The sequence below is a fragment of the Globicephala melas genome, chromosome 2, assembly GCF_963455315.2.
Source record: "Globicephala melas chromosome 2, mGloMel1.2, whole genome shotgun sequence".
In the NCBI taxonomy this organism is placed as follows: domain Eukaryota; kingdom Metazoa; phylum Chordata; class Mammalia; order Artiodactyla; family Delphinidae; genus Globicephala; species Globicephala melas.
The window spans coordinates 83,550,985-83,611,932 of NC_083315.2; the positions used below are offsets into that span (position 1 = coordinate 83,550,985).

Consider the following 60,948-nt stretch of genomic DNA (forward strand, 5'->3'; position numbering starts at 1 on the left):
TCACACTGGTGTGTGTGACAGAAACCTCACCCACAGGTGTGGCCAACATCCGAGAAGTTTTCCAGGGAGCCTCCTTGAAGAAGTAATGATATTCTCCTGTGGAGGGTGGGGTGTGGTGGTGATAACATGGCAGGGGAAAAAGAAAAGAAAACACCCATTCTGAAAGTGTGGGCTCAGAAAGTGGGGACTGTGTAAAAGGCTGTCCCTTGGGGGCATGTCACTGCTTCCTCTCCTGCAGCGGCTCAGCCTTCCCTGCCAGCTGCACCCCAGGGCCCTGGATCCCTCCTCCACCATGACAAGTTGCAACAAAGCCCCATCCCCACGAAACAGATTCATCTGCACTTGAACAGTGTTTGATTTATGCCCGGAGAAGTATTCTAACTTATGTGCACATCAAAGCTGTCATCAATCCCACCATAGCTGGAAAGGGCATGGAGTCTGAACCTTAGCTCTCTCACTTAGCTGTGTGACTGGGACAGGCTTATTAACCTCTCTGAGCCTCAGTTTTTTCATTTGCAACATAAGATAACCTTATGTCCATGGTGCTATCAGGATTAAACATGATTAAATGCACTTACGTAAATAAAGGATCTAGAAAATGCCTGAGAGCTAGTGGATGCCCAATAAATATACTTTCCCTGTTGAAACACCTCATTGTTTAGCTTACTAAATGATGTTATATTACTCTGTAGTGGATTATTATTTCTTTTAACTTCTGGTCTAGATGGCCCCTTTTAGTTTCTTGTATTTTTGTTTTAGATATGTTTGATATGTAAGATATGTTTGGTTTTTAATAAAGCTATATGTTGGAACTAGCTCAATCTAATAACACTAGCTCAATCTAATAACACTCTCAAATACTAGAGTGATTTGAGGGACATTCATTCCCACGTTAATCCATTTATACCCCACCTTATTCCAAAAGTATTTTGAGGGGCTAAAAAAAATAGATACAGCAGGATACAAAAATAAGATTAGTTGTTACAAGTTGGTCACAGAGTTAGTCCTGAGCTTCCTAGAAGCCAAAGCAAAGAGGGAAAGCTGAGCAATAATAAGATGCATAGTGTTTGCAAGATACCAATTGCTTCCAGGAAACACAATTTTTCCTGCACTAAGCTCTAAGTGAACTCTGTCCCATCCTCAACAGTATCTCTACAGAACAGCTGCCTCTGATCCTGCCTGATGGTACAAACCAGGGCACCACACCTGAGGGCTACTCAATGATCCAAACAAGGTAGGTTTCTGTTGGTCTGGCTTGATCCACAGATGGGATTTTACTCACAGGAATCAAATGAAATGCATATCTCTTTCAGTTACTGTAGATGCATAACAAAATTATGACTTAAATTTTTAAGATGACTTAAAAATATTTTATTTTGCTTACAATTTTGTGGGCCAGAAATTTGGGCAGGCTACAACACAGATAGCTTGTTTCTGCTCCACAATGTTGGGGACTCATCTAGTGGCAACTCAAAAGCTGGCAGATGGAGGCATCTTCACTTACATGTCTGGTGGTTGATTGGCTGTTGGCTGGAACAGGAGGGCTCACACATGGCCTCTTCACATGGCCAACGCTTCCTTGCATGGAGTCCTCAACGTAGTTGGAATTCTTACATGCCAGTTCAGGGCTCTGAAGGTGAGTGTCCCAGAGAGCCAGACAGAAGCTATATACTTTGCATACTTCTTGCCTACCTCAGAAGTATACAAAGTCCCTTTCACTGCATTCAGTTGGTTACAAACAAGTCACAAGCCCACCCAGATTGTGGGGAGAGGACAAAGACCCCACTTCTTGGTAGCAGACCTGTCAAGGTCACATTGCAGAAAAGTATGTGGATGGGAGATATTGTTGCTGCCATCTTTAAAAAATACAATATGCTATAATATCCTTTATGCAATCACCCATAAATACTGTATCTGCAACCAAGCCTTTGATAAGAATTAAGTAGATCCAGGATTAAGGGCTTAGAGGTATCTTTCTGATGCCAAACACCAAGCAAGGAGGTCTCGTCTTGGTCTAAATTGTATAGAGCAGGTTTGAGAGGCACAGTGACCATACACTAAAGGGATCAACAGATCTGGGTCCCCATGTGTATTATTCTGCTCAGGCTCCATAACAAAATACCATAGACTGGGTGCTTAAACAACAGAAATTCTATTTACTCATAGGTCTGGAGGCCAGAAGTCTACGATCAAAGTGCCAGCATGGTCAGGTTCTGGTGAGAGTTCTCTTCTTGAGTTGCAGATGGCCACCTTCTCACTATGTGTTCACATGACCCCTTCGTGTTTTTTTTTGCAGTACGCGTGCCTCTCACTGTTGTGGCCTCTCCCGTTGTGGAGCACAGGCTCCAGACACGCAGGCTCGGCAGCCATGGCTCACGGGCCCAGCCGCTCCGCAGCATGTGGGATCTTCCCGGACCGGGGCATGAACCCGTGTTCCCTGCATCAGCAGGCAGACTCTCAACCACTGTGCCACCAGGGAAGCCCACGTGACCCCTTCTTTATGTGAGCACAGGGAGAGAAAGAGGTGGTGGGGAGAGAGAAACAGAGAGAAAGGGAAAGGTCTCTGATATCTCTTCCTATAAGGGCTCTCATCCCATTATAAGGGCCCCACCTTTATGACCTCATCTAACCCTAATCACCTCGCAAAGAACTCATCTCCAAACACCATCACACTGGGGCTTAGGGCTTCAACATACGAATGGGGGCACAAACATTCAGTTCAGAACACCATGGCTACAGATATGCCAGAATTCAGTGTTAAATGATGTCAATTCCTGAATATTTCCAAATATCTGAAATCTTTAATCAAGTAGGCAAATCACCCACACATGTGAATTTTTCACTTTCTTTCCAATTTAGTCTTATAGCTAAAACTCAAGCCAGAGACTATGACACAGATATAAATAGAGCATCATTATATATAATTTGGAAAGGATTTCACTGGTGTACATCTGTAAGCAGTTCAGGAACACTTTCAAGCTGTGTTTACATGATATCAAACATCTGGATGAAAACTGCAAAAAAATAATCAATTTGGATTGGAAACAAAACAGAAGTACAAATCTCAGTACACTGGCCCTTGGAATACTGAACACAGAGACGATCCCCATACCCCAAGAATGAGATAATGGTACACAAGAAGGGCCGCTGGAATGACCAAGGAGGGAAAGGGGCTTCTGTGGGAAGGCAGACTTTAAAAAGAGAACTCCATTATGCAAACAGGAGATGAGAAGGGATAAAACCGAACAGTATGAAAAACATGAAGAATACAAATCTCAAAGAATCAAACTGTGGGAACCAGGAGCTTTGAAGCATGAAAGCAATAATTTTAGCTCAACTGAAAATCCAGTTAAGTCCTAGCTATCAGGGAAAGGGGCATCCAAGAAACGCAAGCTTCTAGAGAGCCAATGAATTATTCCTTTCAGCATCCCAACCTATTTTTACTCCTTCAGGCAGAAACCTTTCTAAAATGTTGTAGTTATTTCCCAGGCCTCCAGGAGAGAATACACTATCCACAGATCACCACTATAGCCCTCAGTGTGGCAATAATTATGTCACATACCCTCATCCCAATGGTCCCTGCTAGATGAGCCCAGGGCCCTGATACTTTAGTTCTTGTCTCTGCCTTTTCAACGTTCTTCTATTTTCTCTTTCCATCATGTCTCGGCCTTTTTGCTTGACATGTGATTTAGGATAGCTTCCTGTGACATGGACCCTGAGATAAGGATTTAAGGATTTAACAAGTTTTTTGTTAGGGTGGTAATTCCAGGAAGCTCCAGCAGGGGGCTGGGAGAGTGACAGGAAAGGGAAAGCAGCCCACACAGGTGCATAGATTACAGGTGGAACTTACCCTTGTGGGCAGCTGGGGCCTCTACAAGACTGTGTAGAGCTGTCCCACACAAGGGGTGGAAACCTAGATCTTATTCCCAAATTCTGTCCACCATCCTTTGAAGGCTGCTGCCATTAGCTCCCCAGCACTCCCAGAAGCCTGCAGGCGTTTGCAGTGGGAAGCCACCAGGACATAGGGGAAGGTGAGCACCCCGGGGATGTGGGCAAGGACAGAAGCTCCTCCACTCTGGCTCCAGTGCTGCCTGGAGTGGCTGCTCCACCCCTCCCTCTTGTCCTCACACCTGACAGAACTTGAAAAGCTAGACTATGAGTGAGAGTCTAAGGGACTCTCCTCTGACTAAAAGATAGCTTTTACTTTTCTGATAGCTCAAGGGTTTTTACTATCTGACTTCTCCTGGTTCTTGGTTATGTTCTTAAAAGGTGCTGTAAGACAACTGATAACCAAAAAAATTTTTGGCCATTCAAAAATATCCAATCAAATTAATTTTTGAAGCAAAGTAAGAGTCTACAAAGAGTAGCTTGTACTGGGCAAGCTCTCTAGAGATGAAAACTGCCTTGCTCTTGCTACCTCAAGTAATAGGAAATGGCCAGACCTCAGAGTCGGTGTCAAAGGTGGGGCCACCACCCCAAGAAGAACACGTGAGCGCAAATGGGGAAACTGAGGCAAGACCAAAGCACATTGGTTTACACAGTCTGTGGGACAGATCCAAGGGAGAAACTGTGGGTCAGTGAATAAGCAGGGACCCAGGGTATGCTGAATGCCGGGTTACAAACAAGACTCATCCCCTCCTCATCTTGTCGGGGGAAAGGGAATTGGTCAGGACAGGCTCAGGCATTAGCAGGGAAGTGCGGGATATGTTCAAGGCATGCAAGATGGCAAGCTGAAGGTCCTCAGAGCTGGCATCTGAAGAGGGCTGGGGCACGCAGCCCTGATGTATTTAAACTCACACATTGAGTTCATGAACAGCCAGGACAAAAATCCAGGTGTCTTCACTCCAACATGCCAGAAATTACCCAACACTTAGTGGTCCAGAAGCAAAGCCAAGAAGAAGATGTGGGTTCCAGGAACACCAGGGCATGCTGGCCTAAAGTTCCCTAGAAGATAATTCTGGGGACAAGGGCCTGAGGCCAAGCCAGAGAGAGCCAAAACCTCCAACTATCACAGCACAGCATCCAGGCTGGCAGGAAGGAGACAGGCCTTGTGCTAGGGGAAGGCAGTGGGAGGAGCCCACACATCAGGGATGGAGCTGCAGCAAACAGAGAGCCAGAGAAATTAAGGCAGGAAGCAGGGAGAGGATGGACTGGGATAAACCCATCATTATTCTGGAACATAGTCAAGGCTCTCCTGTGCACAGGGAACAGAGAATGATGGTAAAGACACAAGCTCTCGAGTGAAAAATAGTGACGGTTGAGGGAGCCTGAGCTCTGGCTTGGGTGTAGGGAGATTTGGGCAACGCTGGGGAAGTGTTGCTGCAGCAATCAAGATACGGGTGAAGAGCTGGGAGGAGGGAGACTGTGGATTTGGAAAGGAAAGGGTAAAATCAAGAAACTTGTATAAGAAATAGCATTAGAATTTGATAGAACGGTGAACGCCAAAGTGGAAGTAAGACCCCAAAAAATCACAGAACTAATATGAAGATTACAAGTCTGGGGAACTGGGAGGCTATTGGCACCTTGGGTAACTATGGAGATTTCGGAAAGATGTGATTATTTGGAACTGAGAGTTAGCATTGCTATGACCCACCCTCCACTCTATCTAGGAGAGGAGAACATGATGCAGTTCAGATCCTGGTGTCCAAGCCTGCCCTCTTTCCTCTGGGCCACTCCCCATTCCTGCTAGCTCTTGCAGCACTATCACCTGGACTAAGGAAGGAGGCAGGTGTCCCCCACACTTATTTTCTGGGACAGAAATCCAATACTTGATCCTTGGACTTATCAACTTCATCAAGAGAAATGAAAGTGTGAGCTACAGGAATGTGAAGGGTGAACTGAGTTCTTGGATTCTTAAGTATGTGACTTGACAAAATCCACATTGGAAGAAAGTAACAAAAATTTGGAAGGATAGAAGAATAGAATTAAGCCAACTGGAAATATGGTGTCAATGTGTCTGTCTGGGGGTAGGATTAGTTCATTTGAACAAGGTCACAGTGACTCAAATATTATATTGTAATGATGTTATCCTGAAAGAGCTTCAATAAATCTAACCACTCATGAATGTCTAGATAACACAAATTTGGAAAGATTTAAAAACCAGCTAAGACTGATACTGACAGCCAAAAGAGAAAGTTGTTGAAACACTGGAAATTCCCATGGGATGATACGTGTTAATGGTTTGACCTAAAATAAATGCTTTATTCTTGGCTATGGGAGGATTTCCCATCTATGCCATAGTGTTTGAGGTGTTAAGATGATCACATCCACAATCAAGAGGCCAAGGAAGTAATCTGGATAGTCCCAGGAGTCCTGCCAAAAGATGACATTAATTTATGGCTTTCCTCAGAGAATGATCAAAGGTTTATGGCAACCAGGAATCAGATCCAGTGTTTGAAAGATTCCTCCCTTAGAAGTGCTGATGGCTTCAATTGGGCAGATTGGCTTTGAACACAAAAGAGAGGGATCGATTAAAGGACAATGCCAAGAGAAGACTTGGTGGGAAGGAAAATGTTGGCTTGAGAAGAGAGAAGAATGGAAAGTCTGAAAATCCAGAAAAGAAGGGGAGGGGAGGAGAAAGGTAGGAAAGATAGGGAACTGAAGGAAGATATTGATGAGATAAAGAAATTAAAAAGAGGGGTTGGTCAAGTCCTGCTTTTGAGAATTCCATTCCAAGTGGAGATGGGCTACTAAAACTCCTGGTAAGCAGGAGTTGAAAAGAGGGGAAAGATCAGCATTGGGGAAGAGATTTGGGAACCGAAGGCAGAAGCAGATGGAAAACTGGATGTAGTGAAGGAGAGTAAACAGTAAGCTCATACTGCCATGCTCCTATAAAGGATCACGGGAGCTCCCTTATGGGAGCATGGCAGTATGATGAGTATCCTGAACTCAGGCCTGAGACCTGGGTTCTAGCCCCACTTCTGCCCCTAATGTTGGGCAAGCCACTCCATCTTTCTGAACCTGTTTCTTTATATCTAAGGTGATGGGATTAGTGACCTCAAACATTCCTTCCCTTTTCTACAGCCCTTGATTCAGCATAGACATTATGAAATCAGAGACTTACATAAATGGAATATTCCAGATTGGAGCATGTATTTAGCTTTTCTAAGTAAAAAATGCTTTGAAGGGAGGAAAAAAAGGTTTCGGTAACACTTGACGAGCAGTATTTGTCCTGTAAAATGACTAGCAAGTAAGCATTATTGAACTAGGTTGTCACATAATCATAAGAGAATTTTTTTTAAAAAAGGATTTAAGAGACTCAGTTTTCCCTCCTATAGATCAAAAGAGTGATTAATATAATCCACGAGTGGATAGTTAATAAAGATATATGCAGAAGGAGAGCCAACATAAAAGGAAAAGAGCGCTGATCTTGGGTCAGGAGCCTTGAGTTCTAATCTCAACTCTGAAAATATATAATTTTCAAAAGAGTAACACAGGGAACCAACTACAGTGGTGACAGAAAAGCTGAGAACCCAGAGGACAGTAATGCAACCTAGATATTAGCAACAGCAGGAAGCCACTGCCACCCTGGGCTGGAGGGACACAAGGGAGGAGGTGCTGTTACTGGAACCCAGAAGCCGTGGTCACCCGATGGAAGCTGGAACTACAGTGGGTCCATCTGGAAGGAGTTGGAGCCACAGAGGAGATGCAGCCACTATCATAGAACTGAGGGATAGAGGGTTGAAGAGAATATCCTGGCTCTCCCTTGCCCTGCCCTCCAATCTTCTGCCAGTGCCTCACATTGGCTGGATCCAGCTGGCACCTAGTTTACAGGATGGCAAACGCAGCCTGCAAGGGTCAGCCCTTCCTCCATACAGAGCAGAGAAAGGACACAGATGGATCTGAAGGCCAGCAGGCCGAGACTGGCCCTAGATCCAAATTCTGCTTTCTTATAACATCTATCTATCAGTTCTGTATCAGCCTTGAGTCTAGGTCTTCACACATTTGAGGACATCCATCTGGTCATGTCTTGTTTTCTTTCTTTCCCAAGCCTGACACTCAAACCTCCTCATACAGAATATTTTCCAAACCTCCTTCACTGCTCTGGTTCCCCTCCTCTGGGAGCTCCCTGGTATGTCTCCTTAAAATGTGGCACCAGATGTTCACAAGACCCCTGGTGTCCATAATACCAGATCAAATACAGAGGACTATTCCTGCCCTTCTTGTAGCAATGCAGCTGCTATCCCACTGTGGACTCGTGGAATTCATGGACAGTCAAGACCCATATACCTTTTCCATGTGATTTCAAGTCTTCCCTGACCTGTCCTAGCAAGGCACCTACACATTTGATAAGCACAACCAAATTCAACCTCTAAAGCACTGATTTAAAAAGAGTTAAAAAAAAAAAAAAACAGAATAGACCAGAGCCAAGACAGAGCTCTGTGTCACTCCATTGGAGAACTCCCTCCAAGTTAACTCAGAACCATGAATCAAGGCTCACTGGGTAGGGCTGTTCAACCAGTTCTAGATCTACCTAACAGCAAGGGAATTATGTTAAGACTTCATCAAATTCTTTTTTTAACATCTTTATTGGAGTATAACTGCTTTACAGTGGTGTGTTAGTTTCTGCTGTATAACAAAGTGAATCAGCTATACATATACATATGTTCCCACATCTCTTCCCTCTTGCTTCTCCCTCCCTCCCACCCTCCCTATCTCAGCACTGAGCTGATCTCCCTGTGCTATGCAGCTGCTTCCCTCTAGCTATCCATTTTACATTTGGTAGTGTATATATGTCAATGCTACTCTCTCACTTTGTCCCAGCTTACCCTTCCCCCTCCCCGTGTCCTCAAGTCCATTCTCTACATAAGACTTCATCAAAATCTTTACTTAAATCACAACATGTAATATCTGTGGCAGTCAGTTCCCTTCACTTTGCACCTGAAGCACAGAGGGTGCTTAACTAATACTTGCTGCCTCGAAGTTAAATAAAATTATCTTGATTTATACACCTAATGACCCTGTTTAAAGAAAGTTAACATGGTCATTTTAATGGGACATGATAATGAACCCATGTTGGCTGCTAGTGATCACCGCTTTCTTCTTTAAACGTCTATAAACGTGTTTGTTCCAGACTTTTGCTAGAGAGTGGCAAAAAGGCCATCAATCTGTTATTCCTGAAATCCCCTCCTTTCTTACTTTTGAAAACTGGAACAATAATTGCCCCTATCCAGCCTTTGCGTACGCTCTCATCTTCCTAAACTGTCAGGACTCTAGTTGCTGCTTGAGCCTCATGGGTCTTGAGTCCCTCTTCTCCCCAGTAGGAATAAATAGACGGTTTCCACGCCACAGAGCTGTGTAAGGATCCAGGAAGATGGGAAGACATAGAGCACAGCTAAAACAGTCACTTAGGGTGCCCATGTATGAGCCCAGTGGATGGTTGTAAGAACAGCTCCAATACAGCACAGTCACGTCCTGCAGCCCCCAGAGTGAATGCCACAGGGGGCCCAAGACACCATATGTGGCAATCGGGGAGACTCCTCGCGGTGCTGAACCTATGATCCTCATCCTGTTTGTAAGACAATTTGAAAGGCTTACAAGCAACCCCATAGGAATCTGAGCCAAAGCACAACAGAGACTGGGCCCATAGAGTTTTCCTCTTTCTCCCTCTTTCTCTTCCTCTTCCTTCTTTCTCAATTTCCCTCTCCCTCTGAATCAGTGCTTTACAGTCACTATCACTGCATTCACTGCTCAGGAAGCTGTCCTGTAGGCAGCCCATGAGGGCAGAAGCTAAAAGCTTGGGAGAACAGCCTGATGCCCAAATTGCCAGCCTCTCCCACCCCTACCTCCCACAGGTGTCTAGATGTGGATGGGCCTCTGTAGAGGACATACTGCCCACAAAGAAATGCAGAAGGATGTTTTCCATTTCTCTCCTCAACCTATAGGAACGCCCCCTGGGCTCAAGCAATGCTTGATAAATTCAAGCATGAATTCAACTAACCCACCCTCTGCCGAGAGGGATCATGCTCATTAAAATTCTTGATAACCTTAATGTCTCAGCATAGATATAGCAATTATTTTGTTAGCTATAATCTTCTGTCTTGTTTCTTTCTCCCAAGAACGAAGGAGACTGCTGAAGGTTCACAGACATTGATTAAAGATGTGTGCAGGGCTTCCCTGGTGGCACAGTGGTTAAGAATCTGCCTGCCAATGCAAGGGACACAGGTTCAAGCCCTGGTCCGGGAAGATCCTACATGCCACGGAGCAACTAAGCCCATGCGCCACAACTACTGAGCCTGCGCCCTAGAGCCTGCGAGCCACAACTACTGAGCCCGTGCACCATAACTACTGAGCCCACGTGCCACAACTACTGAGCCTGCGCTCTAGAGCCTGTGCTCCAGAACAAGAGAAGCCACTGCAATTAGAAGCCCATGCACCACAATGAAGAGTAGCCCCCCCACTCACCACAATTAGAGAGAGCCCACAGCAATGAAGACCCAACGCAGCCAAAAATAAATAAATAAAATAAATAAATAAATTTTAAAAATGTGTGCAGAGATTTGGACATGAGGATGTTCACTGATGCTATCTATTTTAGCAGAAAATTGGAAACAACCTGTATGCCCAACGATAGAGGATTGCTGAAATACCTTATGGTACACCCACCCATACAATAGAATACTGTGCACCTATTAAAAATCCTATTGTCAGAGAGTAGATGGAATGATGTTCACCATCGTTAAAAGGAAAAACAATTTACAAAAGCAGAATACTGTACACACAAACAAGGAAATTTTTCAAAAGATGTTAATAGTTATTGCAACTGGTAGAATTATGAATGGATTTTTAAATTTTCTTCTTTCTTTGCTTATAAGTTTTTTCCATTTTTTTCTACAGTGATGTGCATTGCTTTTGAAATAAGGTTGGGGGGGCAATAAAACTTATTTTTGCTAGCCAGGAGAAAAAAAATAGGAAAATCCCCCTCTTTCAAGGCTGTCTCCCAGCATCTTGTTCTGCCAGATGGATACGAAGCCAGCTCAGACCCCGCTGTCCAGCTTGCCTAGAGCCCCGTGGAGGTCACCTTGGCTCTGGGCACAAGCTTCCTTGGTGCCAATATCCACCTTGAAACAAGTTATTAAAAATGGGGCTATCCTGGCCAAGATCTCATTCCAAAGTACCAAGGGCCACTTCAGCCCAGAAAAACAGCAGTTCCAGGACCCTGTGGGTTTTCAAAGTAGAACCACAGCCCTGGTTTGTGAGAGGAACCTCCCTCCCTCCCTTCTCCCGGCTGTCTGCCGAAGGTTGCAGACAGCTCCCTTTCCATCCCACAAGAGAAGACAGGCAGATGAGTCATAGCACTGGCTTGGATCAAAGGAGTATTATTGTGTTAGCAGAAATGGATCTATTTTATGATCTGTTTCTTGACGCCTTACAAATAAACATGCTTTTCCCACCAGACAGACAAGTTCCTTAAAAAGCTACCGATTTCATTAGCTGAAGCTAAGAAATGACCAATAAGAGTTAGAAATTTTTGTGTCTGAAGAGTAGCCAAGCTGAAAAGACGTAGTGGAAACACTGAGGAAAGCAGTTTATAACCCTCAGACCCTAGATTCAAGTCTGCAAAGCAATGCCATTCTTCTAAAAATACACAGAGGAACTACAGAAGTCCTTTCCTCTTTTCTAAGAGCTTTCTCTTTCTTTCTTTCTTTTAAAGAAATATACTAGGATTGGTTTGTAAAGGAGATTCACCACCTCAGATTTCACTGTTTTCATGGGGGTGACGGCCGTGGGATACTATTTTAAGGACTTCCTTCTCTTATACAGATTTTTCCACACTGGGAGGACAGATAAGGTATGTTCCACTAATGTTCTTCATTAAACACACATGCGTGCCAGCAGTCATTTCCCTTTGTCTTGCTATCCCATGACAACAGATTGAATATCATAGGAAATTGGAATGGAGATCTTATTTAGTTTGGATGTCTCTTCTCCATTGTTTAATTCCACATTCAATTTTTCATTCTACGTCTGCCTCCTTTTGCAGAAATATTCTATGACTGAACACAGGGACAGATAAATGAATAGGTGTTGTTTATTAAAGACTCACCTCATAGACTTTTCAGGAGCACTGTGACTAGCCCTCTCCCTCCCTCTGCCCACAGAATTTTATCTCTGGTCTAAAGTGTACTTCGTACTCAGTAAAGATCTGATGACTGATGGACATATCTGTATTGTGAACTGCACTCCCAGTACTTTGTTTACTGTTGATCAAGTTCCAGTAGTGAGCTTCCCTGTTTTCTCTGGGATACACAGATGTCTCAGTGGTATTTCTGTCTTCAACCCAGACCACTTGTCCATTAAAACAAACACACAAACAAACAAAAACAAAAACGCTTCCATCAAGTGCCAGGAAAGGAGGTCTAAGCGAACAGAGAAAGTTTCACATTTCCTGTTGTTGAACCTAGGCAACAACTTCTTAGAGGAAGCTGGATGACTTTTCAATCCAATACGCTCTGTTCTCTGACGCTATCATCGTTGTTTTTCCTCAAGACTACAAAGCTATGATGCCAAACTTTTAAAATGATCCCAGCTATTTGTTTTTTGAGTGTCAACTTTTATCCAAATGTTGCTGCTACTTTTTTCTTTTCACTTAAATATGTGCTTTTAAAATATTTTGTTTTTCTAAATGGGACCCATTAGCTCTAAGAACATTCTTTCCATTTATCAAACATCAACTGTGTGCCAGGCATTGGGTACTAAATTCCACACTCATTATTTCATTCACTTCCTTACAACCACCCTATGAAGGAGATGCCATCACCTGAGGAAACTGAGGGAGGTCAAGCCATTTGTCCAAGATCACACTTCTAGCGTGGGGTTCTTCTGACCCTTCCAATCCATCCAACTTTTACCAGCTAAAGTCCATGAGTTTGGCCATCCAAAAAACGTTTTCTGAGAACACAAAGGAGAGCTGTATGTGCACTCTGAGAAACCCATACCTTCACCAAAGGAGGTAGACTTCAGGGAGCCAAGAGGCCAAACACACTTGTGACACTATACCGTAGCGGTCAGTAGCAGGTCCGCACATCAGACCAGATTTCAAGGCCCAACTCACCCACATACTGGACCTGAGACCACAGGAAAGTTATCTACCCTGAGACTCAGCTTCCACATCTCAAAATGGAGATAACAATATAGGTTAAATTCTACGAAACTGCCAACTTTCAACCATTTTTGACCTCCAAAAAAGCATTTTCAAATCATTCGACGTAAATTCCTCACTAGGTCGTTCTAGAGATTAAATGGGTGCACACAGGAAACAATAAACGGCGCTTTTTGGTAGACTTTTCTCTTCCCAATTTCATTTTGCGCAGGTCAACAAAGTGTGTTTGTATTCTCTGCCCACAATTTGTATGTTGAGAAGCCAGGCTAAGGTTATGTAAGTGTTGCAGCTGATAATTCAGGGAGAAAATAAGACTGCGTGGATAATCACGAATTAACAACAAAGGATCCCCTCAGGCCTTACTGCTCCGTGCATTTCCCCCCTAGTTTAGTCTCTTAATTACTAAATAAATATACAGCCGCTTCTCTCTCTCTCTTTTTTTAGAAAGTGGAAGGAGGGGATATTGAGAAAGATTAGCACTCTGTGTTAAAGACAAACTAAAGGTTTTAAAATCCGTTCTTGCCCCTGAGTCGGGGCCGGGAAGTGGCCTGGCTCCTTGACCGGCAGCAGGGCGGTCCTGCCTGGGACGCCCGCGAGGGCTCCCCGTCCTGGAACCCGCCCCACAGCGGCTTGCCCAACCTGCCCGCCCCCGCCCGCGCCGGGAGAAGAACCACCAGCGTCAGCGTTGCCTCCGCGCGTCGTTTACTTCCTCGCTAAGTGCCAGGCCCTGCTCTCGGCCCCTCAAACGCATAATTTATATACTCCCCTCACAACCTCCCGGACAAAAGGGAACTCTGATTGTCTCCATTTTCCAGGTGAGGAAACGGGCACAGAGAACTTAAGTCACTCGGCCAAGGTCTCCGAACTGTGGAGTTAGACTCGAACCCGGGCAGCCCCAGCACGCCCACTCTAAACCTCCCCTTTTCCTACTTGGGTAGAGGCGTTTTTTCACCTAAAACTTCTCCAAACTTGGCCACTTCCAAGGGAAGGGGCTCAGCCTCGCCGGCTCGCACGACCTCGCCCGGCTCCACAAGTTCAGGACTCCGGGCGCCCGATGGGGGCGCGGGTGGAGGAGCGGCACCGCCCCCCGGGTATTTAACCCCAGGCTGGAGCGCGCGGGGCGCCGGACGCTCCTGCTCCTCCCCACTAGCGCCTCCCCGCCCTCCTCCCCGCGCTCTCCCGGCGCACCCCACCCTCCGCCCCGCGCTCGCCTGGCAAGCAGGCACCGGCCGGCGGGCTCGGGGAGCGGGGAACGGGGCGCGGGTGGCGCTAGCCTCTGCCGAGCGGCCCCCCGGCCGCGGCCGCAGCCGCAGCGCACTGCCCGGCCGGAGTGCGACGCGGCAGCCCGAGTCCGGACGCCGGCCGGTCCCGTGCGCTCCGCGGACGGGCGGGGGTCTGTGGACGCCCGGCCGGCAGCATGGATTCGGATTCCGGCGAGCAGAGCGAGGGCGAGCCCGGGACCGCCGCAGGTACGAGGGGTCGCAGCAGCCCAGCCGGGAAGGCTGGGGCAGACAGGAGGGGAGGCCGGGGCGGGAAATCGCGAGTATTTCTCGGAGCGGCCAGGCGGGAGGCCGATCCCCAGCAGCCCGATCCTTTCCGGGCCGGGACTGGGATGGCTCTGCGCTGTGAGTTTGCTTTGGGGCTTTCTCCCCATTGCACTCGGGCGCTGGAGGGAGAGTAGGTGCATTTGCGGGTGGCTCTCGGCGCTGCGGGACTCCGGCAGCGGGCTCCGGTCGCCGGGCTGCTGGCGGTGGGGCAGGGTTCGGGTATTCCGCGTCCTGTAGTTTGCTGCAGCGAGGGTTGCTGCATATCTGCTTTTGGAAATAACTTTCCGAGCGCCGGCCGGCTCCTCGAACCCCGGGCGCCAGGGACGCTGCGGAACAGGTGACCCGCTCCGAGGGCGTGACACGACGCTCTGGGAAGGAAAGGCCCCCGCGGGTGGGCGGGCAGGAGTCAAACCACAGCTCGTGGTTGCGGTTCCCGAAGCTGCTAGATGAGCCGATGCAGAAGCGTTGGCCCATCGCTGCCCTGCATGCGCGGAGGAGGTCCCCACGAAGGGTCCGGGAAGACAGACGCGGCGGCGGCGCGCGGGGTTCCGGCTTCGCCTTTAAGGGACGCCGCCAGCTTTTCACAATCGATAGTTATCGAAGCGACGGGTGGACGCTTACTTAGGAAATAATGAATGTCCTCCCCCTCCTCTCCCTGATACTGAGCAACAGGAGGAAGCCACCCACAGCCTTGGGTCGACTTAACCGCGGGCTCTGCCCCCCTCCACCAGCCCGCTCTGCCCGCCTCCTGCAGGTCCACGGGCGGGAGACCTATGGCCCTCCCACGTGACCGTGGCTCCCCACGCCCTCGTGGCCCTGCAGGCTAGCCCTGGCCAGCAGACCTGTGACCTGAGAGCTGGAACCCTCCTGGTACAGGCCTGAGGGCCCGGACTAGTCCCCAGTCTTCCCAGTGTCAGGCCAGTGTCCTGAGGGTGGGGACCGGGTGACCGGAGGCACCGTCAGCCCAGGTGTGGGTGTAGGAAGGCAGGCTCAGGAACCAGGTGGGACAGCGCCAGGAGCTGTACCAAGGGCCCTACGTATACTATTCTCCTTTATCTTCACAGCACCTAGCCAGGTGGTTGTTATCTCCATTTTACAAAGATTCAGAAAGGCTAAGTGGCTTACCCACGAATCAGAGCCAGGGAGTAGCCAAGGGCGGAGTGACTCCCTTTATACTGCATCATACCCCTCAGCCTCTCACAGGGTGGCTGTGGACAACACCTACAGTTGGGTGGGAAGAGATGAGGATGGAGAAAAAGAAAGATGGCATCGTCAAGATGCCCGTGTGTGAGGATGCCTGTGTGTGTGCAAGGGCCACCTGCTTTGTGTAGGTATGTGTGGACATAAGTAATAAACATGAGCCCTTCTCGAACCTGTATGTTCCTGTGACTGTGAAGCACCAAGATCTTGTTTCACAGGTGGCTTGTGGATCTCTTCACATCATTTAAAAGTTCCAGTGGGTGTTTTGTGTCTATCTAAGTATATCTCTAGAGCTCAAAAGGAGGGGGAGTGAGTACATTGACACTGACACTTTACTCTCTCAAAATCGGAGGAACTAACATGCTCTCCCTACTCTCACCCTCAGATCTTTCATGCCAGTTGATGGAGAAGGGGAGGAGGAGGCTTTGAGAAAGAGGAGGGGAGGGGAAGGGGGGGGGCAGGAGACACTCAGAAGAGTTGGTACTTGGATGAAAGGGGAGGGAAGGAGTTCTTAACAGTCCAGTTGCTTCTCCCCACAGCCTGCCCAGCAAGGAGTATCCCAGGGTGTTCATGTGTGTTTGTGTCAGAAGACCTCTGCACAACTAACAGCAGTTGTGACTACTGAGGTCAGATGGGTCTGATGAAGAATAGGGCAGCCAGCTCTCTGAGCTGTCACCATTTGTTTGTGCCTTACTGTTTTCTACAGTCATTTCTTCTTCCTCTCTGTGCTTGAATCTCAAGTTGAACATTTATTTGAATGTCACAAGCCATTCTGCTAAATGGCATTCAGTCTCCCTCATTATTTTCAGTCTTAAAGTATTCTTCGTGACAAAGCTTCAAAACTAGTTGCTAATTCATCGCCTTGCTATGGCTGCATCCTATCAAATGGAAACTCCTGTTGCAGCTTCAGATACTGGTTAAATTATCCATAGGAGTTGACCATTGTCCCTGTAAGTAACATGACATTCATCTGTGGACCTGTATCTGTGCAAGCTGGATGGGTTTATAACTGAGAAGCACAGCAGAGGAAGTGGGATCTCTCGGAGTATTAATGTGTGTGTCTGTGTGTACCTACCTCACAGGGAGAGAAGATGAAGGGCTGCTTCCTCCTCAGTGCCCTCCCCTTCCTGAACTTATGAAAAAGCCCTGCCATAAGACAGACCTTATTAAGGTCCTGAGCCTGGACTCTGGAATCAGAAAGACTCAGGTCTCAATCTCTACCTCACGGGCAAGTTACTTAACATCTCTAAACCTCAGTTTCCCCCTCTGTAAAATGGGGAAACAATAGTACAAGCGGGGGGGGGGGATGTGAGGATTAAATAACACATGAAAAGTGTTCCTCCTGGTAATCATTCAGTAAATGGCAGCTGCTATTTTTATCACCTGATTGGATTATGTTGTAAGAATACTGCTAAATAATATACCCCAGAGCTTTGTAAAATGTAAATCACTAGGCATGTGTGAAAAAATTAGTATTATTGTCGTTATTATCACATTAATGTAACTGCCTAAGGAGATTTGTTTTGAATTTTATCCTTTTCACTCTCTCATTCCCCACCCGCCCCCCCCCTTTGTTTGGGGGAAGTTATTTTTAAGGTATGTCTTCTCATGCACATCATCTTCCAGCTGAAGTCATAAAGATGGGAACATTCAAAACTACTGCTTTCACCATCCTTTTCTTTCAGCTCTAGAGAAACTTGCACAAAGTAGAGAAGGTGGCCTTACCCAGTCCACCTGATAACCTGGAGATTAGCCACTTTCATGCCACTTCCAATAGAAGAAGAGGCGTTAATTGCCCCCCACACACTGGTGCACCTTTTCCCTTCAAGGTAACAGGAGAAACAGGAGGTACTCACCATTCTCCTCTCCATTTTTGCCCATGTCGTAGCCTTCCCAGTCAAAAATTGGCAGAGTGAGGAAATCTCTGAGCACCACCTACTCTTTACTGTACCCCTTTCAAGAGACTTTTCCAAAGAGCTCCCCAGTATCTGCTGTGCAGCTCTCTCATCAAGCAATACCCTGCATAGGAAGTAAAGGGGGTGTGTATGGATGAGATTTGTCTTAATCTGCATTTTCTGTTTTTCAGGAAGCACAGGATGGTGCTTCTAAGTCATTCTGCTGCCTGCAGCTCTCCTCTGCCTTTCTGTCATTTTATGGTTCTTTCTATGATAAGGAAAGAGACAGGGTTTATGGAACACTGGATTCTTTCCAGAGACCCAACTTGGCAGTCTCTCCTTTGACAAACCCACCATCCATCTCTCAGAAATCCTAGAGCTTGGTGTATTAACTCAGCAATGATTTGAGTCTTTCCTAGGAAATAACAAGCAAGTAAACATTACCAGTGTCAGCTTTTTCCCTTTCTGACTTATAAGACAGAGATAGTCTACCCAGCTCAAGATGACAAGCTCCTTCCACCCAGAGCTAGGTGGTCTGGGGCAGTCAAGCTGATGGAGCATCCCTGTGGCTGGGTAGGTGCTACAGAAAAGCATTTCTGTGTGATGGAATCAGGATGTGGTAGGGAAACTTCAAAATAATAAAAGAAGTAGGAAAACAGCAGGCCGCTGACTTTGTCCTTCCTGTCTTTCCCATCGCCTCGGTCCTAAGCTTGGTCCTTGTGAACACAGTGGCAAGGAGTGGGTAGGATTCAATAGTTGGCCAAGAGGAGACAAGGCGTTTCAGAAGTCAGACACCATTGAGCAAAGGCACAGATAAACAGGGAGGTGACTGGAGTGGAGGACATATACTAAGGAGTACTGGGAAGTAAAGTTAGGTGAGTGTAGGGAGAGCCACTGACAACAGGGGGTCTTAATAACTAGTACCTGATGGTGCCGAAGGAGCCCCCGTTGAGCTGATAGTAGAGCAGAGACATGACCGACTGAGATCTGGGTTTTCAGAAGCCACATCAGACAGACATGAAGTGCAGGGATGGCCTAGGCTTGGAGCTTCGTGGCCACACAATCGGAGGCGATGGTAGCACTAAGCGAGGCAGAAGAGGAAGGATGCAAATGCCATTTCAGAGAAACAAACAACAGAAGTTGGTGACAGATTGTACAAAAGCAGTAAAAGGAGAGGGACAGTGGAAGGGGACTGGCATGTTGAGTTGGGCTGAAGCAGGGAAATGCAGGAGACTGGCTTCCCCACCCTGCCAGTGCTTCTTTTCTTTCCATCAGACACTTAATAGTGGTTACTTAAATTTTCTTAAAGGTGCTTTTCCCCTGTAGACAGTAAATTATGCTGGGGCATTGGTTTTGGAGGATCATGAGGTTCTGGAGTTTGTTGATTCTCATTGTTGGGTTATTCATGGAGGCTATTCAGTAACCTTTGTCAACTGACAGAGTAACCTTTGACGATTGATGGACTGGCCGACCAAGGGCAGGGACCACCTAGGGATGATGTACTACTTGGCTATTAGTCATAGTCCCAGGTCTTGTTCTTATCTGTGGACATTTTCAGGGGCCTCTGCCTCATCCACATAGTGGGCTGTTTTGAGGGTCAGGGCCTTGTCTTGTGCTTTCATGTTCCCAAGGTTTTATGGACATAATAAATGAATGAGCATCTTGAGGAGCCTCCTGAGAACTCTGCACTAAAAGGCCAGACAGGCAGCCAGAAACCTGTCCTATAAAGTAGAACTGCCAACGCTGTCCTTCAGTGTTTTGCTTCAGTGTTTTAAGATTTCTTGCACTGTCTGGGACTGTGTGTTGGGAAGTATGGGAAGTGCAAAGAGAGATAAGGACATAGTCCATCCTGTCTCCAGGGCTTGGGATCAGATAGGGAGATAGGAAGCATATACCGATGGCCACATCTTAAGCCAGTGCCAGAAGACTCTCACCCCCTTGCCCTGGGATTATACCCTGGCAGTGTCTCTGTTTATATGTTCTCTCTTGACACCATCCACTTTCCACTGTGTGCTTCACAGTTATTCCTGTACATGTCTCATCTCTTGTACTGGCCTTCGCTCCCTAAGGAGGTAAAGACTGGGTAAAGACTGGGTCTTTTTCACCTGTATCAGCACCCACAAACACCACCTGCGTGCCCTAAACACAGTGGTAGGTTGCTGGCTGGCTGGCTGGCTAGATAGATGGACGGATGTATAGATGATGTTGTAGCTTGGTTCCCCAGGAAGCAGACTCTGAGATGGAGGTTAGCATGCAGTGTGTTTATTTGGGGATGCTCTTGGGATCAATACCTGGGAAAGAGAAAGGGAGGGGAGGGATGCCAGACTGGGCAGAGTGAGAAGCTGAGCTGCAATGCAGACCCAATAATAGCCTCGAGCTCTGGAGCTGGAAAACCCTTCAGAACTGAGTTGGGGGACTTCCCTGGTGGTACAGTGGTTAACACTCCACACTCCCAATGCAGGGGGCCCAGGTTTGATCCCTGGTCAGGGAACTAGATCCCACATGCTACAACTAAAGATCCCATGTGCCGAAACTAAGACCCAGTGCAGCCAAATAAATAAATATTAAAATAAAAAGAAAAAAGAACTGAATTGGGGTGAGGGGCCAGGGCTTTATATCCCCTGACATAATGATTAGTCATTAATTAGATTCATGCCATCCCTGCATCTTGGGCGAAGCTGTTCCCTTCAGCTGAGGGCTGTCTGCAGACATCACTACCAGCAGCTTGTGAAGTGCTTAGTCCTTCATTCCGGAAGGGAACCTGGGCCGTACGTACATCGTACATCGTGCATTCACCACAGATGGCCTCCAAAGTTCCTCAGGGATGTTTCATGATGGATGGCAGCCCTGCATACGGGCAGAGTTCAGGGGATAGTTGTTGAGCTATAAACATTATCTAGACCTCATTAGGGCAATTTAGATAGCCAGATGGAATTAGCCATTTTAGACCTCACAGATCCAACAGATATTGGCTGATCCTCTGTTTTGTGTTCAGTGTGTGGAGGTGCTATGGTAGTACACCGAAATGGAATTAGATGTGGCCCCGCCCTCAAGAGGCTTGCAGCCAAAGGGAGAGAAAACACCCACCCAAAAGGAATCTGCAAGACTGGGCGGCATCAGCAATAAACAGTGTCGGTTTTGGAGCACGGGGCATCGTGGCTTGGGGTTCTGGTGGGGAGGCTTCATGGAGGAGATGGGCCTTGAGGATCGCCTGGAAGGAGTGAAGGATTTAGATGGGGGAGAAGAGCAAGTCAGGGGAAACAGAGGAGGTGGCAAGGACAGGAGCCTGTGAGAAGCATGGCCTGGAGCAGTGGGGCCCCCTTAGAGGGCTAAAAGAGAGGAGAGGGCGGACCTGCTCAAAACATAACACTGGATGTTGCAGTGATTGTGGCCAGCATGTAAGTTTCTGGGAGCTGGAGACAGAATGTGTGTGTAAATGTAAAGCTCTATTTCCTACTTTATTTTTCTCTAAAAACACGGCGCCTGCCGTTTTATTTCTCATCAAAACCAAATCATAGTCACACTTCCCATTAGCACTTTTCTCTAACTGGTTCATTGTCCTACAGAGTTACCATTGGCTCCCATTTGAATTCACATGTAAATCTCTTTAAAGACCCTATATACATAATTTTGTTTTGTTTTTCAGTCACTTGGCTTCCAACTCTTTCTGTAAAATGCCTGTGTAGGTGGGTGTTTGGGCTGTATTCTGTACAAGTATAGAAATAAAGGATAGAGAAGAAGAATATAAAAAATAAGTTTCCTGTGATACCTCAATCCAAGAAAACATATGAGAGTGAGTACCTTTTCCCCAACATATATTAAGACATGCCTCCAAAATATATTATTTTTTTATACATCAGACATGCTCTTTTTAGGCAACTGCATAACACAAATTCTGAAACTGCTTTAGAACAATCTTCACGTACATATTGGGTTTCCTAAACATCATTGCCTGGGAATAAATTTGAGCCTGTTCATGGAAAATCTAGTGTGCAGACTATAAACATGGAAGGCTTGGCAGCACAGAAAGTGCTAGACACACCCTAATAGAAACCAGTATTTTGTAATTCAGTTCTCCAGGAAAAAAAAAGGAGACACTTTGGTGGTATCCAAATACTGGTTTAAACAGTTGAAAAACCACAGCAGCAGCCACTAGCTTCTAGGTTGTCTTCTGGAAAGTAAAATACGCTTTCCGGGAAACTATTCTAGCCCCGAAAGGAAGCATTTTGGTGATGCGTAGCTTCATGGAGACTCCCAGTTGATATCTGTATGGTAGAGGCATCCAGTTTCATGTGCAGGAGGAAATTCTGTAAAAGGTTGTTCTGGTGAGCACACATGTCCTGCATCCCTGATTCGGGGCCTGGGAGTTATGCTGGGAAGGTAAACAGATTTTCAGTGAATAATATGGGAGGGAAGTGATGGGGGCTGTCTGCTGGCCTCTGCAGCAGCTTTCCTACCACGTTTGAGTCTGGTTCCTTGGAGTAACGTTAAGAAAGTCAGGGAGAGAAGGCTGGGGTTCAGGTTACAAGGTAGAGAAACTAGGTTTAAGAAGTTGTGCACATTTCAAACAAGATGAGAAATTGTGAGGATAGTCTTTACCAGCCAGAGTCCAGCCCCAGAGGGCTAGTACTGAATGTAAAATAATAATGATGTTTTGAATTTTTATTTAATTTTCTATTAATTAAGCACATACAATGTATTTCAGACTGGGTTAACTGTTTATATGGTATTTAAGCCTTCTATAGACCTTCTGGGCTAGGTACTATAAATAACCCCATTTTATAGACCAGGAAACTGAGGCACAGAGAGATTAAGTAATTTGCTCAGGGATGTGCAGCTTCTCAGTGGATATGAAGCCAGTCTAACTAACTCCAAAAACAGTGCTCTTTACCAGGTAGACTATGTAGTTAGATCGATGGATGCCACCAGGTTCCTTTACATCCCCCACCAGCTCCCACAGGGCCCTCAGACCGTTAAGTTCCTTCATTAGCCTCCTTCTGGTAGGTTAGGACATTAGATCTCCAGAAAGCCCTGCTTTAAGCTGCAGACGTTGCCTGCAGTGGCCCAATAACACATGGGCAAGGATGGGCTGTCACAGGCTCCAGAACAGGGGCTGGTGAGGGTTGGTTTGGGAGGAAAGATGAGGGGAGCAGCACAAAGCAGCTGTCAGAGAGAGAAGGTCCTGGGAGGACCCTGCAGCCACGTTCATGTCTAGGGTCCTGGGAACCTGATGGGTGGTGAATGTGGCAAACCACAAGAGGAGAGAAGGGTTGAGAAGCAGAGTCAAGAGAGGTGCAAAGACAAACAAATGTTCCCTCTATCAGAGTGTACTTGGGTTGAGTCCTAAAGTACTTTTTCCACTCCAGCATTTAGAATCATTCCAGATACAGAATCCCTAGGACAGGGTGACCAGTTGGATTCAAGGGCAAGAGAAAACTCGAAGATGAGACTGTAGTGCAATGAAGAGAACTTGAGATTCTGAGCTGGACAACTGGGGTTTGAGTTTTTAGTGGTGTCTCTTACGTATTGTTTTTTAGTAACATTTATTTTCCACAAAAGGAATGCAAGCTCATGGTAGAATATGTGAAAATAGTACAAAGAGGAAAATCAGATTGAGCCCTAAGAATAGATGTGCTTTTCCAGAAGAATGTCGTCCAAAAGCAATCCTGAAAAGATGCAAGAGACCTTTATTTGGGGAAGAAGGGGTTTTGTAAGAAAACAAGAGTCCCCCTTCTGAAATATTTACTTGGGGACACTAAGAACATTGGCTACACTGCCAGGCAGCATCAGAACCAGAATTGGAGCCCACACACTCTGGCTCCTCTATCGTTCCCCCAAAACATATATAATTTTTTAAAAGGATCGGAGTTATTCTGGGTGTTGGGATATCTAAGGGACCCCTGCTATGTTTCCTTCTGACACCTTCCACTGTGTTCTTGACACCCCTCCCCCCTTTTCCTCTCCTGAGCTTTCTCCCTCCCAGCACAGCTGCCCAGAGGTCAGACACTACAGGCCCACACCAGGCCCTTCCCGGGGCCAGAGCCCTTCCCGGGGCCAGAGCCTTCCCGGGGCCAGAGCCTTCACCAGAGCCTCACCGGCCAAACAGACCTGCTGGGTGAGCTTGCTGACGCCGCCATTTTGGCTCTAGACTGTGGCCTTACTGTTGCTCACTGACCAGCAGTGTGTGTAGCTGGCATCCCTGACGCTCACTCCCTCCCTGACCCCCATCCCAAACATGAATGACTTTCACTTTCCACTTGTTCATCTACACATTGATTTTGTGTCTTTATTACTTTTACAATTAAAAAAAAAAGAGGGGGGCATTTAAAATTCTGTTATAACAGGATTATTTGCTTTTAGTAGGTATTGGTCTGCCACCCCCAAGTTTGGTCTTTCCCAAAAAACTCATTATTGAAAAGTTATATGAGGGACTTCCCTGGTGGCCCAGTGGTAAAGAATCGCCTTCCAATGCAGGGGATGGGGTTTCAATCCCTGGTCAGGGAACTAAGATCCCACATGCCGCGGGGCACCTAAGCCCACATGCCACAACTACGGAGCTCACACCCCTCAACTAGAGAGCCCACATGCTGCAAACTACAGAGCCCATGCGCTCTGGAGCCCATGCGCCACAACTACAGAGCCCATGTGCTACAACTAGAGAAAAGAAAAAACCCGCACGCCACAACCAGAGAGGAGCCCGTGCACCTTAACGAAGAACCCGCACACCGTAACAAAGAGCCCGCACATTGCAACGAAAGATCCCACGGGCCTCAATGAAGATCCTGCATGCCACAACTAAGACCTGATGCAGCCATAAATAAATAAATAAAATTCCTTTAAAAAAAAAAAAGCTATATGATAATATTATATGTATCTATTTCTGAAGGAATTAGACAGAAATGTATTGAGGTCTTGTAATAACCTATAATGGAAAAGAATCTGAAAAAGAATATCTGTAACTGAATCACTTTGCTGTACACCTGAAACTAACACAACATGGTAAATTAACTATACTTCAATTTTAAAAAAAGAAAATGTATTGAGGATTTCTTGTGCATCTTGGAGCTGAAGATAAGAGATATCATGGTCCCGGTATTCCTCACTGCCTCCCTGTCTCCACCTTATTTTACTCTAGTCCATCAAATAGGGGTAGCCCAGTCAGGAAGCTTGTAGAAAACAGAAGTGCTCACCCTTTAGACTCACATTTATCAGAGTTTCTAACCTAGTTTTAAATTAGCCCCAAGCACCCTTAATGATTGATTTTCCCCATCAGCCAGGATTTTGTCTATCTTTACTTTTTTTTTTTTTGCGGTACGTGGGCCTCTCACTGCTGTGGCCTCTCCATTGCGGAGCACAGGCTCCGGACGCGCAGGCTCAGCGGCCATGGCTCACGGGCCCAGCCAATCCAAGGCATGTGGGATCTTCCCGGACTGGGGCACGAACCCGTGTCCCCTGCATCGGCAGGCGGACTCTCAACCACTGCGCCACCAGGGAAGCCCTATCTTTACTTTCTTGATTTATATTATAAAATATAATTATTTTACCCCTTTTCAGATTTAAAAACATAATATATATTAACTATGCATTTTCAACCCTTCCAGAAAAGTTCTTCCTTCCATTAAAAAAAAAAAATCACTTTCTTAATCTTCAAGAGGAAAGCAGTATGAGTTTCCTTATTAAGCAGCCATATTGTCTTATTAATGGCAAGTGGGTGAATATGACCACTGTGATTTTTAAGGGAGAGATAAGAGGATGTGAGAGGCAGAATAATTGAGATAGGAGTAAATTCTTACAGAAAGCAGGTGTTTATGTCGAGAATGATGGATGGTACATCCTAAGACCAGCAGGTGTAGTAAGCACCCAGGCATTATCTCTAGAGAGTTGTCACCCAGCTTTCCCTTCACCCCAGGAGGCAAGTCAGTGATGGGCTGATGCTGATGCATGAAGAAGTCTAGTTCCAACCATCCTTGGTTTTCTTTGTTTCATTTTTGTTATTTAAAAAAAAAAAAACCTCTCCACATAAATATAGCTCTGCCATATTGTTGTAACCCAAGAGAGTGGCTGAGGTCTGAGCCAAGCCTGAAGAGGGGTGAAGGTTGGTGATCATTAGGGGCCGAGACTGTCATACAGGCAGGATGCAGGCCAGGCAAGGACTAAATGCAGCTGGTCAGGGGGTTGGGTCATGTGGCAGGGAAGCCAGAGGGGCAAGGGGCTGTAGGCCAGGCCCATGCTCTTGAGGGTCACTTGGCCTGCAGCAGGTCTGCCAGTCACAGCTGCCCCGGCCTTCTTGGGCCTCTCCACCCGGATAGTAGCCCCTTTTAATATTAAAGAGTACAAAACTTTGAGAAAAGCTGGCTTCCAGCAGGGGCCCTCTGACCTCTGACCTCCACCCCAGGAGCAAGTCCTTCTCCTGACTTCCCTTCCAGCCCGTCTCCCTGGCCCCAGATCTCCCTGCCTCATCCTTGGTGCCTCCCTCCCCTGCAGCCCCTCGCACCCAGGTGCTCCTCTCCATTTCCTCTGCCTTGGTCCCCCCACCCATCGCACGAGCCCTCCTGGGTGCTAGAGGGACTAAGGCAGTGGAAACTTGGAGATGGAGAAGTATGGCTTGTGAGTGGAGACTTGTCATGAAGCGAAGATCTTTAAGCTTCCAGAGAGAAAAACCAGGCCCTTAACGCACTAGTTTTCCAAATAGCAACACCGAGGGCTAAACAACAATGGTGCAGTGTCTTTGAATTCTCAAGGTGAATGACTGGTGATGTAGAGTCCTGAACCCAGTCAAACCATCAGTCAAGTGTGCGGCTAGACTACAGCAGCAGTCCCCAACATTTTGGCATCAGGGACCGGTTTTGTGGAAGACAATTTTTCCACGGACCTGGTGGGGGTCGGGGGGAGGATGGTTTCGGGATGATTCAAGCGCATTACATTTATTGTGCACTTTATTTCTATTATTATTACCTTGTAATATATAATGAAATAATTATACAACTCACCATAATGCAGAATCAGTGGGAGCCCTGAGCTTGTTTTCACTTGCCACTCACTGATAGGGTTTTGGGTTTTTTTTTAAACATCTTTATTGGAGTATAATTGCTTTACAATGTTGTGTTAGTTTCTGCTGTATAACAAAATGAATCAGCTATATGCATATGTACATCCCCATATCGCCTCCCCCTTGCATCTCCCTCCCACCCTCCTTATCCCACCCCTCTAGGTGGTCTCAGAGCACTGAGCTGATCTCCCTGTGCCATGCAGCTACTTCCCACTAGCTCACTGATAGGGTTTTGCTGTGAGCCTGCAAGCAATTGATTTATTATGGTCTCTGTGCAGTCAGACCTCTCTGCTAATGATAATCTGTATTTGCAGCTGCTCCCCAGCCCTAGCATCACTGCCTCAGCTCCACCTCAGATCATCAGGCATTAGATTCTCCTAAGGAGCACACAACCTAGATCCTTCACACCCATAGTTCACAGTAGGGTTCACGGTCCTATGAGAATCTAATGCCACCGCTGATCTGACAGAAGGCGGAGCTCAGGCGATAATGCGAGCGATGGGGAGCGGCTGTAAATACAGATGAAGCTTCGCTCACTCGCCTGCCGCTCACTTCCTGGTGTGCGGCCTGGTTCCTAACAGACCATGGACTGGTACCAGGGGATTAGGGACCCCTGGACTAAAGTCATTGTATGATAAGTTAGATCTCAAAAAAATTACCTTACCGTGTTCCCTTCCTCAGGGAGCTGCCAGGTCAGGAGTCAGCCAACTGAGGCTCCCAGGCCCAGTCAAGCCTGTTCCCTGCTTTTGTATGTCCAACAAGCTAAAAGCATTTTTACTTTTTTTAATGGTTACATTATAAATGGTTTTATAGGTACCTTTTGATACTTTGGGCCCTTTATTCTCTAGCCCTTTAAGGTAGTTTGCTGATGCCTGTGCTGGACAAAGTGTTCCACTGAAATGGAGAGCAAGTTAAGAAAGAGGAAGCCGTAAGACCCAAGAAGCAGGAGATGGAAACAGGAGAGAAGGGATGAAGGAGGAAGGGAGAACCAGGCTGAGAGCCTGGAGCAGGCTTAGAGGGAAATGCACCCAGATTTGCGCCAGAGCACAAAGCGCTCCCAGAAGAGTCTCCAAAAAAGAAGACTGAAGTGGTAGATTAGTTGATGTGTTTGAACCTTTTGAGAAGAACCTTATATTCTGCTAAGAATTTTGAGAGTGAATTAGATAGAAAACTAATCAAAAGAAAAACAAGGCAGTGCTTAACGCCTGGGAGAACAAGATGAATAAGAAAGGAAATGCAGTCATGGAAGTTATAGAACATACATGACTCAGCTATGAATGGCATCTCAATCCCAGTAATGTAATCACTGAAGTTTGATTTAACCAAATATTGAAATAGAATCAAATCGGAAGGTGGAAGGAGAAATGAATGGAGAAGAGAGCTAAATTCTCACCTTCCTTAATAGGAAGTTAAAAGCAAATAAAATCAAGAACTAACAGTATAAGCATGTAATTTAAATATGTAGAGGTAATTATTAGTTGCAACAGCTAAAATAATTTAAAGTGTTTTGCCTCCAAAGAGCCAGCATCAGAAGTGGGCCAGAGGATGCTGCATTTTGTTATAAGCCTTATAGAATGGTTTGACTTTTTAAATAATGTACCTTTTTAAATAATGTAATATTACTTTGAAAATAAGTTTTTAAAAATAAAATGAAAAAGAAAAGTGACTGGTCAGCCCAGGGCGACCATGCCCAGGTGGGGAAGGGGCACAGTGGGGCAACCTCAGGCCCCTGAGTGGAGGAAGTAGGCGTCAGTGTCCCGAGGCCCCGCCAGCTCCAGTTATCATTATTTTTCCTGACATGAGTGTGAGTGCATTTCAATAAAATGTCAAGACTGTTAGCCATTCGTTCATGCAACAGTCTCTATGTTTCAATACCTGGCTAAAGTTGCAGCAATGAATAAATCATGATTCCTGCCCTCAAGGAGTTCACAGACTGGTGAGATATAAAGTCACTCATCCAGCCAATGGATGATTGCTCTCCATGGTGATAAGAATATACCAGAGGGAAAGGTGGTTGCAGAGAAAAGTCCCTCAGAGGTCAGAAGTCCTTCAAGGGAGCCCTGGAGGGTGAGGGGGGAGCCGATGTCCAAGCACAGGGGAACAGAATATGCACAGGTGCAGAGGGGACCCAGGCATAACAGAGCAGGACAGGTGACACCTATGTGTGGCCTGAAGTCAGAAGCTCAGAGTTTGTAGAGGATGAAGCTGGAGAGATGAACAGAAGATAGATTATCAGCTCAGCAACCAGCATGCCATGCTCAAGTGTCTGGACTTTGTCTTCAAGGTCATGGGAAGCCAGTCAGTGTTCTCTCTGGTGGAGTAGCATCATCAAAGCCAGTTCTCATTCCCAGTGTGGAAATTAGAATGGAAGCTGCAGTAGAGAGGTAAGTGAGGAGATGGACAATCATTCAGGTGAGAAATGATGAGGGTCAGTACTAAGGTGGTATCAGTGAGACAGAGAAAGGCGGATACAATTGAAGATGTGAAGGAGGCTGAATTGACAGTCTGATGCCCCATTAGATGTGGGAGGTGAGAGAGAAAGAAGGCAAAGATGGCCCCCAGGTTCTTGTCCAGACACTGGGCAGGTGGCAGGGCCACATATAATGCAAGGAGGAGGGTGCAGGGGGAGTGGGAGAAAGGGGATGAGGGAAGTTTTGAGCATGTGGAGGGTGAGAGGTCTGTGGGAATCTAGGTGGAGAGGTCTGGCAAGCAGTAACCTGTGGGGGTGGGCAAGCGGTGACATCTCACACTCAGGGACAGTGCGTGGCAAGAGAGAAGAGGGCCTTGAGTAAACTCAGAACACCTAGACCTCAGGCATGGACAGAGGAAAAGGAGTCCTGGCAAAGGCTGAGAAGGACCAAGAGGGGAGATCAGGAAAGCAGAGAATGAGGGAGGTTCGAGTGCCACTAGAGGTCAGGTGAGCCAAGGACCCAGGTGTGTGTCTCGGGGTGCTGCTGGCATTCCCTGTCCCAGAAATTACAGGATAGTTAGCATATCTGGCCCCGCCCACTAATGCCTGTAGAACCCTCCACTCACGTGCTGTGACAACAAAAATGTCTTCCCATGTTTCCAAACACTCCTCATGGACAATTAGAAGGCACTCGGTGACCTTGTGAGAGCCATTGCCATTGAGTTTGGGGTGAAAGCCAGGGAAGGACAAGACCACAGTTCCTCTGTCCTACTGTGGCTGTCCCTCCTCAGGCCTCTTCCTGGGCCCTCAGGCTCTCCTCTCCTCAATCCCCATTCTTTTCCCCATGACATCACTTCCTGGGCTGACCAGTCAGTGTTGGGTTTTGAGGTTTAAATCTAAATATTATTGAGCTCCTTCTATGTGCCAGGGACACCATGGTGGACACAGCAGTCCAGGTTCCCCGCTCCTGGAACTTGCAGTGAACAAAGAGGTGACACCAGGTGGGAGGTCCTTGAACAGGCCCCAAGTAGAGAATTTGTTCTGGATAGAGGGAGGGCTCAGGGGAGGGGTGGGAAAGAGGACAGCAAGGGGTGCTTGGATCTGGAGAGAACATGCACCAAGCAATGGGTGAGACCAGGAAAAGGATGAGCTACTTTCTCTTGGGGGCAGTGAAGTGGGATAACAGGGATGTGAGTCCTGATGAGAAGAACTGGTCCTAGGGTTTTGGATACAACTCCTGTATGCAGCTGCATCAGCACAGGGCAGCCTGCTGGGGCTGGCCATCTGCAACTTGGTCTTTGGGTGCTGAGGTCAGCACAGGGAGAAGCCTTGGGGAGAGCCTGCTGACCGCTGCTCTGTGGCAAGCACAGGCTGACGTCTGACAGAGGAGTCAAGGGCCCCAGGAAGCCAGGGGGTGGGGGGGATGCATTTTGGAGGAAAGCCAAAGAAAAGGAAAGATGGAGGCTCCAAGGTCAATGCCCCAGGCTTTCAGAAGGAGGGAAAAGCAGGAGGCATTCCATTGCTGACGCACTGGCATTTGCAGAGCTGGGAGAGAGTTTGGTGGCTGGAGGGAAATCAGTGTGAGAGAAGGAAAGCTGAGAATCCGTCCCACTGACATGGGCTCTCATCTCATGAATACCCAGTGTGGGTTTTTTTTGTTTTGTTTTTTTTAATGGACTTAAAAACTCAGTTTCTGAGTTTAACCTCTTCCTCAGAAGAGGTTATTATTAAATTGAGAATATAAAACAAATTAGCGGAATCATCTAGTCCAACTCCCTAATAGACGAAGATACCAGGAAGGTGAAGACTTGGGCCCAGCACACACAGTGAGCGCCCTGGGGGGCAGCAGGGGCGGGCCTGGGTGCTGGGCTCCTTCACCCCCTGCTGTGGGCTCAGTGGTGAGAGTCAGGACCAGGGGTTGGCTCTCCGGTTTTCCCTGTATTGGGGTTTTTCCCCATACTTGGGGATCGACTCCATGGCCACAGCCCTGGCATCCTGACTCCCCAGGACAGCCATTATCAGCATCTTAGAGTGACTGCACCCAGTGACTTGATTTGAAACGGTGAAAGTTTTTGGTGGTATTGTCTTATATTACCATGAAGTATAAAGAATTTTATTTGGAAGCTTTTACTGCCTTTGAGACAAGTATGAGGAAAGTTTAATTTAGAAAGGAAGCCTCAGAGAAAGACACATTTATGGGCAACTTCCAGAGAGGCAAGTTTCCACAGCTACTCCCCTATTCAGAGTAGTTCCATCAGAGGAAGGCTTCCAGCAGAACTAAGGAGCCCAACCTCAGGGTACCTTGCAGGAGAGCAAGCTATCCGCCACCCCACCTCCCATTTGCAAACTGGGCCAGATACGACCGTGGCACCAGTGGATATCCAAACTGTGTCTTACTCACGTCTCAGATCTCAGATGCATGAACAACAAGAACAACAAAAAACAGTTACTACAGAATACAGGTAAGGGGTGTTATAAGTGATATATTACATATGCCCCTTTCCTGTTTTTTCACTCTCATACTGACTGAAATCCAAAAATGTCATTGTACAAAATTCTTACTTCACTAAAAAGAAATTAAGTAGAACATTGAGCAAGGCATACTGCTGGCTGCCAAATCATCTCCCATCCAGAAGTACCTTCTGGTTTCCTCTCCCTCATGTGTTTCAACCTCCCTAGTACAGCTAACTGTTTATCTTTTTTTTAAAGCTAAACTGAGGGTTAACATATTACTGTATTAATCTAATTACAGTACCTTCCAAGAGCCTCAGTTCTTTAGGCTTAAATACCCACTGTCTCAGGCTATATTTTCTGCAAATATAGATTAGAGTTTGTTCCATTTTATTGCCTGCTATTTTTTAAAAAACTTTTTAGGCTTTATATCTATCCCCAAATTGGAGAATTCCAAAGACTGACATTTTTATTGCATCAGTCTATTTACTAATTTCACGTATTACCAAGTTGGCATCCTCCCACGGCTCTGAATTCAGCATCCTGCTGGCATCCTTGTTAGCAGTCTGGTGGCCTGAGCTTGAGTTTTTGAGCACCTGCCATAGTGAACAGTTTGAGATCTGCCAACAGAGAGAGAGGATCACCCAGAGAGACAGACATGGCCTGTGCTATTCTGATCCCCAACAGCCCCTGAGTTTTGAAATAGCTTGTAAGCATGAAGGGACATGAATGGGGAGGCTCCGGGGGTGGCAGGAGGGATGGATGCTGCTGCCATGGAGAGAGCGTTCCTGATGGAATTGAGCACTGAGGGTGGGGTGGGGTGATGCATCTCGGCCCCCAGGTGATGCTGCTGCTTGTGGGGCACAGTCAGCTCTGTGTGAAAGGCAAGGGACGGACCTCATGCTGAGTTCAGTACATTTTTTTTTTTTAGTGTGTTCGGTTCAGTCTACATTTTGTGAATACACACCTCATTCCAGTATGTATCCTGAACAGACAGACTGGGCCTCAAAGCCTGAGAAAATCATTCATTCAGTCATTCATTTAACAGACATTTATTGGACTACTTCTACTGGGTGGACACGGCCCTAGTTGTGAGGGTTCACAAGTCCCCCGAGCATTGGTCCTGTGAGAACTCAGCACCAGTCACAGTGCAGCAGCATGGGGAAAGGACTGTGCTGGAGTCGGGTGCGAGGGCCACTGTCCCCGGGAAGAAGGATGTGAGGGATGGCCATGGGCTCACAGTGGGAGGAGGCCTTCAGCTGGAACAGACAAGCTGTGGCTATGCCCCTTCTACCTAGGCAAGGGTCCATTGGATTCACCTGTGGGCATGAGAGGCCCTGCTGGTACTATTTGGCTTTCATCTGTCTGACTATCTTTAGCGAGTTGGGCTAGGGCACAGCCATCCTTGTGAAGGGGTGAGCCGCCCTTTGGCTTCTGATTTCAATATGACTTCTGACTGACATGGACAAGCAGGCCTCTGGTGGGAGGGCTGGGATGGGGGTAGGTGGAACCAAGGGGTCTGTCTGTGGGGCTCCCTCTCAGCATCACCTGCCACCTCCTGGCTCAGGAAGGAGCATTAGGAGGGAATACTGCCATATGCCAAGAGAAACCTTTGGACACCCTTTACCCCTACATGCAGACTGGTGCTGGGTTATTCGTTACTGTCCCCAGACCCTTTATAGCAAAACCTGGGAACAAATTAAAGTCTATCAGGAGAGGATTGGGAGAGGAAATGGGAGAATTGGGAGAGGAAATTATATCATCAAGATGATGATATAATCCATTTATTGACAAAGAAAGATATCCACAGAGTGTTGACTGAAAATGCAGATTAGAAAATAGTGTTCATTGATCCCATGTTTGTGAATATTAAAGTGCATATGCCTGGGAGAGTATTTGGAAGAATATATACATGCTAACCATGGTGCATGGTGGGATCATGGCATATTCATTTTTTTCCTTTAGCTTATCTGTGTTTTCTGACTGTTCTCAGTGCTCATGTATCAGTTTTTATAATAAACTTATTAAAGAAAGAAAATATTTTGAGAAATAGCTCCTCAGTTTCCCCTCTTAAAATAAAACAAGGAGAATGGTATTTAAAATTATGCCAGCAGGGCTTCCCTGGTGGCACAGTGGTTAAGAATCTGCCTGCCAGTGCAGGGGACACGGGTTTGAGCCCTGGTCTGGGAAGATCCCACATGCTGCGGAGCAACTAAGCCTGTGCACCACAACTACTGAGCCTGCGCTCTAGAGCCCGCAAGCCACAACTGCTGAGCCCACGTTCCACAACTACTGAAGCCCGTGCGCCTAGAGCCTGTGCTCCACAACAAGAGAAGCAACCACAATGAGAAGCCCGCGCACCGCAAGGAAGAGTAGCCCCTGCTTGCCACAACTAGAGAAAGGCCACACACAGCAACGAAGACCCAACGCAGCCAAAAATAATTTTTTTTAAATTATGCCAGTAGATGCATATCTACTAGATATGCATCTACTGGCATAGATTCTCAGAATTATCTCAATTCCTGAGACAATTCTCAGGAATTATCTATTCCTGAGAGTGATATACCATTCAGAGTGACTACCTACTTTGTAGATGCTCTAGGGAAAGAAATAAAAATCTAAAGATTTTAGATTAAGATTTTAGATTTTAAGCTCTAAAGAGTGGCTACTTGGTGTCACAAGTGGCTTTGTGGACGCATTTTACTAAACTTTCATAAAGCCGTTAATCCTTGTCTAACACATACAGTCTCAGAGAATAGAAAAAGAAAAAGCAACCCAATCCATTTTATGAAGCTAGTTTACTCTGACATCAAAATCAGACAAGGACTATACTAGGAGAAACTTATAGACCAATCTCACCTTTGAGCATAGTTGCAAAATGCTGAATATGATATTTACGAATATAGAACTCTTCAGTATATTAAATACATGATCAAGTAGGGCTTATCCTTGGAATGCAATGATGATTTAAATGAAAAGTCTCTTAATAACTGGTTAAATTCACATATTAAGAGAGATAAACCATATAATCATCTCAGTAGGTACAAAGAAAGTATTTGATACACATTTTTACCTTAAAACAAACAAAAGCCTTAGCAAACTAGGAACATAAGGAAGATTTCTTAACTTAATAAGTAGTATCCATCAAAAATCTACAGCAGACATTATACATGGTGGGGAAATTTTAGAAGCAACCCTGTTTAAGTCAAGAACAAGACAGGGATCCTAAATAGCACCCTTACTATTCAGCATTGTACTAGAGTTTCCCACCAGTGCAATAAGGGAAGAAAAAGAAATGGGAGGTAGAAGGAAACAATCATTTTGTGCAGGCAGTGTAGTTGTCCACATTAAAAAACCCAAGCAAGTTAGGACTAATAACAGAACTTAGCAAAATTTTTCAATTGGAGATAAATATACAGGAATCAGTTGGGTTCCTATACATCATTAATAACCATTTAGAAACTATAAGATAAAAAAATTACACTTAGAGTAGCAACCAAAACTATTCGGTACCTAGAAGTAACAATAATGAAAGGTATGCAAGAGCTTTATGGGGATGACTATAAAACATTATTGAAGAACAGAGAAGATGTTCTGACTAAATGGAGAGATATATCATGTTAATGGATGGGAAGCTTACTATCATAAAGATACCAGCTTACCTCAGATTAATACAAGGTGTTCATGGAATTTGGTCAAATGACCCAAAAATTCAGTTGAAGGAGTAAAGGCAAGAATAATCAAAACAGGGCTTCCCTGGTGGCGCAGTGGTTGAGAGTCCGCCTGCCGATGCAGGGGACACGGGTTCGTGCCCCGGTCCGGGAAGATCCCACATGCCGCAGAGTGGCTGGGCCCGTGAGCCATGGCCACTGAGCCTGCGCGTCCGGAGCCTGTGCTCCGCAACGGGAGAGGCCACAACAGTTAGAGGCCCGCGTACCGCAAAAAAAAAAAAAAAGAATAATCAAAATAATTTCCAAGAAGAATAAAATGGGGGGAACTTCCCTATGGCCAATCAAGACTTATTATGAGTTACAGTAATTAGGAGAGTGTGGTGTTGGTACTGAAATAGACAAATTGATCAATAGAATAAAGTAAAAAACTCAGACCCATGCAATAAGGGAACTTGTTAAGAAAAAGGTGGCCTAACAGATCAGTAGCAGAAGGATGAACTATTCAATACATTGAATAAATTATGAGGAGAAAAATGTACCTCCTACAACATCCCCAAATAATTTCCAGATAGATTAAAGACCTCAATGTGCAAAGCAAAACCTTAAAACTTTTGGAAAATATATAAGACTCATTTATCAACTCATGGCAGGAAAGGATTCTTTTAACACAAAATATAAAAACCACTAACCATAAAGGGAAAGACTGATAAATTAGTTAAATTTAACTAGAGTAAAAATTTTAATTTCTATACAGTTAAAGACACGATAAATAAAGTTAAAAGGTAATGCTACAGACTGGGAGGAGATTTTTGCAAGTCATGTGATCAGCAAAGAATTAGAATCCGTAATACATAAAACCTCCTACAAATTAACAAGAAAAAGACATACAATCCAATTAGGGGGGAAATGACTACATGAATAAGCAATTCACAGATGAGAAAGACCTGACTGCTCAATATATACAAAAATATATTGAATCTCAGTAACAATCAGGAAAAGGCATATTGAAACAAGATACCATTTTGTACTTAGCAAATTGGCAAAAATTTTAAAGGTGGACTATCTGAAGTGTTGATGAGGAAGTAGATCCACAGGAACTCACACACTGCTGCTGGGAGTGAAAATTAGTGCAATCTCGCTGGAAGCAATTGGCAGCTGTGCTACAGGACTCGGAAGTTGTGTTCTAGGTATAGAACCTGGGAGGCTATTGTGTGTGTGCACAAGGAGACACGACTGTGGACTTATTTGCTTACAAAAGTGAAAATAATGTAAATGTCCATCAATAGGAAACATGGATAAAGAATATATTCATATAAGCAATGAAATGACTAATTAGATAAATCTTGCAAGAAAGATGTTGAATGAAGAGATGCAGAAGGATCTGTGCAATGTGACACCTTTAACTGAAGTTTACAAACACTCTGAACAATATAATGCTGATGCATGCATACTCATGAGGCAAACGTAGAAAAACATGGATGAGACAAAAAGACACCTCGACTTCTGAAGTGCAATTAGATCTGAGGAGATAGAAGGGAAAGAAAGGGAGTTGAAAACAAAAGAAAGGGAGTTGAAAACAAAGAGGGCTTCACCCCCGCCTCTGTCTTTGAGGGCAGAATATTAAGATTTGTTCCATCTGGGTGGTGGCCATACAAGTAGAGTTTGTTATATTATCTTCTGTTTTGTCTGTATATTTGAAATACTTCATGGTTTTTTATTTTATTTATTTTTTATTTATTTTTATTTATTTATTTTTTTGCGGTACGCGGGCCTCTCACTCTTGTGGCCTCTCCCATTGCGGAGCACAGGCTCCGGACGCGCAGGCTCAGCAGCCATGGCTCACGGGCCCAGCCACTCTGCGGCATGTGGGATCTTCCCGGACCGGGGCACGAACCCGCGTCCCCTGCATGGGCAGGTGGACTCCCAACCACTGTGCCACCAGGGAAGCCCCATGGTTTTTTAAAACAATTCTTCGGAGGAAAAAAACAGCTCAATCTCCATCTTAAAATGGGCAATAATTCAAAAACACATTTAAACTAATTGATGTTTATCACCTCAGGAATGGCAGTTTAGTGTGGCGGCTTGAAGCACGGGACTCTGGGGCAGTCTGCCTGGGTCTGAATCGAGCTCTGCCACTTCCTAAATGGTAGTTTTAAACAAGCTGCTTAATCTCCCTTTGCGTGGTTTCCTTGGATGTAAATTGATGATGATGATGATGATGATGATGGTGGTGGTGGTAGTGATATTAGTACATGTATGTTAAGTTGTTGCAAGGATACAATGAGTTACTGTGCATAATGCACTATATACATAGACTCTATTTTTATTTTATTATGCCTGAGTATGACCTACTATTCAGAGAGACACTAGTTTTTTTTAGATGCAAAAGAGAGTGGGGGAGGGGATGAATAAGCTTTGTTTAAAGAAATCATGTAAGTAGATGTTGTTTTTAGTGATGATTGCTCTTCTACTGCAGTGAGACAAAAATATCTCTCAGATCTCCATAATTAACCTGTTGAGTTGGAGATGATTCACCCTGCCCCCCCCGCCCCCCCAGTGACTTCTCAAGTATCTGCTTCAGTTAGCTCTGGTAAGTAAAATTATCACTCATTCACTTTTCAGAGCTAGCTGTAAAATCAATATGAAAAACAAAACCACCACGCAACTCTGTTCAAATATATAGAATGCCCTCTAAAGATGAGAGCTACATCTACCTTCACGTTTTGATGAATAGGTAGTATTGTTCTATCACATCATAAGACTGGCTTTTTTTTTATTTAAGAAAAAAATTATGAAATGTAAATCTTGTTGCTAGATAGGAATTTTAATTGAGGCATAATTAATGTCTCAAATAAGTGAGAAATCACAGTCATTAGGGAGCCAGGGAAAATCTTCTAAAAGCAGATGCAGGAAGGCAAGGATTGCAGGCTTTGTCTAGATTTGATTTGACTCAACTGCAGCTCTCTTACTAGCCTCGTAGCTTTGAATGAATTACTTAAATCTGCTGTTCCTCAGTTTCCTTATCTATAAAATGGGACTTATTACAGTCTTTCTTTTGCAGACCTCTTGTGAGGATCAAATACATAGTATATACTACCTCAGGTACATAATCTGTGCTCAGTAGTTAACATTATCTCTGACATGATTATTAATTGAACTATGAATCCCTCAGTGCGAATGGATGGGTGGATTGGGGGCATCTACAACAAAATGAGATAATGAGCTGGAAGGTCTTACAGCTGACCCTGCCAACATTTCTTCACTTCACCTGAAACGATGTTATTTCAAGGCCCAGGAAATTTTTTTGAAATGAAAAAAAAGAGTCTTCATCTTGAATATCATCAAATGCTGGTTTTAAAGTGTAATTACTCAGTGTAAGGTGTCACAATGATCTGAATCTGCTTTCCTATAAGAAACACCCTGGGGCTTACCTGGTGGCGCAGTGGTTGAGAGTCCGCCTGCCGATGCAGGGGACGCGGGTTCGTGCCCCAGTCCGGGAAGATCCCACATGCCGCGGAGTGGCTGGGCCCGTGAGCCATGGCCGCTGAGCCTGCGCGTCCGGAGCCTATGCTCCGCAACGGGAGAGGCCACAACAGTGAGAGGCCCGCGTACCGCAAAAAAAAAAAAAAAAAAAAGAAACACCCTGTTTTGTCTACTATTGCATGTCCTTTCTCAGCACCCTAAAACATCCAGTATTAGCTAGGAAATTTCATCATATCTGGTCCCCCCAAAACACTCAAATCCTCACTCCTGACTGCTGGATGAATGAATCTCTAGGACTGAGCAGCCACCCAGGGCAAAGCAAAACTCTGTGCCTGTTCCCAGGCCTGACCCAAAGGCAAGATTTCAGGGGCACCCAAGCCCGAGCTAGAGGCAGGACGACTGGCCACATGAAGGGGAATGCAAAGTGGTGAAGACTGGCTAATTCAACACCCCTCCCCTGCATTTGGCTGTCTCTAGCAATTCAGTCCTTCCTCCTTCCACTCTCCACCCCAATCCTACTGTACCCAAGCCTGCCTCTCACTTCCTATCCTCATTTTAAAAGAATCCATTTTCTTGGTGGGGAAGGAGGGGCGATTTGGTGGTGGGCCACGAAGGGGAGAGAGAAGCCCTAGGAGGGCTATCGTGTGATTGACTAACTTGATCCCCAGCAAGCTTTGAACAGAGAGTACATTTTAACCACTGAAGTAGGAATTTGCATTTTAAAGGAATAACCTGTTTATCCCTCGGGATCTTTTTATTTTTTAACATCTTTATTGGAGTATAATTGCTTTACAATGGTATGTTTGTTTCTGCTGTATAACAAAGTGAATCAGCTATACATATACATATATCCCCCTATCTCCTCCCTCTTGTGTCTCCCTCCCACCCTACCTATCCCATCCCTCTAGGTGGTCACAAATCACCAAGCTGATCTCCCTCTAGCTAGCTGCTTCCCTCTAGCTAGCTATTTTACATTTGGTAGTGTATATATGTCCATGCCACTCTCTCACTTCATCCCAGCTTACCCTTCCCCCTCCCCGTGTCCTCAAGTCCATCCTCTACATCTGCGTCTTTAATTGGCTAATTATTTAGGGAAACTAGGTCTTTTCACCATCAATTGCTTGATGGATAGGGACATGGTTTGAATGGGGAAATGGGGAGCTCGGGGTAGAACATGTTGAGTTGGAGGTGCCTACTGTACAGGCTCATGTGACCATCTCTACCTAGATGCCCCCCCGGAACCCCTCGAACTCAGCGTACTCAGGACTGAAGTCATCTTCCCCACACATGCTCCCAGATGCCTGTTTCAGTTGGTGCTGCCTAATGTTCCCCACCCCACATCTCCCAAGCTAGAAGCAGCACTCAGCATCACCCCTGACGCATCCCTCTCCCCTAAAGTCACACAGTCTGTTCCTTATTGCCTCTCCCCGTCACCCACAGGACAAGCTAAGATCAAAATCACAATATGTCTGTCTTGCTAATTGCTGTGGCTTCCTACTGCCTTGGGGAATATCTCAAAGCAAGTAAAAGTGTGTAAAGTCCATATTTCAAATCATCTTATTAGAATTTTTGAAATTTTTATAGCCCATTTCTTGTTTGATCTGACTAGATCAGTACTTTTACCTTATAATTTAGCTGCAGAAAAGCTCTTACGATGAGGAGGATAATTGTCAGCTCTGCCATGTTCTTGCCATTTACTTGTGCTGGCATGATTAGTGTATTGTCTTCAGGCCTCAGTTTTGTTTCTTGCAGGAATCTTTTGAAATCATTGGTCCATTTCATAAGGGTTAGTTTAGTTAGAACTAAATAATATAATCAGTGAGTCTGTTTAACCAAGCACACGCAAACATATGCCAAAAAAAATCAAAACTGCTGAAAGGCAACAAACAAATGAGAGAGACACACTAAAATACTCCCCCATCCCCGGGAAACGGGGATCTTCCCCTCTTTCCTTAGAATGCCACACACCAGTGGGTCCCAAGGTTAGCCTGAATGTTAAATATTAGTAAAGCTTAACCCATCTCATTAGAAAACAAGGAAACAGAAATAAAGGTTCTAATGTTTTCATTTTGCACACGCCCTCAGAGTGCCTGGTGGAAGCTGCTGCCCTTCAAGTCACAGTGACCCACTCACAGGACCCACAAGCTGCTTGCTTCTTATTGCAGGCAGTGGAAATCTGGGGACCTCAGGTCTTCTCAGCATCAGGGGTGAGCCCAAGGGACATGTCCTCAAGGCTCTCTTGGAGGGTGGGGAAGAGACCAAACCTAAGAAAGCCTCAAGGGTGTGCTGGATTAACCCCCAGTCAGAAAAGTCTATTTCCCATCCCTCCTAGGTCATCTAAGTTTTACTGTGATGCCTTTTAAATTATCCCAAAGTACCTTTCTTAAGCCTAGAAAATGCCATCTCATTCAAGTATGACAGGGATTAGACCTAAAAGGCATTTTTCATGAGCTGCCAAGCATTGATCATTTTCTGTGGGGGGAGGGAAGGATCAAGATTTTGCTTGTCTCTAACTCAAAGATCCTACCATCCCTTGACCATTTCACTTCATTGTACCTCCTCCAGTGCCATCTTTTTTCTTTAATACTCCGGCAGTATACAAAGGAAAATGTTCTCCAGTTTGACTCCACTGGGGATGCAACACCTCAGTTAGTCTTTCTGGAAACTGTAACAGTGTTAGGTTTACATTTCAAAAAACTACTTAAGGTTCCTTAATAGTTTTGTCCCCATAGCTACATAGGGACCTAGAACTTAAGCAGAGGCAATGTCTTCTCTAGAAGGTGTTGTATCCTTGTCATGGATATCCCATCCTGCAGACCACCTCACCCCCAGAGCCAACCTCTTCCTTATCATTCATCCAGAGAACCCACCATGAAGCAGGAAGGGAGGGGGGAGGGTATTACTCTCCCCCGGCTCCTGGCCCCTTATTGGCTGTGAAGGATGGAGCTTAAGGGACATGACTGGCCCAATCAGCTTTTCTGGGTGCCTGTGCAGGTGAGCAGAAGGATAGGTGCTCATTGTGAAAGTTCACATTCAAAGTAGTTTGTAAGGCTGCTCCGTCTCAAGGAAGCTTGCTTGAACTTTATTTCCAACAGTTAAGTGTAAGTGATTGAGTGCCAGAAACTTGGACTACCACAAATCACCCTTTGCCCAGGCCTTCCCCTCCCCATGCCCCGGAGACTCCCCTCCCACCTTCCTTGTACTCTGGACCTTCGACTTTGACAGATGGTGCTTATTAAGCACCACAGATTGTTTTTCTCAGGGTACCATCTCCACCCCTAACTTCTACTTAACATTTTTAGCTAACTCTCTTCCTTGCCATTATCCTAAGCCGTTTACAGAAGTGAAGTGATATTGTGTGAGTGCTATTACAGATAACTTTATAATTTTGAAACAGCTATCCATCCTCATATGCTAGTTTTCCACACACTCCTTAACCAGAGGTAGAGAAGTTACCAAGTCCTGAGAGTAAGGAGAGAAGAGCTGAGTCTGTCCCCTAGCCCCTCTCTGCCACAATCCATCCTGGCTTGATGCTCAAAGCTCCTCTCTGGGCTGTAACTGACAGCTGAGAGCCTGTCATCTTTCATAACTATCATTTATATTTCCTGGAATGTATTACTTTGCCCTTACCATGCTGAAGTTCATCTGCCTCTTTTCTGCCCACTCACCCTTGACTTGATAAGATCTTCCTGCTGTTTATCACCACCAGCTTGGCATTTCACCATCCGGGAGAGCTTAGTGTTTTCTAGAAACGTGGAAACATCACCTGTGCTACAGCTGAACATCATTTATAGAAGCTCAGCTCAGACTAGCCCCAGCATTTTTCCATGCAGTGAAGGGCCCACTTAAATTATCTTTTGCTTTCTCTCTTCAAACTAGTTCACTCCCATTGTCACGCCATTTTCCCAACATAGTTCTGGTACTTTTTCTTTCCTTGTAATGTTCCAAGGGTGCTTATTCTCAGAGCACTGACTCCATAATCCTTTCATCTGAGCTCCTCCATCAGATTTGGTTTAAGGAAGCCCCTGTTTTTTCCTACAAGGATGAACTTTGCAGCTTCCTCAGTCTCCTCTCCTTGTGCTAGTTAGGTGAGCTGCATAATAATAGCTGCATAATCACATTTTTATTTCCATTCTCAGAGATTCTAAGCTACTGTAAACAATCCCTTACTTTTCATGGCTGGGAAATGGGAACTTTTGTTCAAAAATGGTTAAGAGAATCATTGCTGGCTAAAAGAGCCTTCTTAAGGCTTGTATGCAAGAAAAAAAGAATAGTTTTTGCCACGACCTATCCTAGATCTTCCCGGTGTTTCCCACAAACAAACATGTGCATGCCAGTTAGGCCTGTTTCCCCAGGTATCCCAACTGCACTCCTGACTTTGGCTTCCAAAGCTCACACTCTTCCTCTCAGCCCCTAGTGTTTCTCCCTGATGGGTCACCAACATGGTCCCTCTGCAAAACTGCAAAAGGTGGAGACAGAAGGATGGATGGAAGGAAACAAGCCCAAGATTTCCATCTACAAAAAGTCTGCCCCACCCAGCTCTCCCTCAGTGCACACACTCTCCCTTAAATCGTGTGTGCGTGTTGGAAACAGTACTGGCTCTCCAGCCCTCCCCCTGGGAGTTGTCAGAGTTGACCAGATTGGTGTCTTGATGTTATTTCATCAAATAAATAACAAAACTATACAGGTATCTTTACTACAGGACCTCTCAGAGCCTTTAATAAGCTACCTGGTATGGCGCACCATGAAAAGCCAGCCACAATGGGTAGTCATCTACAAACTCATTTAGCTCACCACAAAACTTTCTCCCCTGGAACATCTGATGGGACTAGTATTCTGTAAGATACACATTGGGGCATGCCGTGATCAGTGGGCCCTACCTTCAGCATGTCAGAATCATGCTGAATGTTAGAGAGCTTGTGATTACTGGCCTTACTCCTAAAGATTTTAATACTGACAGTCTGGAGTAAGTGTGGGAATCTACTTGCTTGTTGTTTTTTGTTAAAGCTTCCCTTATAATTTGATGATCTGTAATTCCTCTGCTCTAGCCTCTTGATTGTTGGGCTTCAGAGATTTGATACCTGTGACCCTCCTGAGCCCACACCATAGAAGCTTGTACCTCAAGTCCCTTTGTAGGTAAATAACATGTTCTTTTACAAGAGAAATAGCTGAGAACATATGAGGGAAACCACCCAAGGCCTTTGTGATTGGGGGAAAATTGCTGGCCTGTTTGGATAACTTTAGAAACCACTTCCTGATATTGTAGCCATCCCCACCTATCCACATTGAAGTCTACCTTCAGAGCCCATAGAGCTTCCCCCAGCTGTTCTCACTCATGCCAATTTGGGCTGTTTCACATATTTAAGTATTTTGTTTCATTTGTCTATATCTCTCCTCCCTGCAGGACAATATTCAGAGTAGCACCCAATTAAATATTGGGGGTGGGGAGGACGTCCCCCATAGCACTTCTTACAGAGTTGAACAAATAGTAAATGCTCAATAATTGCAGAGCAACCAAGGGACAAAAGAAACCTTGGCCCAAAAGAGACCCCCCCAAAAAAAGTTCAGATTGACTCTAGAATTTAAAAGTAGAGAAGGGGGCTTCCCTGGTGGCGCAGTGGTTGAGAGTCCGCCTGCCGATGCAGGGGATGCGGGTTCGTGCCCTGGTCCGGGAGGATCCCACATGCCATGGAGTGGCTAGGCCCGTGAGCCATGGCCGCTGAGCCTGTGCGTCCGGAGCCTGTGCTCTGCAACAGGAGAAGCCACAACGGTGAGAGGCCCATGTACCGCAAAAAATAAGTGTGGCAACAAGAGTATACAGCTTACCCTGCTGAGATGATAGGATCTTCAATATTAGGTATGTATCATCTTCCTCCCTCTGGAATTTTTCCTTTGTTACTTCCCTGTTCTTCATTTTTTAGGTCAATGATAATATGTATCACTAGTGGCTCAGGAATAGGGTGACCAACTTGTCCCAAGTTGCCTGGACTTTTCCAGTTTTAGCCCTGAAAGTCTACCATGCAGGAAACCCCTCAATCCTGGCAAATCAGGGCAGTTGGTAACTCTACTCAAAAAACACAGTTTTCTGGGACTTCCCTGACGGTCCAGTGCTCCCACTGCAGGGGGCACAGGTTCAATCCCTGGTCGGGGAACTAAGATCCCGCACGCCTTGCAGTGCGCCAAAAAACAAAAAAACAACAACGAATAAACCAGAGTTTCCTGACCAGATAAAACTGAGAAATGCTTTACCACACTCTACTCACCTGAAGTAGTTTCCTAGAGCTACTGTAACAAATTACCACAAACTCAGTGATTTAAAACAACATAAATTTATCATCTCACAGCTTTGGAGGTCAGACATCCTAAATGAGTTATACAGGTCTGAAACTCATTGTGTCAGCAGGGCTGCATTTTTTCTGAAGGCTCTAGGGGTAATCTGTTCCCTTGCCTTTTTCAGCTTCTAGAGGCTGCCTACGTTCCTTGGCTGGTGGTTCCCTCCTCCATCTTTGAAGCCAGCCATTTTACATCCCTTCGATCCTCTCCTCCCATCACCACATCTCCTTTTCTGACTCTCTCTCCCTCTTTCACTGATAAAGACCCCTGTGATTGCATCAGGCTCACTGGCTAATCCAGGGTGATTTCTCCATCCCCAAATCCTTAACTTTAGTCATGTCTGCAAAGTCTCTTTTACCAGATGAGGTAACACACGCACAGGTTCCAGGACTAGGATGTGGACATCTTTGGGGGCCATGATTCTGCCTACCATACCCACGCCTCTCTGACAGTTGATAAAACACCCTAATCAATTAAAGAAATATTTTTAAAGTCTTACAAGATTCTGTTTAATGTTGCTTAACCCAGTGTTTTCCAAACTTATTTGATCAAGAAACTTTATTCAGAGAGTACTATGAGAAGTGAAATGAGTCGGTCAGGGAAAGGCAAATACTGTATGACATCACTCATGTGGAATCTAAAACATACAGCAACAAACTAGTGAATATAACAAAAAAGAAGCAGACTCACAGATACAGAAAACAGACTAATGGTTACCAGTGGGGAGAGGGAAGAGAGGGGCAAGATAGGGGTAGAGAATTCAGAGGTACAAACTATTATGCAAAGAATAAGCTACAAGGATATATTGTACAACATGGGGAATATAGCCAATATTTTATAATTATAAATGGAGTATAACCTTTAAAAAAAAAAAAAACCTCTTTACTCCCCTCCCCCACCCCCATCCCCCAAAGAACACCACTTAACATCTCATGGAATGCTGCTGCTCTTACAAAAGAGCAGGACTCAAACTGGTGTGCGCACCACGGAGAGACCAGAGACTTTCCATGCGATGAGCAGATGAGGAGAGTTTTGGGGGAACTGATTTATAAATCCAATTCCTCTTTCTCACTTCAATACTCTTTTCTTATATAAATGTATTTAATTTTTTTTTTTTGGCTGCGTTGGGTCTTCGTTGCTGCGTGTGGGCTTTCTCTAGTTGCGGCGAGCAGGGGCTACTCTTCGTTGCGGTGCGAGGGCTTCTCATTGCGGTGGCTTCTCTTGTTGTGGGGCACACGCTCTAGGCGTGCAGGCTTCAGTAGTTGTGGCACACGGGCTTAGTTGCTCCGTGGCATGTGGGATCTTCCCAGACAAGGACTTGAAGCTGTGTCCCCTGTGTTGGCAGGCGGATTCTTAACCACTGCGCCACCAAGGAAGCCGCAATACTCTTCTAAATTCATCTGTCAGAGCAAAAATCTGAGGTCACAGGGTGGTGAACTTTCCTTCTTTCCACTGTTTCAGTCATGGGGTTCCCACCCATAAGGAATCTTATTGCAACAAATACATTTTCCTGGGTTGGAAAACCTGGTCAAACAAAGGGATGATGTGAAGCTTTGGTGTTGGTGATGCCTGTCTTAATCAAAGCACCATAACCTGCCCCTACCCATCTCATTTGGAGGTGCATTTCCATTAAAACTTTATTTTTTATGTTTAGTATTTATCAAAAGTTTAATACTTGTACCCAAAATAATCAGAATGATAACTCACTCCAGAAGGAATTTTTTTAAGGACTGGAGATTTTGATCACTGGAATTGTCTTTTAATTTAAATTTCAATATGTATGGATCCTTTGGTTATAGAGAATTATGACGGATTGATCAAATAAAACATTTTCAAGCATAAAAACAGATATCAAGTTAAAGTTTCTGAATGTCATAGAATAGAGATACAATTTCAAGGAGAAAAAAGAATAATGTAGCAACTCTAATTTTTTTTTAACATCTTTATTGGAGTATAATTGCTTTACAATGGTGTGTTAGTTTCTGCTTTATAACAAAGTGAATCAGCTATACATATACATATATCCCCATATCCCCTCCCTCTTGCATCTCCCTCCCACCCTCCCTATCCCACCCCTCTAGATGGACACAAAGCGCCGAGCTGATCTCCCTGTGCTATGTGGCTGCTTCCCACTAGCTATCTATTTACATTTGGTAGTGTATATATGTCCATACCACTCTCTCACTTCGTCCCAGCTTACCGTTACCCATTCCCATGTCCTCAAGTCCGTTCTCTACGTCTGCGTCTTTATTCCTGTCCTGCCCCTAGGTTCTTCAGAACCTTTTTTTTTAGATGACATATATATGTGTTAGCATATGGTATTTGTTTTTCTCTTTCTGACTTAATTTCACTCTGTATGAGTCTCTAGGTCCATCCACCTCACCACAAATAACTCAATTTTGTTTCCTTTTATGGCTGAGTAATATTCCATTGTATATATGTGCCACATCTTCTTTATCCATTCATCTGATGATGGACACTTAGGTTGCTTCCATGTCCTGGCTATTGTAAATAGAGCTGCAGTGAACCTTGTGGTACATGACTCTTCTTGAATTATGGTTTTTTCAGGGTGTATGCCCAATAGTGGGATTGCTGGGTCGTATGGTAGTTCTATTTGTAGTTTTTTAAGGAACCTCCATACTGTTCTCCATAGTGGCCATATCAATTTACATTCCCACCAACAGTGCAAGAGGGTTCCTTTTCTCCACACCCTCTCCAGCATTTATTGTTTGTAGATTTTTTGATGATGGCCTTTCTGACCGGTGTGAGGTGATACCTCATTGTAGTTTTGATTTGCATTTTTCTAATGATTAGTGATGTTGAGCATCCTTTCATGTGTTTGCTGGCAATCTGTATATCTTCTTTGGAGAAATGTCTATTTAGGTTTTCTGCCCATTATTGGATTGGGTTGTTTGTTTTTTTGACATTGAGCTGCATGAGCTGCTGTAAATTTTGGAGATTAATCCTTTGTCAGTTGCTTCGTTTGCAAATATTTTCTCCCATTCTGAGGGTTGTCTTTTTGTCTTATTTATGGCAGCAGCTCTAATTTTTAAAGGAGAGCTTGCTCCTGTCATTTTAAAACGGACAATAATGGATGTTGTATCACTGCGGTATGTGGTATGTACATTGGACACTTTTAAAAGAATAATTTAACACGTTGATTTTAAAGTATCAATATTTATAATATCTAGACATTTAATCTACTTAGAAATTCTAACTATTTAACCATAAGGTGAAAAATACTTGCTGTCAAGTTAAAAAATGTGCAAGGAGGTACTAGCTTTTCAAAATTCTTATGGGGCTGTAACAGCAAAAGGTGTGATGACCACTGCTCTGGAGAAAACTTCTGGGAATGCTGGTGGTGAAAGAGCAGGGTTTGGAATCCGGCTAGCAGGGAAGCCTTGGTTAAAAACACCAGCTTCACCCAGCTCTTAGGGTTAAAGCCATGAAGTGCCTGGCACAGAGCCAGTGCTTCCTCATTCAACAACAGCTGCCGTGGGCCACCAATGCCCTGGGCTTGGGACGTCCAGTGGGGCTTGGTCACAAATCCCTGCTCCCACAGAGCTTACATTCCAGTGGACACACAGTTGATCTGTTGCTTCTGTGTAAATGCGTGTGTGCTGCATTTCCAGAGAACCTCTTCAAATACCTTCTTCTCAAGCAGTTTTTAGGAGTTGTGTCTACAAAGAAATGACTCAATTTTTGATATTCCAGAACAGATCCATCTAGATTCCATTGTTCCCATCAAAATAATCACCTAAGGAGGCATATACTTATTTTGGTGACAGGGCCAAAGCTCAAAGTCTTTAAGTTTCTCCTGTGGAACTGATTTCAAAGCATACAGCACAATCTTTTAAACATCCTTAATGCTGGTAAATATTTGTTTGGGGAGGAGGAATTTGATGTTTTTGGAACAAAGGTTATTTACACAAAGGTCTGGGTGACCATGGTAGGTGATCAGACCGGGCAGAAATATTATTTGTCTCAAACTCTGGAAGGGCATAAATCTCACCGTAAGGAAAAGTCAAGAATTACTGTTTATTCCCTTCACACTGAAGCTGAAGGGAAAATCCTGGCTGTATCAGGGTCACTTGCTCCAAAGTTGCTTAAAGAGTCTATGGTCTCAGACTTTTAGGAGAGAGCTTCCTGGGGCTGTGGGAGACCCGTGGTGCCTGCTGCTTTAGTTCTGCTGATCCCACTTTAGTGACCCCACTCAAGGCCATGACCCTGCAGCTTACATCTGGAAGAGGTCCGTTAGCAGAAGTAGCTGTCCTGGAAAGACCCAGGGCCGAGGGAGCAAGGCTGGGCTGGGAGGGAGGGAGTCAGTCCATAGGGGATATGCAGGTGGAGGAAGTGCTGCGGTGTATGTCTGAATTGTGTTTAAGTGTTAACTGAGTCCGTGTCTGCAAGACCTAAGCACCAGGGATTAATAGCATTCCACTGAGGGGATGGGTCTGAGGTGGGCAGAGGGGGTGGGATATGAGTTGGGGAGGGGCCAGACAGGATTGCAAAAGCTAGTATGTGTGGCCACCTGTCTGTCCATGCTGCCTGTCACTTCCATGTTGCCACAGAGCACTGGACAAAAACTCTAGAGATCCTAGAGCCGTCAGTTCTCAAAGGAAAATTTATTCTTCTGCAGTATTATTCTGGCATTTAACTTAACAAACACCATTCCATCCCTGTGCCCAGAACTGAGCTAAGTGCTGTAGGAGATGTTGTCTCTGTCCTCCAGCGACTTGAATGTCCTTGGGAAGATAAGAACGATGCACACACGTACTGCTGACTGTCAAATATCAGTTCCAGCCTAACTGGTGACTTCATGGAGTGTTCGATCCAATCTAAGACACCATCGATTATAAGATGCCTTTTATGCTCTTAAGAAAGAAGAAAATGCTGCCAATTAAACTGCAAATGGTTGCTTTCTTATTGCTTAGAATTTTAATTTTATACTTATTGAAAGATCCCTTTTAGACTTACTTGTACATAGTGTTATTTCTTTTAACATATATTGTTCTCATTCGTTCATAAAGTGGAAAGTAACGGGGAAATAAAGTGGCTTTGGTTTTTCTAAGCTTCCTCACATTCAGGGTAGTTCTGTACTCAGCTGAAGCATCTTTGCTTGGAACTGTTGATGTCTGTGTTTCCCACAAAATGTGGTTCTGTGTGCCATCGAGAACATTGGTGAGCAACATTTCTTACAAGAGTACTCATGACTTATTCCAAATCTGTCTCCTATTGTGTAAACTGATGCACACACAGGTAATGCAACCACAGCACAACTACCACCTCGCAACAGTGACTATAAGACACATCCCAATTTCCAAGACATCAAACATGAAAAAAAATACATCTTAGACTCAATGAAATATGAATTCTGAGACTCAGTCAAAAAACACTACCATGGGGCTTCCCTGGTGGCACAGTGGTTGAGAGTCCGCCTGCCGATGCACGGGACACGGGTTCGTGCCCTGGTCCAGGAAGATCCCACATGCTGCGGAGCAGCTGGACCTGTGAGCCACGGCCACTGAGCCTGCGCGTCCAGAGCCTGTGCTCCACAACGGGAGAGGCCACAACAGTGAGAGGCCCACGTACCGCAAAAAAAAAAAAAAAAGAAAAAAGAAAAGAAAAAATACTACCATGATCAACCACCCAGGTCTGTCCTAAGAATGGGGTTGGCATTGGTGCTACGTTCTTATCATTAAGCAATAATTTCCTTCTGTAAATTTGCAAAACTGAATAGTTTCCTGGGCAGTAATCATTGTAGGGAGTTCTTCGTGAGCAAATAGAGTCAAGGAGGCTTTTTGCATGAAGTAAGTCAAAAGCATGAGATTTGGCCCGGACATGAGGAGACCACGTCTAGAGAGGAAAGAGCACAATTTAAAAGGTTCAAGAGGGTAAACAAGCATGTCATGTGGCAAGCACAGTCGAGTAACCGGGCTGGGGGTGGGGTTCCATAAAAGAGTCGTGGGGTATGAAGGCATGAATTTTTGCTGTAAGAACGTAAGTTCAAGTTAGTATGTTTCACTTGTAGAAACATAATAAACAGTTCCAGTATTTCTATAACTTTTATTTCTTTTCTTACCATAGGTCCTGATGTTTTTAGTTCAAAGAACCTTGCCCTTCAAGCCCAGAAGAAGATTCTGAGCAAAATAGCCAGTAAAACTGTGGCCAACATGCTGATTGATGACACCAGCAGCGAGATCTTTGATGAGCTCTATAAAGTCACCAAAGAGCACACACACAACAAGAAGGAAGCCCACAAGATCATGAAAGACTTAATCAAGGTGGCAATCAAAATTGGGATCCTCTACCGGAACAACCAGTTCAGCCAGGAGGAGGTTGTTATCGTGGAGAAGCTCAGGAAGAAACTGAACCAGACGGCCATGACAATCGTCAGCTTCTATGAGGTAGAATACACCTTCGATAGAAATGTGCTCTCCAAGCTCCTACATGAGTGCCAGGACCTGGTGCATGAACTGGTACAGAGACACCTGACACCCCGGAGCCACGGGCGCATCAACCATGTCTTCAACCACTTTGCTGATATGGAGTTCCTCTCCACCCTTTATAGCCTGGATGGAGACTGTAGGCCCAACCTCAAGAGGATTTGTGAAGGAATCAATAAATTGCTAGACGAGAAAGTCCTCTGAATGCCTTCCCTCCTCCTGGACTTGGCTGCATTCATGTTACAGCACCCAGCGTGTTCCAGGTGAGAATCAGGAAAACAAGAAGAAACCCTTGTCAAAGATGCCCGTGTTCTGTCCTGTTCATCCCTCTGATGTTGATGCTAGATTGAGCTCAGGTGTGTTTATCACCTAAGCTCTCTGCTGAGGTCTGTACTTAAAATCTCCTTTGTTTGCAAGCCCAAAGGACATCTCATCTATTCTAAGCAGAAAAGCTGCCCTACTCATCTAGGTGGGCCCAGTTCATCTTGTGGAATGGAAGGAGCCCTGGACCAGGGGTCAGAGGACATGGGTTTGGTTCCCAGCTCCATCAGTTACAATTTTGTCCTCTGGATCCTGGAACCATCATGCCCACCTGCCTACCTCCCAGGGCTGCTGTGAGGATCAAATGAGATTATGTTCATGCTTTTAAAAACTAATAAAAGGTCTAACTAGTTTCTCTTTGGCATGTGGCAGGGATCAACCTGGATCTAGACTATCAAGCAGCAGAGAAAAGAACAATAGTTTCTAATGGGCTGGGTTTGCAATTTGTCTCTAGATGTGCTGTTTCAAACAAAATAAAAATGAATCCAAAGGTGTGAAAAAGTATAGCTGCAAATTGGAAAAGTATTTTTCAAGAGCTATGTTTTTTAGGTCTTAGATGTGCAGGTTTATGGTCCTGCAGAGGGAAACTTTCTGGGGTGGGGAGGGGGAGAGTGGAGAGAGAGTTTCCCACCCATCATTCAGAAGCAGAGAAGAACTATGCTCCCCCTGCCCCTGCAGGACTGGCCTCTCCCCATCTGAGGGGCACCATCCGGGAGGCACAGGGAAGGTTTATGCTGGCATGCACAGGAGAGTTGGGCAGAATGAAGCCCTACCCATCTTTCTTGGTCTTTCACAGTCATTCTGTGCTGTTTTCTCTGGTTTGTTAATAAATTGAAATTACCCTTCAAATAAGAAGTTTTGGAGTTGTGATTCAAAAATCAAATTCCTTGGAGTTAGATACAGTGTTAGGAATAATGGGATTGAAAGGAAGACGACAATGAAGAGTAAGAGCTTTGCACTCAGACCCTAAGGGAAAGTAGCCCCTGGGGTAGAACGTACAGTGTGGAGCCTGTTCCCCTGGTTAGTGGGGAGCTAGTTCATAGACACTGTGACCGCCTTCTCTGAATGTCTCAAATCCTTGCTTTCACACAAAATATTTAATGCCTTATAACGTTGTCTGGAGGACACCACCTTAAGAGATTTGCCCTTCCATCATCACCTCCTGTCCTGTTATGCTTCTCCTGTATCTGATGATAATGCAAAAATACTATATTAGCTCAGCCCCATGGTTCATCCCACCCCATGGCCTCTCTCTAGCAGAGATGGTTGGTGCGAGGGTGTGAAAAGGTGGTCACTGAACCTGCTGTGGCCATTCAGCCCCAACTGGCTCCCATGTCAACATCAGTATAAAGTATCCTGTTAAGTTCTTCAGCTACCAGTATTCAAAATTACTTCACAGGAAGGATGTCCAGCGGGGAATAGGGAATAGTTACGTCAGCCCCTGTCTCCATGTTTGACAAACATGGCCCAGCCCCTTCTCACAGTCCCGAGGACAGAACAGTGATGCCCTGTGCACATCTGGGCTGGGGAGGTCACTGGTCATTTAGGCAGTGCCCGTGGAAGGTACAGGCGACAGGCTCCTCCCTGCCCACCTGCCACCAGGCAGCAAGCAGCCCAGCCGTAGCCGAATTTTCACATACAGAGTCCTCCTCGATGCCTGTGTTGGTGTACTTGTCTGATGAAGGACCGCTTTCTAGTATGATGGATGGTTCTAGAAGCAGGTTCTTTTTTCACTAAGTAGGTGGACCTACCCAGAGAACTCAGCCCTGCCAAAGGAATGGGTGGAACTGTCTCCTGTCCATCTGAGACACAGCAGGGAAGAAGGCAGGATCCCCAGCCAAAGAGGACTGCAGGTTCTCCTCTCTCCACAGGTCACGGCACAGTGGGAGGTTCTGAGCCTCAAGCCACTGAAGGAATGGGGTGCAATGACGATGTGGACCAAAACGTTCTACCACCTTAGGCTTCTCCACTGAGGCAGCCAAAGGGCGCTCTACCACGAGGCCAGCCAGGTGTGTCTCCATCTTATCAACAGTAGCCAAGGGAACCTGGGTTACCCAGGCACAAGTAACCCACCACGCCTCTAAAAAGTCAACACCTATCCCGTGTATGCCTTTCAAATATACCGCTGGCATGTAAATTCATGTGATGATTGAGTTTCATGGGCCAACAGAAAAGCTTACAAATTTCAAATATTTTACATAACAATCTAGTGGCCAAGGAATCTCATTATTGGTTTATCCTGAAGACTCTAACCACGTCACTTAGTGCCCCTAAAAAGCTGTTTTGGTTGAAAACAATGTGACAGAGGCCAGCAGATGCTTATAAAAATAAGGCTCTGTAGACATACATTTGTGCTTGGAACTCTGTACTAAATTTTCGATAGTGAAAACCCACAAAAGCAAAGTTACAATATCTACATGTAGGTGGCACCTTAAAGAAAACCGATTTCAAAAGAAGCAACAGTACTGAAACACTCACTTGCTCAAGCCCCACGCAAACTTCAGAGAGCAATGCCTGGCTCAGCAACCCAAGGGCAGAGACAGGACCCATTCTTTAAGGGTTGTGGGGGTGGCAGGAGCAGTTTCATCTGGAAACATCACTGAGTCTTCCACCATCCCTGAGCACTCAGCTCTGTCCCCAGGGGAGGACACTACCTCTGGTTGTGTCCTTCTTTGTGTGTCTGAACCCTACAGAAACACATTCCCTGCTGGCTGTGCCTGCCATGTGTCTGTTATCACTCTTCTTCCCTGTGTTTGCATTTGTGAGTCTTGACACCCTCAGCAACTCCAGGTCTCTGCTCAGTGACAAATCCAAATGAAAAGACTTCATCATCTGTACTTCTCCAAACTCCCATCTCACCCATCTGCACATTTTTCAGCAGCAAATCAGTACATTCATTGGCTGCTCCAATGAACTTCTTGTATCCATTTATATAAAAAAAGAAATGAGCTCAAATCAGGCCTATGCACCCTCTGCCCCAATATTTTGGGGGCTTTTAAAAAAAAATTCAACGTGGTCCCAGACGTCAAGAGCAAAACCAATCAGTGAAAATTCTAGATCAGCCAACTCTGGCTGCAAAGACATTGCATTAGCAGGAACTGTCCAGGAATGGAATGGGATATTGACAATAGAGTTATGAATCAGATGGCCTTTGAAGAAAGGGTTTCCAGGGCCCTCCCAACTCAGAACTGTGTGGTCAGTGGGTTTCCTTTGTTTAGTGTGATCCTGCTATTGGGCCACAGCTCAAACCAGGCCACCTCTTGCTCTTTCCTTAGAGGGAGGCCTTGCTTGATAGGGGAAAGACTCTTCTACAATCCTGTTCCTCAAAATGGCATCTGGAAATCCCTGAAAGTTCTGGGGGAGCAGGGGTGAGTGGGTTAAAGTCCATGAGTTCTAAATGGAGTTTTTAAATTTTTGTTTCATTCTGACAACATAAAAAAAAAAAATCAAAATCAGGGACTTCCCTGGTAGTCCAGCAGTTAAGACTCTGCGCTCCCAATGCAGGGGGCCCGGGTTTGATCCCTGGTCAGGGAACTAGACCCCGCATGCCACTACTAAAGATCCCACACACTGCAACAAAGATCCTGCATGCAGCAAAGAGGATCCCACGTGCCGCAACTAAGACCCGGCGCAACCAAATAAATAAATAAATAAATATTTTTTTAAAAAAATCAAAATCAGCCTCAGTACTTTCTGAGTCACATAGGGATGACTACCTTATAGCCACGTGGTGCCATCCGTCTTCAGGGTCCGAGTTTCTCTTTGTGTTTACAGTGGTGTTCATGCTGACTGATCAAGTGAAAGAAGAGAACTTAACTTAATGCATTTCTCTAACTACCTGGGCATCCCCTAGGGGTCTGCAGGCATAGCTTGGGCATCCATGAGTTCTTCATTTTGAGAAATGTTGCTACAACATATGAAAGTATAGGCTTGCAGAGAATGAATGAGTGTTACCCTGCCCCTGACGGTGACTCATTTTTGGGGGCTCAAAGGTTGAGGGGTGAACCTGTGTCTGGGGGACACATAGGCCTTCTACGGAAAGAGGTGGGATCCCACATGTCCCGCCTTCCCTTTGAAAACTGGCCAGAAAAAGCTACCATAAGTAATCAAAGAATTGACCAACCCATCCTGGCAATTCTGATAATAAATCTCAAAGCACAAGAGAGGCCATCGCTGGACACACCAGACACTGCTCCTCCCAAGGAAGGGAAGAGTGGAGAAACCTTGCAAAACCTCCTTGTGAAGAAAAGTCACCTGCACCTGCTCATACTCTCCCAATCCAGCAGCAGCTGTTGGAGTGCAGAGGCCCAGGTATCAGTTGTGTGGTCCCAGGATCCTAGGAGCTTATTTCTTATCTGAACTTAAGGCATGTGACACTCAGAATTCCTCCCAGTGTCAGAAGAAGGAGTGGTCAGCCAGAGCAAGCTCTCTTTCACACCTTACCTCCAGCACTGGTATATTCTCATTATAGTGGTATAGTGGTATATTTATATATTCCTCAGTGACACTACTAACCTGTCCTTTCCCTACCTTGTCATTTCTATGTTGAGCTGGGGCAGGTCTCTACAGAGGAGAGGTCTGGCCACTCACCCAGGAAGCTGGAGCTTGGGCAGCCAGTGTCCCCCAGGCTGTGGTATAGAGCTCCTCTTGCTGACTCTAAGGCCTTTCTGGACCAGCTCCTGGGACAAGGGAGTCTGGGGTTTGGCTCCGCCTTAAGGAGGAGCTGGGTGGGAGCCAGAGCTTGGCACAGAGCAAGTGCGGAGGCTAGCAAGGAAGCCGCAATTAGCCTACTTTATGGAGGGAGAGAGCACTCTTCCAGCCTCTCTCACTTGTGAAAGAAGAGCTTGTGGGCTGGTCCCTGGTGGGTAATTGGGGTCCTTCCACCTATCAGAGCAGCAGCTTCCCTGCTGAGAGGGTCATACTTCCTCAGTGATAGGATGGGGCTACCCCTGCTCTGTGATTCAGAAACAGTTACAACTTGATTTTAGAAACAGGTTGTTGAGTTTGGGTTTGGGGAGACCAGGGAGATGAGTATTTTGGGTTTTATTTTCTTTTCAGCTTTCATAAGCAGCAGAAGGTATAGAATATGAAACAAGCCATGAGTCAGGAGGTTTAGTCTCAGCTTGCCCAATACCTGGTGATTTCCTTATATCAATACTTCACTTCTCTGGGCCTCAGTTTCCTCAACCGTAAAAACAGAGAGTTGCACAAGGTCTCTAAGAATCCCTCCAGTCCCAAAATTTCACATTCCGAGTATTGTAAGAGGGAAGAAGCTCTGCGCATTTCTATATTGTATGTTTCTTAGAAGTGAAGCTGTTCATTATTTAAACGAAGCAATACTTCCAAATGGACTGAGAAATGACACCTCAATGATTCCCTTCTTCCAAATGGACTGAGAAATGACACCTCAATGATTCCCTTCAAGATCTTTGAGCATAGAAAGTAAAAACAAAAATGAAAACAGACAAACAAAAAACCTAGGAATAAACCTAACCAAGGAGGCAAAAGACCTATATGCTGAAAACTATAAAACACTGATAAAGAAAATTCAAGACAACTAACACAATATTGTAAATCAATTATACTCCAATAAAAATTTGAAAAAGAAAGGGGGTCTTCCCTGGTGCCGTGGTGGATGAGAATCCGCCTGCCAATTCAGCGGACATGGGTTCCATCCCTGGTCCGGGAAGATCCCACATGCCACGGAGCAACTAAGCCCATGAGCCACAACTACTGAGCCTGTGCTCTAGAGCCCGTGAGCCACAGCTACCGACCCCGTGTGCTGCAACTACTGAAGGCCACGTGCCTAGAGTCCATGCTCCACAACAAGAGAAGCCACTGCAATGAGAAGCCCACGCACCGCAATGAAGAGTAGTCCCCACTCACCACAACTAGAGAAAGCCCGTGCGCAGCAATGAAGACCCAACACAGCCAAAAATAAATAAATAAATTAAATTAATTTATTAAAAAAAAGAAAACCAAGAAATAAAAAAATTAATTTAAAAAAAGAAAGAAAATTGAAGACAATTCAAAGAAATGGAAAGATATTCCATGCTCTTGGATTGGAAGAATTAATATTGTTTAAAAGGCCATACTACCAAAAGCAATCTACAGAGTTAATGCAATTCCTATCAAAATACCCATAACATTTTTCACAGAACTAGAATAAATAATCCTGAAATTTATATAGAACCACAAAGGCCCAGAATTGCCAAAGCAATCCTGAGGAAAAAGAACAAAGCTGGAGGCCTACCCCTTCCAGACATCAGACTATACTACAAAGCTATAGTAATCAAAACAGTGTGGTACTGGCATAAAAACAGACATATAGTTCAATGGAATAAAATAGAGAACCCAGAAATAAACCCACATACCTACGGTCAATTAATCTATGACAAAGGAGAGAAGAATATACAATGGAGAAAAGACAGTCTCTTCAACAAGTGGTGTTGGGAAAACTGGACAGCTACGTGTAAATCAATGAAATTAGAACACTCCCTCAAGCTATATACAAAAATAAACTCAAAATGGTCAACTATAAGACATGACACTATAAAACTCCTAGAAGAGAACATAAGCAAAACATTCTCTGACATAAATTGTAGCAATATTTTCTTAGATCAGTCTCCCAAGGCAAAAGAAATAAAAGCAAAAATAAACAAGTGGGACATAATTAAACTTACAAGCTTTTGCACAGCAAAGGAAACCTTCAACAAAATGAAAACACGACCTACAGAATAGGAGAAAATATCTGCAAATGATGAGGCCAACTAGGGGTTAATGGACCTAGAGAATATTATGCTTAGTGAAATAAGTCAGACAGAGAAAGACAAACACTATATGATACCACTCAAATGTGGAATCTAAAAAATAATACAGGGCTTCCCTGGTGGCACAGTGGTTAAGGATCCACCTGCCAATGCAGGGGACATGGGTTCAAGCCCTGGTCCGGGAAGATCCCATATGCCACGGAGCAACTAAGCCCATGCGCCACAACTACTGAGCCAGCGCTCTAGAGTCTGCAAGCTACAACTACTGAAGCCTGCACACCTAGAGCCCGTGATCCGCAACAAGAGAAGCCACCACAATGAGAAGCCCGCGCAACACCAGAAGGAAGAGTAGCCCCCACTCTCTGCAACTAAAGAAAGCCCACACGCAGCAACAAAGACTGAGAAATGACACCTCAATGATTCCCTTCAAGATCTTTGAGCATAGAAAGTAAAAACAAAAATGAAAACAGACAAACAAAAAACCTAGGAATAAACCTAACCAAGGAGGCAAAAGACCTATATGCTGAAAACTATAAAACACTGATAAAGAAAATTCAAGACAACTAACACAATATTGTAAATCAATTATACTCCAATAAAAATTTGAAAAAGAAAGGGGGTCTTCCCTGGTGCCGTGGTGGATGAGAATGCAGCCAAAAATAAATACAATTTTTAAAAATTAAAAATAATACAAATGAATGTATATACAAAACAGAAACAGACTCACAGACATAGAAAACAAATTTATGGTTACCAAAGGGGAGAGGGAGGGCAGGAGGGACAAATTAGGGGTATGGGTTTAACAGATACAAACTACTATACATAAAATAGATAAGCAACAAGGACTTACTGTATACCACAGGGAATTATATTCAATATCTTGTAATAACCTATAATGGAATATAACCTGGAAAACAAACAAAACTGAATCACTATGCTGTACACCTGAAACTAACACAATACTGTAAATCAACTATATTTCAATTTTTAAAAAAGATTTTTGACTGTAGATCTAAATTCGTGATTTCAGAAGGGAAAAGCTTTAAGCCAGAAAATGCAAGGTAAAAACCACAAAGACCAGTGAACTGCACAATGTGGGCCCAGGTAGTCAGCCAGTCACCAGCTTAGTAGGGGCTCACTGCTATTCAATGTTAGGACTGATCTTTTACTGAGACATACATTTTAAGCTGAAACGTGTCCAACTCCAGTAATGTATCTCTGTAGAGATAACAGGGTAATATGCAAAGTCATGAATAAGTCACTACCGATTTGAGTCAAATATCATGGGAAACTATCAGAATTACTTTAAAATATATTAATAAAGCCATTCCCCCCAAAAATGGGACATTTTATGGAATTCTCAAAACCTTCCCCTGCATTGTTTGAATCATCTTTAATACATATCTTTACACAGTATATTCCATGCACCTTGGTGTTGCGAACTCACTTTTTTATTTTTTTATTTTTAGGCATTTTATTTTAAATATAGCAGTGTGTAAATGTCAATCCCAAATTCCCAGTCTATCCCTCCCTCCCACCCTTCCCCACTGGTAACCATAAGTTTGTTCTCTAAGTCTGTGAGCTCACCTTTTTAAAAATAGCTTTATTGAAATATAATTCACGTAACATACAATTCGCCTATTTAAAGTGTAGAATTCAGTGGCTTTGGGTATATTCAGAGTTTTGTGCAACCACAACCACAGTCAATTTTACAACATTTTCATGACCTCAAAAAGGAACCTGGTACCCTTTAGCTATCACCTCCCAACCCCACCTCACCTTACTAGCAATATAAAAGTGGCTCGCCCCTCCCCCGAAAAATATCATAAACAATAATTTATCAATATTGGAATTGCCCTATGATTGTAGATTCAGAGCAAACAAATCCTGATGACACCCATGACTAAGACTCATTATGCTGACCCAGGTTGAGCCTCAAGCATCCTCTGTTGAAGACAAGCCTCATCAGCCTCTGCATGGGGGGAAGGGGGGCGGATTCAGCTAAGTGTAAGGAAGAGTGGGTACTGAAGTCTCGAACTAGTATTGTAGAATATCTACTTCTCTCTTTGATTCTATCAGGTTTTGCTTCATGGCTTTTGATGGTCTGCTATTAAGTGCATAAACGTTTATAATTGTCATATCTTCTTGCTGTATTGAACCTTTTATCAATATACAATGTACTTCTTTGTCTCTTGTAACATTTTTGGATTTAAAATCTATTTTGTCTGATATTAGTATAGCCACTCCTGCTCTGTTTTGGTTTCTATTTG

General features: G+C 45.0%; 1 protein-coding gene across 2 annotated transcripts; it reads left to right on the forward strand.

The window, feature by feature from the left end:
- The first annotated feature begins 14,375 nt into the window (after nucleotides 1-14,375).
- On the forward strand, nucleotides 14,376-52,744 carry TNFAIP8L3 (TNF alpha induced protein 8 like 3). Of its 2 annotated transcripts, none has more exons than XM_030842721.3 (2): nucleotides 14,376-14,571; nucleotides 51,229-52,744. In XM_030842721.3, the coding sequence occupies exons 1-2, from the start codon at nucleotides 14,520-14,522 to the stop codon at nucleotides 51,789-51,791; spliced, it is 615 nt and encodes a 204-aa protein (XP_030698581.1). In that variant the 5' UTR covers nucleotides 14,376-14,519; the 3' UTR covers nucleotides 51,792-52,744. The 2 variants fall into 2 exon arrangements, with proteins under 2 accessions (XP_030698581.1, XP_060150249.1); XM_060294266.1 differs by lacking the exon at nucleotides 14,376-14,571 and adding an exon at nucleotides 50,752-50,794.
- Nucleotides 52,745-60,948: the final 8,204 nt, after the last annotated feature.

Bases quoted from the DNA above. Each gene is read 5' to 3' on its own strand.
- TNFAIP8L3 (XM_030842721.3), top strand. From the start codon at position 14,520: ATGGATTCGGATTCCGGCGAGCAGAGCGAGGGCGAGCCCGGGACCGCC. The intron at 14,572-51,228 runs GTACGAGGGGTC...TTCTTACCATAG, and splicing joins CGAGCCCGGGACCGCCGCAG to GTCCTGATGTTTTTAGTTCA.